This window comes from Cebidichthys violaceus, unplaced genomic scaffold (assembly GCF_023349555.1).
Source record: "Cebidichthys violaceus isolate CVI_PGR_0920_01 unplaced genomic scaffold, fCebVio1.0.p SCAF_32, whole genome shotgun sequence".
Classification (NCBI taxonomy): domain Eukaryota; kingdom Metazoa; phylum Chordata; class Actinopteri; order Perciformes; family Stichaeidae; genus Cebidichthys; species Cebidichthys violaceus.
In genome coordinates, this window is record NW_027176506.1 from 712910 (window position 1) to 775428 (window position 62519).

The window sequence follows — 62519 nt, forward strand, 5'->3', positions numbered from 1 at the left end:
CTGGCGGGATGTTCGTATTATGAATGAACAAACACAAAGGCACACTCGCTCAGCCGATCACAAGCATTGTGAACACATCTGTCACGCAACGTGTGCTTCCGACAGGATGGAAATCAGCCGTAGTAACACCCATCTTTAAGTCAGGAGACTCAACCGATGTCTCTGATCGACCAATCAGCATCCTCCCTGCTGATTCCAAAATTGCTGAGAAATGTGTTGCAGAGCAACCTATTAAAGAGCTCAACAGCTTTCCATATCATTCTTTTGCTTGTATGTGTATTGGTTTTGTCTATGCGTTACTGTCTATCTATGAATTTTAATTCCATTTTAATTTGAAATGTTGTCATTTTAGGCTGCCTTCAAACATCTGGCCGGGGACAGCAGATGAAAACTGGCCTCTCTGGCTCACTCTGGCTCACTTACAGTTTGACTGTTGATTGGTGTGCATTGTTCCTGCAAAATAAACAAATAAATACAAATCAAATAAATCACATTCCTGTCTGTCACACAGTGACAATTTTCTGATCCTTCCTTGTATCGCCATTGTGAATTTGACCGATTGGCAGCGAGGAAGATCAAGTGCTTTCATCAATAGTTGAATTCCTTTTTTCTTTATCATCTGTTGTTTTTGTGTGGCGCTTTACAAGGCCATATTCATTGCTAATGTACTGTACCTCGGCTAATTCACTGTGCATTTCAACCTCGTGTTTATGAATGGGCTATTCATTGTACTAAAGGTTACTTGACAGTGAACAAAAAAACATATGTGACACCACTGTACATGAACGTATTTCACCTTGACTTACCGTATAATACTGTAAAATATCACTCTAGAAACTCAAAGATCAAAGAGGACATTCCCATCCTTTTTCATTTAACAGAGATGGATGAATATGACGCTGCAGTCCTCAATATCCAAAACCCCCGCACAACTTTCACTCGTTCAGCTGAGGCAGACTGGATATAATGGGTCCTCTGAGGGTCACCTAGGTAGATCTTATAGGGAGCCCCTGAGATGAGGCTCAGCTGTAGTATATAGTGATGCTTTAAGCATCAGTTTGGGCCACACAAACTTTAATTGGCAGAATCTGCACTGTTTTCTCTTGCAAATACACACCAGATTCATTGATTGCCAATGTAACATTTATATTTCTGATGTAGTCGAAGTGTTTTCTGCATAGTCCCAGTTTATCAGCAACATGCAAAGCTCATGAGAGCTGTATTTGAAAGAACAAAATGAACATTGTTCCTTTGTTAAAATGGTGAACGTATTATTACAGGAGTGCTGGGAACAAGACGGAGGACAAAGAGCAAGCTTTGGGTGGGTTGGAAAAAGGTATGCAGAGGACATGGGGGTTATTAATATCAAGCTGAGCGCAACAGTAGTTAATCCAGAGGCTGAGCCACGAATACACTTAACACCACCGACAGACGTGTGCTTGCTGAAGCTCAATAAGATGGGAAGTAGATCTACTTGTTCAGTTCATAGAAGAGAGCACTACTCCCAGTATAGAAATCCAGAGGGCGAAACAGATCCAGAAAATCCAAACAACTGGGACTGCCTTTTCTTTTTTCAGAAAAATGTCTAGCTGGAAAAATGCGTAGCCCACATCTTATTGTGTGTGAGTTTAGTCAGTGTAGGCTGAAGTCTTGGCTCTGCATTGGGAAGAGGAACATCAACCAGGAACACTTTAATCTGCTCCGATTCAGTTTCACCTCTCATCAGCCTAGATCCTTCAGTTCCAACCCTCTAGATATTTTATTCAAAGTAGTCTATTACAAGAACATCAAGGTGTATGTGGGTTCCTGCATGTAGGTTTGAATGGAAATGGTCCCTTGTGGCTATATCTACAGGTACTAAGCATCAGAGCAGAGGTAAAGGTAATAGTTTAGAATTAAGAGTGGCAGAGCAGTGGAACACTGAAATAAAGGAAGGGGTTCTGTACCATTTGAATAACAAAGTAGAGTCAACACAGAAACATACATAGGTCAAGAAAATAGGTGATTTTTATCACCCACCTGGTTTCTACGTTGTAGGCCTAACAGGTGGGCCTACACACAAGACAGGACAAAATGCAAGAAGGCTGGAGTTCATACTCTTCATAGAAAACATTCATGAACCTGTCAAGTTGAGCAAACAGTGCAGATTGCTTTGGGTGGAGAAACTGTGTTGGTGGATAGGATCTAATCATTCACACTCCGAGGCAGAAGGTGACGCTAATGCCCCGGTTGTCAAGAGCCGTTAATTAAAAGCTAAAAGGAGAAGAAGAACCAAGGCATTTTCTTTTTTGATAATCATTTTTATATCAGTACAGACGTCCTGATCCACACTCCAGACCAGTTGGTGGCGGTAATGCGCCAATTCATTGTTTGCCAACCGCCAATAAAGCTCACAACAGAAGAAGAACCATGGAAACAGTGGTGGGCGGAGCCAAGGAAGACTTTTTCAATCTCACGCAGGCAGGCAGGAGATCGAAATGGCGGCGCCAGCAGAGAGGATGGAGGTAAGGTGTTACAATAGGAAATATGATATCACTCAACTTGTTGTTGTACACTTTATACGCGCGCATTTTTCTTTCTTCCCTGGGAAGATGCTGTGAATTGTCTTAACATGTGTGCTTTTGTCATGACATTCGCGCCACTGCGTGATGCATCCATCTTAACTTAAGCTAGCTGACGTGACTTGAGTGATGCAGCTGCCGTTCATTCATTACAGGTCGCTTATCGCACCGAGCTACGATTTGTTTTATACGCTTTAACCGCTCCGTGTGTATGTTGACACGGCCAGCTCTGCGCGTCTACGCGGCGGGTGTCCGCAGAAAGGTTGTTTTGCTTTGTGCGACATCCAGCCGGCCTCTGGGACCGCATGGGTACTAACGTGTTAGCTTACAGCTAGCTTAGCGTTAGAGATCTGCTAGGCATGGATGCTGCCTCATTCACCCGCCGGTTTTACTCCGGTCCACTGATTGTTTGCTGTAAACAGATTCCACACGTGCGCGACATATTTTCCTACTGCGTCTTAGTTTATTAGCGGCATCGACATTAAATGTGAGGACGTAACGTTATAATTCCTCGTTCGACTAATTGGTAGCAAAGCCCGTGTCGTTAAAAGACAAACGGCTTATGCCACCAAGTCACGCCAAGTGACCTGTTGGACGACTCGATCAGTCGTAACGGCCTGGTGGTGACGTCAGGCGACTAGCTGTGATTTATCCACTTTGAGTGAGTCGATAGGCGACACTGCGTAGTTTAGAGCGTCTGTGGCAATCTTAGAGAGGAAGGCCAAGATCGCATCAGAGTACTATCAACCATGTGCTCCCATCTATTGTGCTGCGGGGGAGGATGGCCTCACTCCCTCACTGTGAGATAGAGAGATATATCTCTACACTCACATAGCCACACTCCGGGCTAAGCAAACATTCACCCGCAGCCAGGAGTTTGTGCTACACAACATTTATTCTGTTCTTGTGGAATAGTGCGTTTTGCTCAGGATGTAATTCACCCAAGTATCGTTAAGCACCGATGACGCTACACCTACGCGCGCGTGTCCACGGTGCGACTGATTGTACGTGGTGTAGTTTATAATCTACACGCAACCATTTCTCTTCTCATTCCAAAATGTTTTGATCTGTTTCTTAGGAAACGCGTTGCTTTAGCTCACTGATACAACTTTTGTTCGTTTTTTGTTTTTTTTTCCCGGTCCCATTTCAAACGGTACCGTGTTTCCTCTGTTATGAATTCACCAAATTACAAACAATAAGCATTGTTACTGTAAACAAAGTGTCAACCACACGCCCTTCATTCAGAGCACACACTTAGTTGGTAAAGAGGTTCGGCTAAAATCCATATTACATTCCCTACATGGGACATTAAACACGTACACACAATACAAAGTTGTATTCTAGAATGGAGTCAGCGGAACAAAACGTCTATAAATCATAACTGTGTGTTGAGGACTCGTTTCGTGTGACACTGTGGCTTAGTATCTTAGTATTTCCGTTATGAACACACAGCTCAGCAGCAGAGCTGGCTTCAGGTTGTAACTGTGGGTGTCTTTTGTTGAGATTTCTCAGGGGGAGAGCTCAGCCAAGCCTGCAGCCGAGGATATGACATCAAAGGACTACTACTTTGACTCATACGCCCACTTTGGCATCCACGAGGTATTTTCTTTTAACTAAAACGACTTCCGTGTCCACGTGATCAAAGTGTTTCCCCTTGGTGTCATTGGATCTTAACCCCTCTGCTCTCATCTTTTGTTACTGCCGCTGTAGGAGATGCTGAAAGACGAGGTTCGCACTCTGACCTATCGTAATTCCATGTTCCACAACAAGCATCTGTTCAAGGACAAGGTGGTGCTGGATGTGGGCAGTGGGACAGGCATACTCTGTATGTTTGCTGCCAAAGCTGGAGCCAAGAAGGTTATAGGGGTAGGTGGTGGTCTATATGGGAACCAATCAATCTGTTTTCTAGATTAGCATCACTAGTTAGTTGGGTTTGACCGATGACGACTGCTTCCTTCTAGTGGCATAGGAAGGGGAAGCGGGAATTCAAATGTTGGTCTTTGTCTTAATAGATCGAGTGCAGCAGCATCTCGGACTACGCTGTGAAAATTGTCAAGGCCAACAAGATGGACGATGGTGAGTTCGTAGAATCATGCAGTGACACACTTAGAGTCAAAGTGTTTGCATATTTCCGGCTAGGGAGGGAGTGTAGTGATGTAACCCGTGACATCGTTTGTCTCCAGTTGTGACCATCATCAAGGGGAAGGTGGAGGAGGTGGAGCTGCCTGTGGAGGGAGTCGACATCATCATATCAGAGTGGATGGGCTACTGCCTCTTCTATGAGTCCATGCTCAATACAGTCATCTATGCCAGGGACAAATGGCTGGTATGTGTTTCTCTCTCTCTCAAACAAGTCTTAATATTGACATTGTGTCTGTTGAATGTGATCATTGTTACTGAACCCGTTGGGTTGTGCATGGTGGCTGGCTCTCATTACTACAGTAGTATCATGAGCTTGAGTGGCCACACAGATGGAGAAGCACTGGTGGTCTTTACACTATGTTCTAGAGTTTTGCTATAATGGACATACCTTTTACTAAAAGCTAGTATTTGATAGGAACTGGTCATGAGCCGCTGGTGTCCAGTCATTCGATTGAGATACAAACGAGTGCATCACGTAGTCTAGAGACGCCCTGGTAGAAACCTGCTGTCTGACAGGTCGCCTCTCCACCGGCCATCCAGTTTAATACAGCAGAGTTTTGTTTTTATTGAACATAGAATTGAATTGTCCAAGAAAGAAAATGTTTGTACGCCGTCGATTATAGTTTTTAGAAATCAAATCAGCAGGTTTTAACATGATCTCAAATCGGAATCTGCTAAGAAAATTGCTTTAGGCAGTCTCTATTAGTTTGTGTTGGTGGATGATGGTGATGATGATGTGGATGTGCAGACTGGATGGTCCGGCTCTGTGAGGCTCATGCTTTTTATTTTTCCCCCTGACAGAAGCCAGATGGACTCATTTTCCCCGACAGGGCAACCCTTTATGTCACTGCCATTGAAGACCGGCAGTACAAGGACTACAAAATCCACTGTGAGTAGTGTTCCCTCAGGTTGGGTCTGGTGAGGTTCCCATAGGAGGAGCTCATCGCTGGTCCTGGGGGTTTGAGGGCACGCAGTAATCCAGTGGTGTCTAGCTGTATGATGTGGTCCTAACAAAAGACCCTTTCACTATTGTCTAAACTTTGCAAATGTGTCCCAGTTCATTTCCTGTTACAGTCTATATGAATGACATCAGCTGACAGGAAGTAAGCATGGACCCAAGCTGTTGCCTGGCAATGTAATGTGGTTAAAGTCTGTAGTCACTTGCCTGTTGGGTCAACCTGTAGAACTCCCTCTGGACTGGACATGCTCTGTTACTGGACTGATGTGCCTGTGTCTGTCTGCATAGGGTGGGAGAACGTGTATGGGTTCGATATGTCCTGCATCAAGGAGGTGGCCATCAAGGAACCCCTGGTGGATGTGGTGGACCCAAAGCAGCTGGTCAGCAGCGCCTGTCTCATCAAGGTAAGAGGCTGTTATGGTCCTGGGACAGAGGTGCATCTGTCCTTTGCTACTGAGGTTTTGACTCTAACTCCGCCTTGTGTGTGTGTGTTCGTTCAGGAGGTGGACATCTACACAGTGAAGCTAGATGACCTGAGCTTCACCTCGCCATTCTGCCTGCAGGTGAAGAGGAACGACTACATCCAAGCTTTGGTCACCTACTTCAACATCGAGTTCACCCGCTGTCACAAGAGAACCGGCTTCTCCACCAGTCAGTCTGCTTTCCTCCACACTCTACACCCGTTGTCTTTACCAGCGGTCAGGAGCATGTGATCTGATAGTGAGCTCGTGATCTGATAGTGAGCTCGTGATCTGATAGTGAGCTCGTGATCTGATAGTGAGCTCGTGATCGGATAGTGAGCATGTGATCTGATAGTGAGCTCGTAATCGGATAGTGAACTCGTGATCTGCTCGTGAGCATGTGATCTGCTAGTGAGCTTGTGATCTGATAGTGAGCTTGTGATCTGATAGTGAGCTTGTGATCTGATAGTGAGCTTGTGATCGGATAGTGAGCTTGTGATCGGATAGTGAGCATGTGATCTGATAGTGAGCTCGAAATCGGATAGTGAGCTCGTAATCGGATAGTGAACTCGTGATCTGCTCGTGAGCTCGTGATCTGCTCGTGAACTCGTGATCTGCTCGTGAGCTCGTGATCGGATAGTGAGCTCGTGATCGGATAGTGAGCTCGTGATCGGATAGTGAGCACGTGATCGGATAGTGAGCTCGTGATCTGATAGTGAGCTCGTGATCTGATAGTGAGCTCGTGATCTGATAGTGAGCTCGTCTCCCTGCTCTGCTAGTGACTGGACAACAGCCCCATCAAGGAGACGTATTGTCTTTGTTTGATATATAATCAGAATATGAACTTTTGAATACAAATGTAGAACTCTAACATGATCACAGCTCCGTTATTAACGTTACTGTACCTTTCATTTGAAATATTACTTTTTAAAATATTTGGTATCATTTCCATAAATGTTTTATTTAAAACCCACAATGTGAAGTTGCACTTAAATGAAGTATTAGTTTAGTTTTGACAGATATTATTGTATGCAATTTAAGAAATAAACAGATGCCCTTCTTATTTTCTTTATTACATATTTATTATTGCTCTTTGATGATAAAACAGAAGTAGTTCTTAACTGATTAATTTATGGAGTTATTGGTAGAATAGATTACTAAAAATAGATGATAGCTGCTGCTCTTTATTTCCGTTAGAATCCGTTAAGTGTGTGGCAGCACCTACCTTTCTCTCACTCTCCACCTAGTGGAGTTTGCTTTGGACGGTGACTGCAGGAGTGTGAATTCATGGCCGCTTTATTCCCCATCAGGCCCAGAGTCTCCCTACACCCACTGGAAGCAGACCGTCTTCTACCTGGATGATTACCTGACTGTGAAGACCGGAGAGGAGATCTTTGGCACAATCAGCATGAAGCCAAACGTCAAGAACAATGTAAGCGGAGCTCCACCGTTCATATCAGATTTAGAAATTCCTTCCCACTTGCTGTGCTTTGACTCAAACGACGGGTTGCTGTGTGTGTCTGACTCGTTTCTGTTGTTCTGCAGAGAGACCTGGACTTCAACGTAGACATCGACTTCAAGGGTCAGCTGTGTGAGGTGTCGAAGACGGCCGAGTACCGGATGCGTTAGAGGTCTCCACCCCTCCCTGTGTTAGTTTGTCTTTAGTAGGGGACAGATTATACTGTTTGACTCGGAGTCTCTACAATAGTTTGACGCTCCCCATGCAGCAACATTTTAATATGTCTTCTTTTCTTGTCATTTTCTTGTTCATATGTTAACAGTATTTAAAAGGTCGTCACATGCTTGGGGGTCAAAGGGCATTGTCCTGGCGCCGTAGTCACTCGGAACACGTGACGTGTGCCTGGTGTTTGAGTCCAGCAGCTTGGGTTCTGCTCAGGGGTTTTTGTCCTTTGCATGTGCAGGTGTCTCTATGTTGTCATCCATCCATCCAGACACCAACACAGCCGCCCTGCCGACATGTCTGCATAGTGTGCCGTTGAGTCACTTTGGCCCTCTGCTTTGTCGTTTCCTGACCCGGCTTCTGATCGCCCTTATTTTTCAGTCTGTATGTGGGTTTTCAGATTTCTGTATTCTCAAGAAACTGCCTCTTCACCTGTGAACCAGTTAATAAAAACACATGTAACTGAGCACACTGTAGGACTTGTTCAAACCAAAAACCGTTCATAACACTATGATGTGGTTCTGGTGTGAAAAGGGGCTCAAGCTTTCTGGTTTGGTCTTCTGGAACCTGATCAGGACTCTGAAGCACAGCATACCCTGTAGAGTTCTGGCAAACCTGGCCCAAGCTCCGTACTGCTTCTACACGGTACAGACTACACATCCACCCATGTAGCTAACGTGTAGAGACTCTGTCCTCTCAACAGGGGACGTGTCTGCTGGCTGTCAAACTACCGGTTATACTTCAACCAATAAAGGTCAACATGCGGTCCGGTCTTCTTTGGGTTGATGTGTGTGTGAACTCATCTCGGTGTTGGTCTGCTGTGAGCGGCTCCGTTTCTTTAGGGAGAGAATGGCGTGCATCAGCGGATCACTTAACAACTGCATGTAGTCTGAGTAAACCGTGTGACGTTTCCTCTGATCTCCATATTCAGAACCTGCTCACAATCACTATGTAGTCCAGACCCGCGTGGTTTCAAGCTGTGGGCTGCTGTGGTCCTCTACAGGTGTGCTAGCTGGGTCTGATCAGGTCACAGCCTTCAAACCACACTTGAGCCTCTTGAAGGGTTAAGTACTGCTGCACCTAAGGGATCAGAACCTGAGTCCAGTCAGTTCCTCAGGTGTCTTGGAGCCCACGTTAGTCTCAGTACAATGTTAGTCTTGATGCGATGGGTCTGTGGCTGCTAGAGTCCATCTGAACAGTAGAACCATGTTGGCACAGCAGAGATTACTCTGACTCTCCACACTTGTGCTTTTCTCTTTTGTATTTTTGTTTTTGTTTTTGTTTTGTTGTCTGCTGCTTTTTAAAAAAAAAAATAAAACTAATCTGTAAATGTGACTTTTCTTGAAGTGAGCTGTGTGGTATGATGATGATGATGATGATGATGATGATGATGATGAATATTCATAGTCAACCACTGAGGTGGGAGTGGTCACAGCAAGGTGAGTCTTAACGGCACTGATTCACCACGACTCTGGTAATATGACAACATAACTGATCTCCCTTTCAAGTCTGTGTAGAAGGAAATATCACAGCTGCTGTGTAACATGACAGTAACAGAATATCAGTGAGCTCTCTGCTCACACATTTAAAACCATTTATGGCTCCAACTTACAACTGCAACATGGAGGGAAACCGCAAGGTGACTGAGCTCTGTCCACATAGAAGTAGAGTAGAAGAGTCAGATGGTCACTGTCATGTGTTCTGTCACTGGGCTTCCTGACCGCATGGACTAAAGAGACAGAGGACTCCCTGAGGTGGAGCTCTTGAGCAGCGTCTCATGTGGGTGGAGGTCCCCCTGAGGTGGAGCTCTTGAGCAGCGTCTCATGTGGGTGGAGGTCCCCCTGAGGTGGAGCTCTTGAGCAGCGTCTCATGTGGGTGGAGGTCCCCCTGAGGTGGAGCTCTTCAGCAGCGTCTCATGTGGGTGGCGGTCCCCCTGAGGTGGAGCTCTTCAGCAGCGTCTCTCGTGGGTGGAGGTCCCCCTGAGGTGGAGCTCTTCAGCAGTGTCTCTCGTGGGTGGAGGTCCCCCTGAGGTGGAGCTCTTCAGCAGCGTCTCATGTGGGTGGAGGTGTTCACAGCACACCTCTGGTCCTGGCTGCATGGATGTAGTTAATAACATAACCCTTGATTATGTATCAAGGAATGTACATTGATGATGCAGCTCAGTAGTGGAGTCTCTTTTTTTAACAAGTGACCGATGTTCATGTTAGTGCCTCAATGAAGGCCCGGTTTGAGCCGGTGGAGCCGTGCTGAAGGATACCAGGTGACGTGGAAACGTACATCAGAACAGTGAGTCCATGCGTAGCATCTCAGTGAAGGATTGATGTGCTGAGAAGTCACTCATGTTAGAAATGAGTTGTGAACCAGTAGGTGGCAGCAGAAGCAGACCTTCTGTTCGTGGGCTCACTGGGGACAGCACAGGACTCCAGGTGCCCAACATGGCATCACGAAGGACCGCCTCTCTCTGTACTGAGGGACACGTCAGCTGTGGCTGAGACACACCCTTTCAACTGAATCAACTAACCAACAAGAGTGTATAGTTCAGGTCAGAGACGTTTGTGAATGAGCATATCAGTTTTAAGAGGCGAGTCATAGCGATCATGTAAGTCCTCAGATCATTGAAGAGACTTCTAGTGTCTGTTAATGTTGAGTAGTTTACACTGCAGCAGAGTCCTCAAATGTGTCCAATAGAAATGATCACGTGATGGGGACAATGTGTCTCTGTAAATGTTGAAAGGCTTCTCTTCTCTTCCCATTGAATCGTATCAACTTCTCTGACAGTGGTTTTACTGTTATTAGAATATGACATATGATACTGTGTGTATTACAGCACAGAGGGTTCAGACATTGTCTGATACACATGAAGCCACCTGACAGGTGGACACAACATGTCACTGTGATTCATACGCATTCATAATGAGCTGCTGATTGTTATTTCACAAATGCACTGATGTTCTTTAGATGACTTCTGTCACAACACAGCTCTGTACTCGACAATAAACACCTCAATTATCACACACACACACATGTTATGGTGTATTTGTACCTGTGTATGTATTTACATATGCTATAACTTATTCATCTGTTTACTCTGCCTTACAGACATTATTTTAAAGAACTCATTTTAACTGAATATGTATCATGTCAATGTCATTTAAAAAAGATGTGAATTTCAAAAGTATGTAGATAATAGAAGCAGCTCATTACTTATTTAGTTTCAGATGATGTCATAGAAAATGGAGCTTGCTTTGTGGCCCTTGTAGCTCCTCCTTCACGCCCATCACATGACCATCACATGACCATCACATGACCATCACACGCCCATCACATGACCCTTCACTGTCCCCTTTGTTATTGCAAGCAGGAAGCAAGTTTCCTGAGTTATCAAGCCACTGTTTCCTGTACTGTCTCCTTAATCTCTCAGTGTCGCCTCCATGGCCACACACACACACACACACACACACACACACACACACACACACACACACACTATGACATGGAAGGCCGTTATGTTCTACGGTTTTAAATGACTGGAGGTGTGTGTGTGTGGAACTTGAACTTCTCACAAGAGACACACGATGTTTTAGTCAAGTCAGTTAAGTCCAGCTCCTGAGTCTTAGGACTCAGTCTAAGTGTTGCACAGGGCCGGAGACAGTTTGAGCCACTCGGTCACATTCTCATCTTTGAACAGAGACAGTGGTGACTGTCCCTCCCCCCAAACACAACCACCGTATGCTGAGTGAAGACTGGGAGAGGCGCTGATAAGCTATTAAATGGAGCTTCGAGCTTAAATGATCAAAAAACAAATCACGTGTCATTCATCCCCCTTGAAACTGACTTTGATATTGTGTGTGTGTGTGTGTGTTGTGTGTTTCCTTGACTCCAGTATCATTTGGTGTAAACCTGTGAGATCCAGAGTTGCACAGAAGGAAGAATGTGCTTCATTAGTGACTTCCTTGTGTTGAGGAAATGACTGCAGCCTCCCCCGGGGAGGACCACCCTGCTCCAAGCCCACACTGTCCACTGTGATGTTCTCCATGCAGAGGCCTCTCAAGAAGCACGTTCAGCGGGCTCACACTCCCTCTGAGCTCTCTGGCTGCACTAAACACAGCAGCTCTGTAGTAATCAACGTGTATGTGGTCATGATGTATGCTTCTGCAAAGTCTTTTTAGAATCTTTACAATCTAAATAATCACGCAGCATGTCACCTGTCTGTGCTGGTAATGAAGGAGAAGAGAGGAAAGAGTTGCAGAGCTTTTCAAAGTAAAAGACCTGGCGTGGGGACACAGAGTACTTCTGATTAGCAGTATAGGACAATCTCATTTACTGACCCGGTCACACCATACTGTTCAGCTGTAAAATGGATGTGTTCCTAATGCTTAGACCTACTCATCTGCCTGTTACAGATGTTTGTCTACCACACTGGGATCCTGGTTGGACTGTAAACATGTACTCCTTGTGAATGCAGTATTTTGTTTGTCCCCACTGGGATCCTGTAGAATAGTGACTCAATGTTCTCCTCACAGCTGATTGGTCAGGAGGTGGTGCTTTCATGTTGATTGATGTCAGGCCTGAGTAAGATTCCCTCCTCCACGTTATAGTTGTTGTGTTTTCAGGTTACTCAGACAAACTTCCTGTACCACATGAAGTACAAAGCGTCACCAAAGAGCACCGAAGAACTAGCGGGGCCAGAACACTCCCCGTCCTGTCTCTGTAAGACACCGCTACTGAATATGTCAGACAAATTCTACTCCACACCAATAAATGAAATCAATAATCAGGAGACGTATTCTTGCTAGAAGGAGCAGGATGCAGCACATGCAGTTATTATCTGTCTCTGTCCTTTATACACAGTGATAAAGAAGCTTCATGACAAAGCATGGTGAGGCTTGAGACCAGGTTGAACCAGCCCTCCTTCATCTTCCTTTGAAACAAACTTCAACGTCTGTTTCTCTGTTACCAAGCATTGTGAAAAAGAACAAGTATTATGCATATATCATTCTGTATTTGTCCATCATGGGTGACTGTGGCCAAGTGGAGAGCAGAGCTGCCTTTCATTCAGAGGGTCGGTGGTTCAATCCCCAGCTCCTGCTCTACTAGTCTCATGTCAATGTGTCCTTGAGCAAGACACTTAAACCCAAAATTGCTCCCATAGCTGCGTCTACGGTGTGTAGATAGATACTTGTGAGTTGCTTTGGATAAAAGTGTCTGATAAATGACTGTAATGTAATCAGAATACAACTACACAGCTTGATCTGGTGATTTGAGGTGAACCAGTCTGACTGGGCCTTGAGAAGACCTTTGTCTGTCTTTTGGGCTCATGAATGAATGGTGTCAGTGTGTGAGGATATCTAGGGTCTGATGAACTGTCATTAATTGTGATGTGATCTCAGCCATAGAGGTGGTCAAGACTGTGACTACGTTGTGAACACCCAGCCTGGAGAAGCTTTGCATTGAGTATTGAGTATGTTGCCAACCCAGTCATGAGCTCCACCCAGATGCCAGGAATGTGGTGGATTGGAGATCCATTTCTGTCATGTGGATTGATCCTGTTGTCACTTTGATGTTGTTCATTCTGGACACATGACATCTAACGTACTCCATCCGTCCTTTCTTCCTCTCCCAGAGGTTTTTCCTCATCCAAGGACACAAGATGTGACATGTTGCACAGGTTGTACAGCCCTCTGAGGCAGCATGTGATCTGTGATATTGTTTTACACAAATACATTGAATTGATGTGTCAGTCAGTCGCTTTAACGCAGGGACTATGTAGTGTCTCTCTGTGCCAAGGAACACTCATTTTGTGTTGGTTGCTTCTTCTTGTGGCGGCAACATGCAAAATACCCTAACATGACCCAACCCTCCATGTGGTTTAACACGCTCTGCACTGTGCTTTCAGTGTTTATACCAGCCAGAAATGCTCAAACGCTAAGTGCATTTTGATCAACCTCTCTGTAACGTTCAACCTTCATCCATTTGACGTTGTCCGTTCTCTTCTGTTAGAACCCTCTCTGCTCCACATGATTCAGGGATGCAGCTTCACTGTTCTCAAATTCTCTCTGTTCCCACAACTCCAACGCTTCTGTCCTTCAATCAGTCACAGTAGCAACTACTAATGCCTCTCTTTTTGCAAAAGGGTGACGCTTCGAGGATTACTTTAGCTGTTTGTGTTTCATCGCTCCTTTTCATCACATACGCCCCTGAGACTGTTCACCATTAACATGTTGCTTGCTCCCATCTGAGAACACTTTGGTTCTGTCACGTGGATGGCTCCAGCAAACAGATCTTCAGATCTGAGATGCACGACAAAGCGCCTGGTGTGGCCATCGCAGAGATCCAAACACTAAATAAATCCAAATAATGAATCTAATAAGGACACATCACATTAGTAATAGAAAGCAGAGTCGACCTGAAGATACCGCTCAGTAGCTCCATGGCTTAAGGTGCAGTCAAGAGCGTGAACTGTATACCCTGCTGCTGCTCGGCTGGAAGCGGAGGTGCCACCTAATGTCAGAGTTTAGCTGCAGTAAACCGCAGCACAACAGTTTCACAATGTTGCACAATGTTTTCAAGTGTTTTTAAAGGGGCACCTACAGGAAAACAACAGAGAGGTAGGTTTTGGTGGGGTGTGTCTGGGACGTTTGACATTGATTCTACGTGTCTCTAAAGATGATGCTCTTAGCTCTTTGGAGGGGATCGTTGGATGCGCCTTTACTACAGATGTGCCAGTCAACACAGTCACCAACATCTGTTGGATGGGTGAAGCAGAAAGCAACGTGATGCGGATGAGCCAGTGCTTTGACGAGTGGGTGAACAGCAGAGGTCAAATGTCACATATGTACCTGTATGTATATGACTACTGTAATAAAGTTTATTGAAGTTCAACTTTCATTTGGTGTTGATTTTGGCGGCCCCTGTGGACGTAGGTGGTAGTGTTTCCGAGCACCAGATTCTCATTTTACTGCAGCAGGGGTCCGACAGTCTGCTCCACTCAGTCCTGGTTCTGGTTCTCTCCAGCGTCCATTCCCTCCAGCGGGCCCAGCGATACGGCCTGGGTCTCCAGCAGCGTGGTGTCGGTGTTGGATCCAATCGGCACCGGTGGAGCAGAGAGGAGAAGCTGTGACCCCGGTTGAAGGAGGAGACACTGCTGCAGGTGCAAGGCCGAGATCCTCCTTGAGGCACTGGCACCGCAGTGGCTAGTCTGTGGCAGGCGCCAGTCAGGCGTCAGTCAGGCGCCAGTCAGGCGTCAGTCAGGCGCCAGTCAGGCGCCAGTGAGGCGTCAGTCAGGCGTCAGTCAGGCGCCAGTGAGGCGTCAGTCAGGCGCCAGTCAGGCGCCAGTGAGGCGTCAGTCAGGCGCCAGTGAGGCGCCAGTCAGGCGTCAGTCAGGCGTCAGTCAGGCGTCAGTCAGGCGCCAGTGAGGCGCCAGTCAGGCGCCAGTCAGGCGCCAGTCAGGCGTCAGTCAGGCGTCAGTCAGGCGCCAGTGAGGCGTCAGTCAGGCGCCAGTCAGGCGTCAGTCAGGCGTCAGTCAGGCGCCAGTGAGGGCGTCAGTCAGGCGCCAGTCAGGCGTCAGTCAGGCGTCAGTCAGGCGTCAGTCAGGCGCCAGTGAGGCGTCAGTCAGGCGCCAGTCAGGCGCCAGTCAGGCGCCAGTGAGGCGTCAGTCAGGCGCCAGTCAGGCGCCAGTCAGGCGCCAGTCAGGCGTCAGTCAGGCGCCAGTCAGGCGTCAGTCAGGCGCCAGTCAGGCGCCAGTGAGGCGTCAGTCAGGCGTCAGTCAGGCGCCAGTGAGGCGTCAGTCAGGCGCCAGTCAGGCGCCAGTGAGGCGTCAGTCAGGCGCCAGTGAGGCGCCAGTCAGGCGTCAGTCAGGCGTCAGTCAGGCGTCAGTCAGGCGCCAGTGAGGCGTCAGTCAGGCGCCAGTCAGGCGTCAGTCAGGCGTCAGTCAGGCGCCAGTGAGGGCGTCAGTCAGGCGTCAGTCAGGTGTCAGTCAGGCGCCAGTCAGGCGCCAGTCAGGCGTCAGTCAGGCGCCAGTGAGGGCGCCAGTCAGGCGTCAGTCAGGTGCCAGTCAGGCGCCAGTCAGGCGTCAGTCAGGCGCCAGTCAGTCAGGCGCCAGTGAGGCGCCAGTCAGGCGTCAGTCAGGCGTCAGTGAGGGCGTCAGTCAGGCGTCAGTCAGGTGTCAGTCAGGCGCCAGTCAGGCGCCAGTCAGGCGTCAGTCAGGCGCCAGTGAGGGCGCCAGTCAGGCGTCAGTCAGGTGCCAGTCAGGCGCCAGTCAGGCGTCAGTCAGGCGCCAGTCAGTCAGGCGCCAGTCAGGCGTCAGTCAGGCGTCAGTCAGGCGCCAGTGAGGGCGTCAGTCAGGCGTCAGTCAGGTGTCAGTCAGGCGCCAGTCAGGCGCCAGTCAGGCGTCAGTCAGGCGCCAGTGAGGGCGCCAGTCAGGCGTCAGTCAGGTGCCAGTCAGGCGCCAGTCAGGCGTCAGTCAGGCGCCAGTCAGTCAGGCGCCAGTGAGGCGCCAGTCAGGCGTCAGTCAGGCGTCAGTCAGGCGCCAGTCAGGCGCCAGTCAGGCGTCAGTCAGGCGTCAGTCAGGCGTCAGTCAGGCGCCAGTGAGGCGTCAGTCAGGCGCCAGTCAGGCGCCAGTGAGGCGTCAGTCAGGCGCCAGTGAGGCGTCAGTCAGGCGCCAGTCAGGCGCCAGTCAGGCGCCAGTCAGGCGTCAGTCAGGCGCCAGTGAGGCGTCAGTCAGGCGCCAGTCAGGCGCCAGTCAGGCGCCAGTGAGGCGCCAGTCAGGCGCCAGTCAGGCGTCAGTCAGGCGCCAGTCAGGCGCCAGTCAGGCGCCAGTCAGGCGCCAGTCAGGCGCCAGTGAGGCGTCAGTCAGGCGCCAGTCAGGCGTCAGTCAGGCGCCAGTCAGGCGTCAGTCAGGCGCCAGTGAGGCGTCAGTCAGGCGCCAGTCAGGCGCCAGTCAGGCGCCAGTGAGGCGCCAGTCAGGCGCCAGTCAGGCGTCAGTCAGGCGCCAGTCAGGCGCCAGTCAGGCGCCAGTCAGGCGTCAGTCAGGCGCCAGTCAGGCGCCAGTGAGGCGCCAGTCAGGCGCCAGTCAGGCGCCAGTCAGGCGCCAGTCAGGCGTCAGTCAGGCGCCAGTGAGGCGTCAGTCAGGCGCCAGTCAGGCGCCAGTCAGGCGTCAGTCAGGCGCCAGTCAGGCGCCAGTCAGGCGTCAGTCAGGTGTCAGTCAGGCGCCAGTCAGGCGCCAGTCAGGCGCCAGTCAGGCGTCAGTCAGGCGCCAGTGAGGCGTCAGTCAGGCGTCAGTCAGGCGCCAGTCAGGCGCCAGTCAGGCGCCAGTCAGGCGTCAGTCAGGCGCCAGTGAGGCGCCAGTCAGGCGCCAGTCAGGCGTCAGTCAGGCGTCAGTCAGGCGTCAGTCAGGCGCCAGTGAGGCGCCAGTCAGGCGCCAGTCAGGCGTCAGTCAGGCGCCAGTGAGGCGTCAGTCAGGCGCCAGTCAGGCGTCAGTCAGGCGTCAGTCAGGCGTCAGTCAGGCGCCAGTGAGGCGTCAGTCAGGCGCCAGTCAGGCGCCAGTCAGGCGCCAGTGAGGCGTCAGTCAGGCGCCAGTCAGGCGCCAGTCAGGCGTCAGTCAGGCGCCAGTCAGGCGCCAGTCAGGCATCAGTCAGGCGTCAGGACTGTGGCAAGCGAGCGACACTCGTTCTCCACACAGCCGTCAATAAGCTGCCGAGCTGAGAACACCCATTGTTGTTACGATGGGTCAGCTTCCATAAATCAGTTTTATCATCATACTAGATTTTAATTAACTGGAGAAAAAACTTGTTTTGTAACACGTAGATCATAAATCCTGAATATAAACAGCCTCCATTGAAATCAGATGGGAAATGTAACCCAGTCATGCTCCGAATAAGTCAAAATATGTAGCTGGCTTATAACGGTATACCTGTGAGCAACCAGGTTCAACTTTTACTTTATTGAAATAGTTCCGCCATCAACGTCGTGATTTCGGCCGTTTTGAAATAAAAATACAGTCTTTACTGATTATTAGGCCTTAATAGTCAAAGATTATCAGCTGCAATAATCAATAACTAATACGTTTTTCATTCTCTTTTTCTTCACTTTTTCGTGACACCCAAGCATCTACAGAGTGCCAAATGACCTTGACATGTGGTTATGCCTAAATGTTTGAATATATATGTTTTAAATAAGTAATATTTTCACTCTTCCTCTGCTTATATGTAGGTGTCATTATGTGCCACAAGCTGCCAGTGTCACCAGTAGTCACAGGAGTGTGCCCCCCTGGTCCGTGTGCGTTGTGATAGTCTGTTTTATGGATTATTTGTTTTTTTTCTTTTGAAGAGCGACGCAAAGTAAGACAGGTAGTCCGGAAGTAAAAAAATGTCAAAATAAAAGTCAAGGCAATAGAATGACCGTATGCATGTCAACTGTTAGTCTATGGTGCAAGCACATACCAGGGTAACATTAGAAGAAAAATCAATAATAAATGTAAATAGATAAACGTGGGCTGATGGGAGTATGTTAGCTACATGCGATTTAATATTCATGTATCCATGTACACAGCAATAATCAACTTTTCGATGAATCTGTTTATTGTTTGATGCAATACAGTTCGTAATATAGTTTAATCCGAATCCTATCGTGACAACAATGGGTGTTGTCAGGAAATGTGGCTTCACCCGCTCAGCTCGGCAGCTTCTTGACGGGTGCCGAACGAGAGCCGCTCGCTGGCCACAGTTGTGGCGCCTGACTGCCGCCTGACTGCCGCCTGCCGCTGAAGTGCCACCGAGGCGCCAGCGCCACAAGGAGGATCTCGCTGTCTCTCTGCTGCAGGGCACGCGCTCTCCTCCTCCCGCTGAAATACCGACTGCAGGTGTCAGGCGGCAGCTAAGCCGGACCTGGGTCTGTCACTGCCGGAGACCCCTCCGTATAGAAATAGCCAATCCTCTCCCTGGATGTAGCTCAGAGACACGTTAAACGGAGACTGATCCATAACTCGCACTAACTTTAACGAGAGGGTGTGAGTAGCTGTACAACAACGCTACCTGTCTGTTGGTGAAACCCTCATTTTAAGAAGTGAGAGAGGCGGCTGTGGGCGGAGCTGCAGAACACACAGCTGATCCGGAGATCTGAGACCAGACCACACGCCTCGGCGCAGCGCACGATGAAGGAGCCGCAGAGAGAGAGGGACAGAGAAGGTGGACAAGTTGGGAGTAACAAGGAGAACGACCAGGTAGGCTGTGTGTTCGGGTGGATGTGTGAATGCAGCGGCTCTGGGTAGATGCTGTCCGCTGGGTGCAGACGAAATGAGAGACGGTGAAAGTTGTAGTTTGTTACAAACAGACAAGACCCGCAGGCCCAGATGTGTCGGTATCAGACCGACTGAAGGGTCCGATGGAATCCAAGGAACAACAACAACAACTGTCAAATATTTAGTCACAATGCATTTCTTTATTTCATCTGAGCTTTAGTTAACCAGAGAAGTCAATGGAGAACCACGTCTCATCTGCAAACAGGAGGCAATTCATTACAAAGGAAGATCTCAAACTGTGCATACAATCTCATACAAACATGACATATATATATATATATATATATATATATATATATATCATATATATCATATATATCATATACATATATACATATCATAATATGTACAGTATATCAAACAAACGGCGTTCAGGTAGAATGTGTAGTGCTGTTGATAAAGGTTTGTAGACTTCTGTTTCATTTGCTTGTAATCAAGTGTTTGAGCGTGACAGTAAGTTTAGGGACAACATGTTGGCTGTTCAAGTCCCGTCATGAACGTTCCCTGCAGCATTTCTTATTATGGAAACAGACCTGAAGAGCAACCGTAACACACATGCACACATCTGTTTTCAGGTGAACACGCATGTGTGGTTGTTCTTAAAGCTACACGACATGTAAGGCTGCAGTCAAACTGCACCAGCTCCAGTAGTGGGCAGCATGTTTCCTATACGCAGCTTTAGCAACATGTACGACCGGTATATTCCACCACTTTATGAATCTATGGACGAGCTAGACATGGGGGGATCCCAGAAAACACCACGACATTCAAAATGGTAAAAACATACATATTGTTCTTTATGTTTATGTATTATATTGTTTATTGATGCATTGTATGTGTATGGCAAAGTGCTTCAAAGGAATTGCATAGGTGAGTATTGAGACCAGCGATGAAGCTACTGTATGGAAACACATGTGATATATGAGGTTGGTCTGGATGACCTGTGAATATCATTATGTATCCTCGTGTGTATTTAATATTGGATATTCTACTTTTCTTGTCTTTATGTTGCATCTTGTCTTCGTTTCTTTCATCCAGTTGTCGTTGCTATTTATCGATCGCTCGTCACTGTGACTCTAGCCGAGCTGGGCTCAGGCTGATCCGTTGCTTCTGTGGCTCGCAGTGGGTTCACACTGGAAGCGCTGCCCGTTTCCTTTCGATGCACATGAAACCGATTGGGCCGACTGTGAACTCGCCGTGAAGGCCAATTCACCCTTCCCACATGTCTGCGAGGGTCCACTTTGTTCTGTGTGACGTAAATGTCTTCACCCAGCCCAAAACGTGTGACTGCACGGGTCGTACGGTATAGCAAGAGCGCCGGCTGCACATGCTCCAGTTTCGTTTCACACTCAAGTCCAGTTAGTTGCTTCTGCACCTCTAGCTGGTTTGCAGGAAGAAGAAGATGACAGTTAACCACATTTAACAGCTGACCTGGCAAATAATGGTATCCAGCTCCAGTTTGTAATAAGGTTGTTAAAGGTAATAAATACTGACTGTAAGCAACACGATACATATCTGTTTATCTCAGTGTTGACATATGACAATATGAATTCTCTAAGGTATTTTGAAAGCGTCTCAAACAGATAATCTACAGATTTGACAAACATTCCACAGCATAAACATGAGCAGCTTTTCAGCAAGTTACGGGATAAGATCAGTGATTTCTCCTTCAGTCATGTTTACAGGATAAAGTCTATTCCACACAGGTTACTGCATCAGTCTGATGTCATGTGTAGTCAGAACACATGGCGACGCTGTCACAGTTATCATTACATCAGGGGGATTCAATCAGGTCCAGTTAGAGACTTTCCTCATGCAAAGGTCCGGAACATCACAATAAAGTCTAACTTGTTCCATGATTCAGTGCCATAATTATTAACGTTTGTACGTCAACAACTGACTGTCAAATCAAATTAAGAAATAATATCTCAATATTTCTTGTCAGATTTCAAATTGAACTGGATGAATTCTAAATAATACACTCTAATAAATACATCTTCTCTCACTTCAAGTAAAATAAGGACTGCATTTAATCCTAATAAAATACAGAACTGAAAGCTTTTGAAAAATGTGCATCTTAAATTGAAGTACTTGATTTTAGAAAGATGAACTGAACTGTCCTGCAGCTTCAGATTCAGTTCATTCAGGGTGAAGTGATGTCCATGAAACGATCTGTTTCTTTGTGTGTAGGACTGTCTCTGTGGTTGTTGGAACCAGCTCTATTCTCTCTGTTAACATCATTGTTGGTCATGAATTCATGTCAGGATTCTGATCATATTGAGCTCTTAGATTGTTTATTATCTGTGACTTCATTTCAGATGTGAGTGGGTACGTTTGATCAAAACATTTATGCTTTGACTCGTAGTGTCACACTGAGACACACTGGTTTTAAACTGAACACATGAGACACACTGGTTTAAAACTGAACACATGAGACACACTGGTTTAAACTGAACACATGAGACACACTGGTTTAAACTGAACACATGAGACATACTGGTTTAAACTGAACACATGAGACACACTGGTTTAAAACTGAACACATGAGACATACTGGTTTAAAACTGAACACATGAGACACACTGGTTTAAAACTGAACACATGAGACACACTGGTTTAAAACTGAACACATGAGACACACTGGTTTAAAACTGAACACATGAGACATACTGGTTTAAAACTGAACACATGAGACATACTGGTTTAAACTGAACACATGAGACACACTGGTTTAAAACTGAACACATGAGACACACTGGTTTAAAACTGAACACATGAGACACACTGGTTTAAAACTGAACACATGAGACACATTGGTTTAAACTGAACACATGAGACATACTGGTTTAAACTGAACACATGAGACATACTGGTTTAAACTGAACACATGAGACACACTGGTTTAAACTGAACACATGAGACACACTGGTTTAAACTGAACACATGAGACACACTGGTTTTAAACTGAACACATGAGACATACTGGTTTAAACTGAACACATGAGACACACTGGTTTAAAACTGAACACATGAGACACACTGGTTTAAAACTGAACACATGAGACACACTGGTTTAAAACTGAACACATGAGACACATTGGTTTAAACTGAACACATGAGACATACTGGTTTAAACTGAACACATGAGACATACTGGTTTAAACTGAACACATGAGACACACTGGTTTAAACTGAACACATGAGACACACTGGTTTAAACTGAACACATGAGACACACTGGTTTAAAACTGAACACATGAGACATACTGGTTTAAACTGAACACATGAGACATACTGGTTTAAACTGAACACATGAGACATACTGGTTTAAACTGAACACATGAGACACACTGGTTTAAACTGAACACATGAGACACACTGGTTTTAAACTGAACACATGAGACATACTGGTTTAAACTGAACACATGAGACACACTGGTTTAAAACTGAACACATGAGACACACTGGTTTAAAACTGAACACATGAGACACACTGGTTTAAAACTGAACACATGAGACACATTGGTTTAAACTGAACACATGAGACATACTGGTTTAAACTGAACACATGAGACACACTGGTTTAAACTGAACACATGAGACATACTGGTTTAAACTGAACACATGAGACACACTGGTTTAAAACTGAACACATGAGACATACTGGTTTAAAACTGAACACATGAGACATACTGGTTTAAACTGAACACATGAGACACACTGGTTTAAACTGAACACATGAGACATACTGGTTTAAACTGAACACATGAGACATACTGGTTTAAACTGAACACATGAGACATACTGGTTTAAACTGAACACATGAGACACACTGGTTTTAAACTGAACACATGAGACATACTGGTTTTAAACTGAACACATGAGACATACTGGTTTTAAACTGAACACATGAGACACACTGGTTTTAAACTGAACACATGAGACACACTGGTTTTAAACTGAACACATGAGACATACTGGTTTTAAACTGAACACATGAGACACACTGGTTTAAACTGAACACATGAGACGCACTGGTTTAAAACTGAACACATGAGACACACTGGTTTAAACTGAACACATGAGACACACTGGTTTAAACTGAACACATGAGACACACTGGTTTAAACTGAACACATGAGACACACTGGTTTAAACTGAACACATGAGACACACTGGTTTAAACTGAACACATGAGACACACTGGTTTTAAACCAAAAGTGGAAGAACAGATCGTGTGTGTGTGTGTGTGTGTGTGTGTGTGTGTGTGTGTGTGCGTGTGTGTGTGTGTTGAGGTCGCCCATGGACTGAAGAGAATGTGACTTTTTAAGATCTGTTTCCAGAGGATTGTGTGTTTTTGGGTCTTCTGGTTGTTCAGTGTTTCCTGCTTTTATTTTGTAAGTTCACTCTCCCCTTGTGTCCTGTCTGGGTTTGTGTTCTTTTGTGTGTTTTCTCCCCTTTGTTGATTGTCTGTCTCATCATCCATGCACTGACCAGACCTTCTGCTCACCTGTTTCCACTTCCCCATTAGCATCTTACTCCATACACCATCCCAGTTCCTTTGTTCTTGCCAGTTTGTCGTCATTTATGTTTGGAGTTCTGTACCAGTGTAGCCGTGTCATTTCCTGCTCGTCCTGTTGGACTCAAGCTTGCGTTGTCTCTGCTGCCTCCTTGTCTTTGTCTGCATCCGTCCCCTGTTGCCTGTTCTTCAGAACACGGCGGTACGAGCTATGTGTATGCTGTATGACCTGTGCACATGTATCTTTAAACAAGAGCCTGAGTCAGAGCGGGGAAAGTTGTATTCAGTATTGTCCATTAATTCATCATTTAGCAGACGAGGCAGTAATCACACTCTGTATTAGGCTTTAGAATTTGAATGTTAGACATCTATGCAGATCTTGAAACGACTTCATTTCAGCTGCTTCTAGTACACTATACAGAGCCTATTTATAAAACTCACTTCCAAACTACACTCTGCAACCTCACCACAGCCCTGCTCACTAAGAAATGTTCCCATGTAATCTCCAATATAATAGGAATTATGTTAGATTAGTAACAGGTGACATCGACTGTGTGCACAGGGTCACAGTGTTGACACTATTTATATTAAATAGAACTCTCTCTGGTGCGATGAACCACCATACGTAGTCACGTTGAGACTGATGCCGTTACCACAGAAACCCACGTCTGGACACACAAAGCCGAGCGGATCGCTTGCAAATAGCAGCAGTCTGTCCTAAATAAGCGATGTGAGGAACACATCCGATTGGCCTGCTGTCTGAACGTAGTGCATGCTCCCTTGCTCTTCTCAGAGAGGGATGTCTCCAGAAGTAACCTCATACAGTACCTGCCCTTCAGCAGACAGGTTGAACCAGTTCTGACCGTTGACAGATTATGTTTCAATTAGAATTAGAAGCAACAACTCCTTCTAGATTTGAAGTTGGAAACCATGTTTACCAACTAAGTCCAGAGAGCGTGAACGTTGGAATGTCCAGCCATGCCTCAGCTTGAATCACTTACTTCACTCATTCCGTACATTTCTTTCATTCTCTGCTCGGCTTTCATCTTCCGTCTGCTCCTCCAACTCTTCTGTTCGTTCAAACAGCCGAGCCCTCGTCTGCTGTTGTCTTAATCCTCTCTGTGTGATCACATGATCGTTGAGTTCACTCATTCCTCGACAGTCGAACATGAAACCAGCTCAGTGCCCTGGACTGTTGAAATAACGTCCAGACCACATGTTCTGAGTCAGGCTTATGTTCAGCTAATGTGAGGCTTCAGCTGTTTGAGTTTGACAAATCAAGTTTGGGTCTTTGTGCTGGCTTTGCGTGAAGGTTGATGGGCAGTATTTTGTCACAAAGCTACTGTCCATGTGACTGCCTTCACCGTCATAATAAAGTTTTCATTCAAAATGAGTCTTTTTGTACAAAATTCCATTTTGTCTGTGTTTTTGTGCTGTAACACACAACATACTGAAACTTTGAAAGATGTCCACTTGACATGCGGTCTGAGACTGTTGAAGCCTTACATTGTCTTCACATGAACTTTTGCAATGTGTTTCTGCACAGACCGAGGAGTGTGGGTTGAGTTCACTTCCACTGGAAGCATGTTTCAATGATTATGACGACCCTCTCTTTAAACTGGCCTGAATAACTCACTTTTACATATATATGATGTGATGTACATGTTGGTGTTTGTTGGGCCACAAAATGAGAAACATAACAACCTAGACCGGGCTGCAGGAAGGGGGGCTGAAGGAGTCTTTCAGGCAGAGGGTGAATATAGGTACAGTGTAGACAGTGTTACCACCTGGCTCAAGGCTGGCAACAAAAAGGGAGGCCACACACACACACACACACACACACACACACACACACACACACACATATCTAACCCCAAAACAGTTTATTTGAGTTACATAAACTTCAGCATAAATGAAAAGAGGTGCAACAGGCCCTGCTGAGAGAGAGAGAGAGAGAGAGAGAGAGAGAGAGAGAGACACTCCCAGAAGTGCTGTCTTTTATGCCTTCCTGGAGGCTCCAATCAGATGGGCTGGTATCAGCAGGTGACTATCCCAGCTCCTCCCACCAGGAAACCATCATGCAGCAGGACCATAGCCAACAAAGTGGGAGGATTGTCACACCCCCTCCCTTGAGATTTGGGTTCTCACTGCAGGCAAACTCAAACATGACCATCCAGAATCCTTTATGAGTCAGGACAAACTCATCTGCCAATCTGGCAGCATCTGTAACCTTGCATACTTTCCTTTCCTGAATGTAGGCAACAACACGGTCAGGCAAAGCATTTTTGAACTGTTCAAGCAAGATTAATTCCTCCAGGTCCTCCATTGTATTTACCTGTGAAGCAGCACACCAGCGATTCAAATTAGTGGTTAAATCACGAGCAAACTCAATGTGAGACTGCTTTTCTTTTCTTTTCTGAGTGATCTGAACCGCTGGCGATAAGCTTCCAGTAGCAATTCATATATCCTAAGTACAGCAGCTTTAACCAACTGGTAGCTACCACTATCAGTAACACTGAAGGCTGAAAAAGCCTCCTGGGCCTTGCCAGTGAGCACACACTGAAGCAAAAGAGTACGCTCAGCATCCGACCAATTTCATGCCTCTGCTAGACGTTCAAACAAAACAAAGAAAATGTCAGGGTCCCTTTCATTAAACTTTGGAACTAACCGCAAGTTAACAGCAACATCAAATGAGGGAAAAGCAGGAAGTGAATCTCCTACCTTGGTTGGATCAGCCTTAAGCTTTCCTTCGCTCATAAGCTCCAGCTCATATCGCTCCAACTCTAACTGTTGTCTTGCCTGAACATGGGCTAGTTCAGCCTCCCGAAGATGTGCATCTTGTCTTAACTTTTCTAACTCCACAGTATTTTTATGTTCCTCTTGCATTTGCAGCAAGGCAAGTTGTTTTTGTTGCTCAAATGTCAAACCGATTCCAAGTCCAGTCAAAACAGGGGCCATTTTGGAAACTTTGACTGACTCACTCACCTCGGGGGAAGCTACCTCTGAAAATGTATCAATTCCTACAGGTGCCTTTGTAATCCCCACTGTGACAGGAAACACTTTTTTCTCCAACAAGTGATCCTTTAACGTGGCCAACAATTCATCTTTATTCAACTTTTTAGGAAGTTCAACACTGTAATGGTCTGCTAATTTCAAGAGCTGATCTTTTTTGTAAGAATTTAGAAAATCACCATTTGGAGCCTGAACAAAGTCTTCAATGGAAGCCATTTTACCAGGTCACCTGCAACCTCTGAGGCACTTTTCCAACAAACCACAATCACAACTAATACAAAGTTTTCCACCACAAAACTAAAGGATGACAGGCTGCTTTAAATGAGGAACCCCAATTCCTCTGACTAACTGCCTAACCAGGTCTAGCTGAGTAACTCATCCCTAGACTTCATGCAGGTTAGTGGCAGGATGAATTAAGCACAGAACCCAGTGACCCGGTTAACCTTCAGCAAGCTGAAAATCACCTAGACAGTCATGGAAGTGCCCCCGAGCCATTGCTCTAACCACTTACTGCACAAGAACAAGAAACAAAAACAAAAAAAGGGTCAATGAGAGACAGCTAGTGCCCCTCATTGCTTATGCCTACCAGGAAAAGGTTCCAAATGACTCACAAGCCTGTACTACTAACAGCAGGTCAGAAAACACAATGTAACCAAAGAATCGGTGTGGACTAAACTCCCTTTAACAAAGTTACATTTAACAATTTCCTAGTACTAACCTTTCTAAATCCCGGACCAGCCCCCATTTGTTACCACCTGGCTCAAGGCTGGCAACAAAAAGGGAGGCCACACACACACACACACACACACATACACACACACACACACACACACACACACACACACACACACACACACACACACACATATCTAACCCAAAAACAGTTTATTTGAGTTACATAAACGTAAAGCATTAACGAAAAGAGGTGCAACAGGCCCTGCTGAGAGAGAGAGAGAGAGAGAGAGAGAGAGAGAGAGAGAGAGAGAGAGAGAGAGAGAGAGAGAGAGAGAGAGACAGAGAGAGAGACAGAGAGAGAGAGAGAGAGAGAGAGAGAGAGAGAGAGAGAGAGACAGAGAGAGAGACAGAGAGACAGACAGAGAGACAGAGAGAGAGAGAGAGACAGAGAGAGAGAGACAGAGAGACAGAGAGAGAGAGAGAGAGAGACAGAGAGAGAGAGAGAGAGAGAGAGAGAGAGAGAGACAGAGAGAGAGAGAGACAGAGAGAGAGACAGAGAGAGAGAGAGAGCGACACAGAGAGACAGAGAGAGAGAGAGACAGAGAGAGAGACAGAAGTGCTGTCTTTTATGCCTTCCTGGAGGCTCCAATCAGATGGGCTGGTATCAGCAGGCGACTATCCCAGCTCCTCCCACCAGGAAACCATCATGCAGCAGGACCATAGCCAACAGAGTGGGAGGGTCGTCACACCAGTGTGACAGACAGACAATGTAAGACAAACTATGAGATTTAAACATGTAGTAGAAACCCAAAATACAAGTATGAACCTGAAGCTGAGCATTATATGTCCCCTTTAAGTTACTCAATAAGCTATCAAACTTGTCCAGAACGTTTATTACATATATTGCTTATTGCTTACACGTTTGTAAGAGAATCCTTTCATTCCTCCAACGTTGGTCTTTCACTAAACTCTCTGAAGAAGCTGAATATCAGCAGGACACTTTAGTTGTGAGCTGCAGGAAGCGGTAACTTCCCTCATTTGATCTGAGGCTGTCCTGAAACACATACTATGTTATCTCAAACTACTCATCCCTCTAATGTAGTGATGTCCAGTGATAATGGAGATGTTGGACTGTAGGTCTGAGTAGTAGACTCGCTGTCCATGCTAGAATACAACACTAATGGTGTACAATGGAAAGGTTCTGACGGCGTGTCCCTGTGAAGCAGACATGGTGCAGGATGAACCCTTCCTGCTGCTTCTTCTCTTTATTGTTATTATTCAGAAACATTCTGTTTCACAAAACACTGAATGAAGTGCTGTGTCTTGATCCGGTGTACTGCTGCATTTACTTTCATTTATGTCTTTGGTATATTGCTGATCCACATGTTTTACTCGTCATATATAGAAGACACATGGTTTCAGTGATCAGGTAGATTTAGTTTTACCCTGATTTACCTAAACTGATGTCTTTATGTATACAAGCAAGAGACACACACACACACACACACACACACACACACACACACACACACACACACCACGATGCAACATCCTGGAGAGTGAAGAGCCAATCAGGTTGTATTCTGCATAATGACGACTTTCACTTTTGATCATTTGATTACATTTAGCTGATAATACTTCTGTACATTTACTTGAGCAACATGTATCATTTAGGACTTTTACAGGAATATTTTTAGGCTGTAGTATTTCTACTTTTACTTCAGTAAAGTACTTCTTCCACCATTGCTGCAGTGCATGTCAATGCATCGACCTGACATACCTAGTGACCCGTGTGATCACGCTGGTCTTATCTCTGCAACACACTGCAGAGAGCATCCAGCAACCAGCAACCTGTTGTTTCCTCATGAGGACGTGTTGCAATCCTATCAGTAAAGTGATTGAAGAGGGAAAGTCCCAGGGAGTTTGCAAACTGGAAAAACAAGTTTGCAAATTCAAAGGCAGCATGGCAAAGAACACCCTTTGTTCTCCCAAAAGTGGTGACCTTCACATGATGTTGAAAATGCTGCTGTCAAATAGTTTGTACTTAAAAATCTTAAATCTTTTTGTGCTTGCTCAACGATATTTCTTTGTGTTATGTTCCTGCTCACAGAGCTGGATCCCCAAGATCCTCAGGAAGCGAGTGTGCACCACTTTTGTTGAAGACTCTTTCAGGTAATTACTCCTTCCTCTGTTTTCTTTAAAATGCAAACATATCGGGTTTTAATGAAGGGTGAAGGCAATGCAGAAAGTGCCTTAAACTGAAGGCAAAGCTCTGAGTTTACCGGTCCGTCTACGATCGGACCCTCACCTGCGGGCATGCGGACGAAGTGAGCTTTCTTCATAAGGCTGGGCTCAGCCCTGCAGCTCAGCTCAGTGCCACTGCTGGCTGCAAAACAAACAAGGAGGCGACGCCCAAACTCCAGGCTTCAAAATGGTTGAGACAAACCAACGGGTCCACTTCTTACACACAGTCAATGTGTGTCATCAGGAAATCATCCTTCTTCTGATTGTGTGATTCTGTAATTGAAGATGGTGGTAGTGAAGGTGATGTCACAGAACTCAAGCTCTACATTGGCTTCCATTTGGTTCCAGAATTGATTTAAGGTTTCACTCATTACTTTTAAATCCCCCCAACTGGAACAACCTTCCTGTTGAAATTCAATTTAGAGCGAGATTAGGGTTGTACATCTGTGAAGCAGTAACAGTATCTTACTGTACAAACGGTATCATTACCACAAATGCCTTTTGAAATGACCCTGGGCATTCAGGCGCTGTTAACCACATACGTGTGTGTGTGTGTGTGTGTGTGTGTGTGTGTGTGTGTGTTGTGTGTCAGTAATGGAGCGCTGTGTCAGTGTGGTGGTGCGCGGGAGGTGCATGACTCTGTGGCAACAGCGGACTTCTTTGGAGCAGCCGTTGTCACTCAGTGGGACAGCAAGCAGCACTCTTCAGAGTGTCCCACCGACGCCTATGGGGAACTGGAGTTTGCCGGCGCTGGACGAAAACACAGTCATGTGAGTGACACACTCCTACACACACTCATCTACACACACACACACACACACACACACACACACACACACACACACACACACACACACACACACTCATCTACACACTCCTACACACACTCATCTACACACACACACACACACACACACACACACACACTCATCTACAGACACACACACACACACACACACACACACACACACTCATCTACACACTCCTACACACACTCATCTACACACACACACACACACACACACACACACACACACACACACACACTCATCTACACACTCCTACACACACTCATCTACACACACACACACACACACACACACACACACACACACACACACACACACACACACACACTCATCTACAGACACACACACACACACACACACACACACACACACACACACTCATCTACACACTCCTACACACACTCATCTACACACACACACACACACACACACACACACACACACACACACACACACTCATCTACACACTCCTACCCACACTCATCTACACACACACACACACACACACACACACACACACACACACACACACACACACACACACTCATCTACACACAGACACACACACACACACACACACACACACACACACTCATCTACACACACACACGCACACAATTTAAACCAAATCATGAACTTTAGTTCACTAGTGTCCTTGGATGGAGTGGTGCCTGTGGTGGCCCTCTGGACATACAGATGTAATTCTCATGTACATTAAAGTATGATAAACCATATGAATGATGTTAACATGTCTTGTTGGAATACGTCTTTGTCTGAATCATTGGAAATGCTTTGATAAATGCATTTCTGTGTCTGTCTAGTTTCTGCGGCTGTCATGTGACACATCCCCTCAGATTGTCTACACCCTGATGACGGCTCACTGGGGCCTGCCTCTACCCAACTTAGTGGTGTCGGTGGTGGGGGGTGAAGGCCATGAGAAGATCAAAACATGGGTGAGAGACGTCCTGAGGAACGGGCTGGTCAGGGCGGCACAGAGCACAGGTAAGAACCCGGGTCAATAGAAACCTATGAGAACCCGAACTGGAACCATTTTGTAGGAAAACTTCAGAAATTGTAGAACATTGTTTGGTTGATGTCTTGTTGTTGTGATCTTGTTGTATAATGGACACTACGCTTAAACAACGTTACTGCACACTCAGAAGATTCATACCAGAGTAGTGGTGGTGTCACTCATAACATCATCGGTGGCTCAGCTCTGTTCTAGTTCAAAGAAGATCATGTGGCTCGGAACATTTAACAAACACAGACGAGCGTCTGTCGCTTGATTATGGCTGAATATATATCGATTAGTTCATTATTTAATTTATTGGGATTTCAATTATCAAACGCAAACAATCCGAATAGCCTTTGAGTTAAGAGGTGGGCCCTCCTGACATTAAGAGCAAGGCTGTTCCAGGAGTGCAGAGCAGAGGGAACTGAGCGTGTTACAGTCAGCGAATGGGGAACATTATCCAGAAATAGATGAAGTGGAGAAATATCCTCTCAATGTGGAATATATATATATATATATATATATATATACACTGTATGCCGTGTAACTGGAAAGCAGATTTCATGTGTACCACCTCACTGCTCTTCCTCAGGGGCGTGGATCCTGACGGGGGGGTTGAGGGAAGGCGTGGCCCGCTGTGTGGGGGAGGCGGTGAGGGACCACGGGGCCGCGGCTCCAGCTATCTCCAAGAAGAAAGTGATTGCTGTGGGGATGGCGCCCTGGGGCCTGGTGCACAACAGGCAGCAGCTTGTCAATGCCCAGGTACTCATCAGGCAGTATGCAAACCAGGAGCTGGTCCTGAGGTGGTCCACTGTACAGCCTGCACCTCTTGTCACAAGGTTCACTCCAAAAGACAGTCTTTGTGCCTCAAGTTGTCTCAAAGGTCTACACCCTATTTTACATGAGACAGTATTATTTGTTTCCTGTTATTTTGTAACCCACAGTAAAAGAGCAACACTCACCACTAAATCACTAATATATATATATATATATATATATATATATATATATATATATATATATATATATATATGTATATATATATATATAGTATATATTTCATGATTCGATCTTATTTCCACATCTTGTGGGAATCATAAAGTAAGAGTAAGTACTCAAGACTCCATCCTTGTTTGGGCAGATCAAAATGATTCCTAATGTATTTCCTACCAAACCGACTTGATGGAGACTCTTGTAGTGATGCTGTTTCAGTGAGAGCACATAGAGAACATGAAGTGGAGAGAAGAGGGGATGGATCATCATCTCTTGAAACAAATCTGCCTTCAAACGGAGTAACTCCAGAAAAATAACTGAGGAAACATTCCATAAGTTCTGAGTGTCATGAATCACTTCAAGCAGTAGGGTTGAGCGGATGTGTGGCTGATGGAGCTCAGATCAGCGGAGAAGATTCCGTCTCTCTGTGGACATGAACTCACTCACATGAGCCTCTGTGTTGTCTGGTTGCAGGGCAGTTTCCCGGCTCGATACTACGTCCAGAACACATCGCGCGACTCCTGCTGCTTGGACAACAACTGCCAGGCTTTCCTGCTGGTGGATGACGGTAGCGTTGGCCGCCGAGGGGGAGAGACAGCCTTTTGTGGAAGTCTGGAGAACTACATTTCCCATCAGCGCACTGGCATTTGGGGTGAGACAGAGACAGAGTATGTTAAACGCAGCCCCTTCATGTTTTGAGTTTCAGATCATTTATATTCCACTCACGTAGTTTTGAAGCATTTTGCTTGCCTGTCTTTCAAACATGATATCTTGAGTTGCCATGAAATTGAAAGTGAGGTGCAAGTCTGAAAGGGACTTGTGAGGAAATGATGAGGGCTGACGGTGTGAAGTACTTGCCTGCCCTCTACTGCTGAAGGTAGTAGTTTTGGAGAGGTTGTTGGGTGCCCGTGGCTAAGTGGAGAGCAGGGCCACCTTTCAATCAGAGGGTCAGAGGTTTGATCCCCGGCTCCTCCAACGTGTCCTTGAGCAAGACACTGAACCCCAAAATGTCTCCCGTAGCCATGCCTACGGTGTGTAGATAGATACTGAATTGTAAGTCTCTTTGGATATACGCGTCTGCTAAATGACTGTTTGATGTTATGGGAGAGAGAGATGATATTTCAGATTTCATTTCTTTGCTTAATGTTTCTGTCTTTTTCTTCTAACTTCTCATCTTGGGTCAATAACAGGTAGTGGCAGTATAGAAATCCCAGTGCTGTGCATGCTCATCTCAGGAGACGCCAATATGCTGGAGGTGAGGAAACTGTCACACGTCACCCACCCCTACACCGTCAGCTCCGTTAGCACGGTTGCTGTTGTTTGTGCCGTTAGCGACTAGCCGTCGGCTGAGCCATCGCAATGTTCACATCTACGATGGAGGCAATCCCTCCATCATAGATCTGCTCTGAACTTTTTTGCTGAGTTTCAAATTTCAAAAGATTCAGAAATTTGAAATGCTGGCATCGTAAAAAAAACAAACATCAAAATACAGATCATCAGTAGTTTAAAGTCTGCTTGACCTCAGCAGCACTCTGTCTCTCTGTATGTTGTTGTGAACAGTTCTGCCACTGATTATAAAGCAATGTCTAATATTTCATGGCATATGATTTTTGTCCGTTTATAAACACACACATATCCATCTCACTGACATGCTGATGAGGTTCTGCATGTTTGAACATGTCCTGTCAGTGATTCTGTGAACCTTTCTCCCTGGCTCAGCGCTTAGATGTCTCTCTGAAGAAAGCTACGCCCTGGCTGGTTCTTGCTGGTTCTGGTCCCGCTGCAGACTTTATCAGTGATCTGCTGGAGACTCTGTCCTCTGTTTCCCTCAGTACCTCCTCTCCTCCAGCAGAGGGGGAGGCTGCTGAGGGTCCCGGCGCGGAGCTCCGCGACAAGGTCCGTGACAAGGTTCAGAGATACTTCCCAGCTGCAGCTGAGCTGGAGAAACTGGTGGATAGGGTGAGTCAGTCCGCTCTAATAAGTCTAACAATGCTCATGGTAGAATTGAATAAGATGATGCCGACCACTTTTCAGATCATCCAGTACTGTTCTATTTGATCTGCCCAGAGTCCGTGTGCTTCTGCACATATGTGAGATGTATGAAATGAAACATCATTTTCTGTCACTACCTCTGTGTTTCTAGGCTCTGAGTATTTATCAGAACAGAGAGTTCATTACGGTTTTCTGTGGGGAAAAGGAGGGTTCTGATGACTTTGATATAGTTATCCTCAAAGCTCTTGTTAGAGGTAAGTCAATATTTACACACATGTATATTTGCACTGTAAAAGAGCAGAATGTCATGAAATGCTCCGAGCCCTGCTGATGTCATGGGGCTGCAATAGACCTCTCATGCCTCTAATGTACACAGCTGTCTGACAGCTGATGACGATCACAAGTACCTTCAATGGGGAGCCAATTTAGAAATATTAGGATTGCTGTCATGCAACCTTTTAGATGAGCTGGACAATAAGCTTTGCTAAGACAGCTGAAGAGGGATGTGCAACAGTTGAGAAGGACGGAATAGAGGCGGGATTTGAGACCTTTCATCAGGCCTAGACTGGCTGGGGCATCTTATTTTTGGCAGCAATGTAAACATCTTAAGGCTGTTAGCCTTTTTTTTTGTGTAACTTTGAGTTTGTTTAATAAAAGATAGCTGTTTTAGATTTGAATACCAGGTTTGTGAGATCCTGAGGCACATTTGAGGCTCCGTACATATCCATATAACCATGTAGACAATGTTTGGTAACATTCCTGGTGTGTCTTTGCATATTCTCCAGGTATTTAACATCAGCCTTATCTAGACCTTTACCTTCCCCAGTGTGTGACACCGTTTCTACACCCCCACACAGCCCTCACACTAAAACCCCAAAAATCACAACGCTGTCCAATTCAATCGATGCAGTCTCCATTGTTGTACAGCACATGTAAATGTTGCTCTGCGTGTGTTTTTGTGTGTGTTCGTGTTAAGCTAGTAAACGTGTGTCCAGTGAAGCCATGAAGTACACTGAGGAGCTAAAACTAGCCGTGGCCTGGAACCGAGTGGACATCGCCAAAACGGAGCTCTTCAACGGAGACATACATTGGAAGGTCAGAGTCAAACCTAATGACAAATACACGACGGATACATTACATTACAGTCATTTCACATTACATACATTATGCACCCGGCATGGAATATAGATATAAGGAACACAAAGAATGTTCAAAGCCTCACTAGTATTTGGAGCCATTAGATTCTTCCTTCCTGCCTCCTGGAGTTAAGTGAAGTGACTTCGATGTGTGACATTGAGGTGCGTTAGTAGAAGTGTTGATCAGAGCAACACACAGCGTAGTTGATCTGGGTTTGGCAGTACCTTCATTTCTCTTTCACTCAATGCATTGGACAGCACACAACCCAGGGGCTATGCTACAGAAAGTGGTTGGAAATGTATCTCTGCATGCTGTAATCACATAACGTTGATTGTGGTGATTCGTATTTTAAGTACGACGACCTCGAGGACTCCATGACGGACGCGCTGATCAACAACAAGCCCCAGTTTGTGCGTCTCTTCTGCGAGAATGGACTGAATATTCTGGACTACCTGACATACCGGCGCTTGGAGAGCTTGTACGGCTCACTGTCAGACACCTCGCTGGCCTACATGCTGCTCCAGAGGAGTCTGAGCGAGAGGCAGGGCCTGGCTGGATCCCTGCCCAACCTGCAGGGAGCTGGGACGGTACCTCTGAAGCGTCTACAGAGTGCACTAACTGGACCCGCTTCAGCAATGGAGCTCAACCTGTATGAGGTGAGGAAGAGTAGCTGAGGATGGGGGAAGGAGCCTATAAGACCGATAGATAGCAGGTTTGATTATACTGTTAGTGGCGTACAGTAGGTGAGTGGATGGTAGTGTTAGCGTCATGTTAATGATTACTGTGTAGTGATGGTGTTGAGGCTGCTAATGTCTTTCTTTTACTTTATTTAAATACCATTCAGTGCCGTTTTAGTCACAATGATGCTGTATCACAGGCTTCATTTTACAACAGGGTCACGCCACGTCTTGTAGTCTCATTTTGCTAAATAAGAAAAGCAAACAAAAAGGTGGGGTTGGCCGTGGCTAAGTGGAGAGCAGTCAGATCCTCTGACCTTTCAATCAGAGGGTCGGTAGTTCGAACCCCGGCTCCTGCTCTGCTAGTCTCATGTCAATGTGTCCTTGAGCAAGACACTTAACCCCAGCATGTCTCCCGTAGCTGCGTCTACGGTGTGTAGATAGATACTGAATTGTAAGTCGCTTTGGATAAAAGCGTCTGCTAAATGACTGTAATGTAATGTAAAAAAGCAAAACTGTGTTATATGCTGGAGGAATGTCACATCCTGAGGACAGAAGCTGTTCCTGGTGTTCCTGGTGTTCCTGGTGTCCGTTGGTACGTCAGCTGATGCTTCCAGACGGCAGCAGGGTGAACAGGCTGTGGCTGGGTGGGTTTTGTCTTTTAGTGTTCTTTGGGCTCCTTTGCAGTCACCAATATCCCTGAAGCTCAGGAGATGGGTACCAACGAGGTTCTTGGTTGTTTTAATTAACCCCCATAGAGCCCTCATGCCAGTTTGCAGTGTTTCTGTTGCTCCTCTGTAAAAGTTGACATGAACTTGACCTCAACGTTTATCTAAACCAAAAGGAATTGTTGTACGCAGTATGCCAGACTAAGTCAGCTGACATATTGATAATCGTGATCATGTGCTTTCACAGGCTTGCCACTGCTGTGCCTCTCACCTGCCACTGTCAGTAATCACTCTCGTCAGCGTAGCTATATGTTTGTTTGCTAGATAACGGTCTTTCCTTCACCATCGTGGATGTAGCCTTCATTTCAGTTGCTCTATCACTTTGTTTGGGTTGTTCTGGACATCCTTTTCTGCCCATGTGTGGTTGTTTCAGCTCTAGTCAGAGGTGCACTAATCAGATGTTTGGACCATTTCACCAAAGATGTCTGAGTCGTTTCCTGGAGATTTCTTTCCACTCATTCCCACAACTCAGTCAGGTTAAGGCAACAAAACTGCTTGGTCAGGTTTAGGAATAGACAGTGACATAATCAGCACGGTTCCGTGTTTGCTTGTGTTGACATGATTTCGTGGGATATCTTTTTGTCTATTGCTACGCATGCTGGAGGAGACGAGCCTGAAATGTAACAGCCAAATGTGTGTTTGATGAACGTTTCAAATCCTTTTAAATACTTTTGTGTGGATCTCTATTTATTACATGAATGTATTACATTTATTTAAAACAAGAAATATTTGTGTTCATCAGAAATATATTTGTGAATCTTATGTTTTATGTGGATTTTGTTTGTATTGATATATAATGATTAGGAAATATATGATCTATTTAAATCACTAAATACATTAGTGAATCCTTCTGTGTGCGTTGATATTGAGATGATCTGACTCATTTCTGGGGATGATGGTAGTGTCGTCTGCAAACTTCCCAACAGAGTTCAGTTTGGGGTGGCAGCGTGAACAGGAGGGGGCTGCCTAGTGGATCCTGTGCTCATAAACAGAACACAGTTTATTAAAGACTACAGAGAGAACACACCTCTACTGTTATTAGTGACTATTATGAAGTACAGTGATCATGTGAACAGACACAAACTACCAAAAGTCTCTCCAGCTGTTAAAGCCGACTGACAGCTGTGATCAGCTGATCAGCTGTGATCAGCTGATCAGCTGTGATCAGCTGTGATCAGCTGTGATCAGATGTGATCAGCTGTGATCAGCTGTGATCAGATGTGATCAGATGTGATCAGCTGTGATCAGATGTGATCAGATGTGATCAGATGTGATCAGAGGTCATCACAAACAGACGTCACTTCACGTGACACAACTGAGGAAAGGACGTCTCATATCTCTTGAAAATATTTCCTTGTTTCCAAGTGAGGGAAACGGGGATGTAATTAAGAGACTTGGGATGTAGCCTGGGTGAATGATGACATGTAATGTGAAGGCGCTTCGAGTGGTCAGAAGACTAGAAAAGTACAGTCCATTTACCGCAGGGCAGACTTTACAGCTGACTCTTTGTGGAGAAGATAAAAGTGAGCTCAACAGGTGTTTAGCTCAGAGAGATGGTGGTCATACGTCACCACAAAGTCTCCCCCGTGTTTCTCACCACACCATTCAGTGAGACTTGTGACTAATGTTTCTACACTAAGTTATTCAGACATTTGACTAAAGTATTTAAGTCACTAGAGTGATTTGAGAAGTCACTGAATGTAGCAGTGTCCAGCTGATCATTATGTGTACCTGTTTCCCTTTTCTTCATTTCCACCAACCTTCTGATTGTGATCTGATGTAAACAGACTCTCTCTCACGTTGGATTGAACTACCTTTGAAACACAGTGAACTGCAATTGTTTTCGTGTTTTGCTTTATGTCAAATGTAATAACTCGAAAGCACCCTTGCTCTGTATACAGTATAGTGAATTGTCTGGTGATGCTGCAGGTATCCCGCCTGCTGTGGGACCTGTTGGGGGATGTCTGTCAGCCCTTCTACTACGGACCTTTGGGCCTGAACCCCAGCACCAGCACCAGGAAGGCTCTCAGGGTCAGTGGGTTGGAAACTCTCTCCTTTTGTTGCTTTTGCAGTTTGAAATAAAGTAGTGAGAATGAAAAGAAGTGAGCGTTTCATCTCTGTGTGAGGCTAGAGGCTCCCGACTACATTACACCTCTACATTTCAGAATGATGGTACTCCAGGTTTTAACAGTTCAGGGAGGGGATAGCTCTGGTTTTGTTGGAGTACTCTTTTTAGTTAACCTTTTTAAAAGTGCACATCTTCTTGTAGAGGATTCAAACAAAAACGTGTTTTTCACTACATATAAAGTCACTGAGAACATCAGAAAAAGCTGCTGGCACAATTCAAAATAGATGATGTGATATAGAGAAATTATTTCTTTGGATCTGACTCCCTCACTGGTGTCTTGTCTTGTCGTGTCTTGTCTAGCAAGTCAATAAGATGCTGCTGGGGGAGTGTATGTACCGGGACCAGCGCTGCCTCTCCCCCTGGTCAGCCCTCTTCATCTGGGCCGTCCTGCAGAACCGCTGTGAAATGGCTGTTTACTTCTGGGAGATGGTGAGACTCACGTGTGTGTGTGTGTGTGTGTGTGTGTGTGTGTGTGTGTGTGTGTGTGTGTGTTTTAAGGAATTGGCTGTCTTCAAATGACACTGTCAACATGAGTACACATGACATTCTAAGGTGCTGTGAGAAACATTAGTACACTACAGTAAACATCGCTGAGGTCATCAGATTTGTTTTCATTTGAACAGGCGATTATTGGCACCGTGTTTTTCTGTTTCCTTGTCAGGCAGGGGAGTCGGTGCTGAGCGCTCTGGGTGGCAGTAAGATGCTGAGGGAGCTTTCTAAGATTGAGAGTGAGACTGAGACCAAGCTAGCCATGAAGGAACTGGCCCAGACGTTTGAGAACCTGGCACACGGTGAGTCAGACCACTCTGTTCTCTGCATGGAGAGCCAATGTAGCGTAAATGCCTTAATCTCATAACTCAATGATTGCACAGAAATAATCAGAGTTTACAATAAATAAAAGAATTTAACTTGCAGTGAATTCCCCTCGGAGTATCACCCTGTGAAAAGAGAAAGTGATAAGCCTCGATTCTGGAGGCTGCTTCTAAGAGGTTCTTCACTGCATCAATGATGAGTGTTTTTTTCAGGAGCGGTAACCTTTCCTATTCCTTTTTAAAGCGAGAGTTATGGACGTACTTACAGCTTTGTCTGTGCTTATATGTGCTCTTGTTTTTTTAATACCATCCACCTGCCAGGGACTGTGGATGGAAATGATCCTGCATGGGTCAATATGGCACATTTACATGGTGGCTCGTATTCATTTATGTGCTTTGTTCCCTCTTGAATAAAGTAAACATAAGTTCTGGTATCATCCACAAGATCATTCCTGCAGAATGTTTTGAAAGGTTTCTCGCAAGACTCCAAGTGACCTGCTGCCTGGTCTGATTAGCTTGGACAATCCACTTGAGCACCTGTGAGCGTCTGAATAGCTCCCGCGGTTCCACTGGGACTCTGACAAGGGTGACTGCAAGTCTGAAACAAAGAAATCTATGTGTCAGGCACTGTAGACGCAGAATTTTGATAGAGCCAGGAAGTGGGATTTTCGAATAAGTAACTCAGATCCGTAACAACTAAGCACCCGAGTTCCTCCTCATTATCCCATTCTTCCATAACTTTACTTTCAGTTATGGAGTTGTGTTGGGCCAGACTTATAAGGAACCATTGAATCACACCTGTCAAATAAAACACCACCCGACAAATGATTTGAAAACCGTGGCTCCAAATAAGCAAAAAAAGTACATGCTGGCGCATGAGAGGTGCCCACAACAACCTGCATGGAACGCATTGGCACACAGTCACAGGAGTATAAATCAGGCATTAGAAAGCAGGTTGTCTGTCACCTGCTATGGGGTCGAGGGCACCTGGCTTCCAACCTTAGAGCTTAGTCAGGGGACACTATGAAGGAAGCAATGGTAGGGTCCATAGCTGTCATGTAGTGAAATTTTGATAAGACTTGAGACTTAAATTGGACTCTAGTTCAAAGACTTGAGACTTAAATTGGACTCTAGTTCAAAGACTTGAGACTTAAATTGGACTCTCGTTCAAACACTTGAGACTTAAATTGGACTCTAGTTAAAAGGCTTGATACTTAAATTGGACTCTAGTTAAAAGGCTTGATACTTAAATGGACTCTAGTTCAAAGGCGTGAGACTTAAATTGGACTCTAGTTCAAAGGCTCGAGACTTAAATTGGACTTTAGTTCAAAGACTCAAGACTTAAATTGGACTCTAGTTCAAAGGCTTGAGACTTAAATTGGACTCTAGTTCAAAGGCTTGAGACTTAAATTGGACTCTAGTTCAAAGGCTTGAGACCTAAATTGGACTCTAGTTCAAAGGCTTGAGACTTAAATTGGACTCTACTTCAAAGACTTGAGACTTAAATTGGACTCTAGTTCAAAGACTTGAGACTTAAATTGGACTCTAGTTCAAAGACTTGAAACTTAAATTGGACTCTCGTTCAAACACTTGAGACTTAAATTGGACTCTAGTTCAAAGACTTGAGACTTAAATTGGACTCTACTTCAAAGATTTGAGACTTAAATTGGACTCTACTTCAAAGGCTCGAGACTTAAATTGGACTCTAGTTCAAAGACTCGAGACTTAAATTGGACTCTAGTTCAAAGACTTGAGACTTAAATTGGACTCTAGTTCAAAGTCTTGAGACTTAAATTGGACTCTAGTTCAAAGGCTTGAGACTTAAATTGGACTCTAGTTCAAAGACTTGAGACTTAAATTGGACTCTACTTCAAAGGCTCGAGACTTAAATTGGACTTTAGTTCAAAGACTCGAGACTTAAATTGGACTCTAGTTCAAAGACTTGAGACTTAAATTGGACTCTAGTTCAAAGGCTTGAGACTTAAATTGGACTCTAGTTCAAAGTCTTGAGACTTAAATTGGACTCTAGTTCAAAGACTTGAGACTTAAATTGGACTCTACTTCAAAGGCTCGAGACTTAAATTGGACTTTAGTTCAAAGACTCAAGACTTAAATTGGACTCTAGTTCAAAGACTTGAGACTTAAATTGGACTCTAGTTCAAAGGCTTGAGACTTAAATTGGACTCTAGTTCAAAGTCTTGAGACTTAAATTGGACTCTAGTTCAAAGTCTTGAGACTTAAATTGGACTCTACTTCAAAGGCTTGAGACTTAAATTGGACTCTAGTTCAAAGTCTTGAGACTTAAATTGGACTCTAGTTCAAAGACTTGAGACTTAAATTGGACTCTACTTCAAAGGCTTGAGACTTAAATTGGACTTTAGTTCAAAGACTCAAGACTTAAATTGGACTCTAGTTCAAAGGCTTGAGACTTAAATTGGACTCTAGTTCAAAGTCTTGAGACTTAAATTGGACTCTAGTTCAAAGGCTTGAGACTTAAATTGGACTCTAGTTCAAAGGCTTGAGACTTAAATTGGACTCTAGTTCAAAGTCTTGAGACTTAAATTGGACTCTAGTTCAAAGACTTGAGACTTAAATTGGACTCTACTTCAAAGGCTTGAGACTTAAATTGGACTTTAGTTCAAAGACTCAAGACTTAAATTGGACTCTAGTTCAAAGGCTTGAGACTTAAATTGGACTCTAGAGAAAAGACCAGGGCGTCTCTATGGCTTAAGGTTGTGGTTTGAGTTTGGTAGGATCTTCGTTGTATCTCCGTCTTCATCATTTCCTGTCATGCCTCTATTGTCTGTAATAAAACGGGGGTGACCGTGGCTAAGTGGAGAGCAGGGCCGCCTTTTAATCAGAGGGTCGCCGGTTCGATCCTCCCGCTCCTTGAGCAAGACACTTAACCCCAAAATGTCTCCCGTAGCTGTGTCTACGGTGTGTAGATAGATACTGGATTGTTAGTCGCTTTGGATAAAAGCGTCTGATAAATGACTGTAATGTAATACACAAAATGCCCCCCCACCCCCTACAATAAAGAGAAAGATAAGATAACTCCCTGAAAAGCAATCTTTATCTCCAGCCCTTATGAAGAAGAGAAATGAATGGTCTCATTCTGCGTATTCTGTTTTGTTTGTGTGTTCAGATGTATTTGGCGAGTGTTACCAGAGCAACGAGAGTTGCTCCTTCACTCTCCTTATAAGGAAGTCTTCGGTGTGGGGCGGAGCTACGTGCCTTCAGATGGCCACCGCGGCTGACGCCCGCCTGTTCTTCAGCCACGATGGTGTTCAGGTAGAGATGCTGTTCTCCTGCCAACAGTAGGAATGAACAGACTTGTAAAGGCTCAATCCAGGCATTGAATAGTCCAATGACAGTTGAGAGCTATATGCACATTGTAGAAATAGACGTCGTCAGTGAGTGTAATGTTGGTTGGTAGCTGTTGTGGTGACAGGGCTGCTCTTTTCTGTAGTCCCTGCTGTCTCAGATCTGGTGGGGTGACATGGAGAGGAGCACTGAGGTCTGGAAACTGGTTTTCACCTTCTTCTTGCCCCCTCTCATCTACACAGACCTTATCAGCTTCAGGTCAGTGTTTTGTTAATATTGTGCTATGCTGAGCAATTATTGTGTAAATGTATTTGTGAGTTTGTGTTGTAATGGGATTCCATCCAACACATCCTCACTGTCAAATACAGCAGCTTGATCAATAAGTCCTAAGCTTCAAACTATGGCTCTCAAGGAACCCCTTGAACTATGGTAAAATAATTCACACCAGACACGAACAGCAGCCTCCTGTGTTGTTTGACCCATCCAGCCTCCCCTCACATCCACCCTACTTGCACTTTCTCTGTATTTAAACTACGTCAGGTCTGCGGATTACTTCACACAGAGTCATTATAAAGCCTCTCACGCAGACACTGAAGGGTGCCTCGTGCGCTGGTGTCAGACGCTGAGGGGTACTGACCAAGCTACGGTACTTGACGTTTTGGGAACAGGAACGGGTTGCTCCATCCTGGTTTCAGGGCTCATATATTTGGTTTGTGTTGTGCTTTTTTTAAAGCAAAAATGGGATTAAAATGCAATCTCCATGTTTTTTTTTAATGTCTCCTCACTGTCTATCAATAGAAGTATTTTCTAAACCGTACTTGTCATAAGATCCCAGGTAACTTTATATAAATAGCCCAAACACAGACACAAATTTGCCTCATATGGGTTTTGCCGTCTATCCTTAGAGTAAACTGCGGTGATCAGTATCTTCCTGCAGGGAAATAACCCCGTAGGTACACAGAAGGGACACACAAACCTACATTTAAGTACCAGTAGGAACCAGTAAGTATTTTATATCAACTGACTCAACGATATTATATCGTATGGGAAACTACACTATAAGTCACAGGCTGTATATTATGAAGTGTTCCTGTCCTCAGATTGAATATCGTGGGAATGATCATCTGCATTGACAGGAACATACAGCTGAGTATCATCAGCGTAGTAGCAGAAAATAATTCCATGACTGTGTATAATTTGGCCAAGAGGTGAAATGTAAAGAGAGAAGCGCATGGGGTCAAGAACAGAGCCCTGTGGTATTACGTATTTCACGTCAGGAAAAAAGTATATAATATTGCAATAGAAAACACACTGTAGTCGTATAGCTAAGTAAGATTGTTACCTTGTGAGAGCCAAGCCAGAGACACCAAGTCGATTTTCCAGTCCACTGATATTCCTTTATCAATATAAAGGAAAAGATCATTTACGACTTTAGTATACACAGTTTGCACAGAGTGGCAGGTCCTGGGAGCAGACTGAAGGGCTAAAGAAGATGACTATTGAAATGGCTGAGAGCTGTTTAGACACCACTCTTTCCAGTGCTTTTGAAAAGAATGGAATGTCTCAGACGAGTCAAAGAACCTGGATCAAGGTGTAAGCTCTTAAATAGAGGTTTAACCACCGCAGTCTTAAAGCTACTAGGTTCTTAATTGACATATTAACAATAATTAGAATGGCAGCTCTCAGAAATGGCCATAAATTGTTAATATGTTTAGCTGATTGAGGAGGCAGCTAGTTGGTTTAGAAGCTAGCATCAGCTTAGACAATGATTAGGGAAGATAGTCTCAAAATGTGTAAGAACAGAGACTAACTGGGATCCCACATGTGATTATTGCAACGCACATCATACAGAAGTAGCTGGAGAGGAACTCATTTCATATCTAATCTAGAAAATCTAGAAAGCTGCAGTTGCAAGCAGCTAACATACGGGTGTTTTTGAGTGAGTTTAGCTACAGTGTCAAAAAGAGAACTACGATTGTGTTTATTGTTTCTTATTAAGAAAGATAAATAGGATGCAGCGCACGTGTTATTTAATAGACACTCGTGGGTAGAAAATGTTCAGTTCAGTTACGGGTCTTTGGGCATATTATAGAAGGAAAGGATTCGATTTGATCATTTAAATCGCATGCATTAATCAAACAAGGGGGACTACTAAATTAAATTCTGAATTAATTCATAATTTCAATGGTTTGCTAAGAACAGAAAACATGTCAGGTTGCGGTGTGCATTCATGTTTCAGAGCACAAGAGGAGGAGGACAATTCTGTGGAGGTCCACCACGGCAGAGACGCTGACAGTCTGAATGGAAATGATGCCACCGTCTTCTCCCTCGCTGACATTATTCAAAAGTAAATACAAATATATAACATAACATGAATCAGATAGTGTTGTATGACGGTTTTCCTTCTCAGTTGTAACAAAAGTCCCTTCTCCTTTGTTTGGGGTCACAGTGAGGAAGAAGCCGAGGAGTTCAGGACTCTGAAAGAGAACCTGAACGGTGGGTTTGGATCACTGTCCCCCCTTTGGTGCTCACACTCAGTGGCTACTGTACCCCTCTGTTGCATGTCCACATTTGTACATTTGATAACTGTGTGTACTTATAAAATTATATTTATACAGACAATCTTGTTTTAAAATGATTATGTTGCATAATATATAAAAACCGGTACAGATACAAACAAAGTGCTGTGTGCACGGATCAAAAGCTCAGCTTGTGCCACGGGAGGGTCTGGTTTTGATCCAGAGTCCTCCTGAGCTCAGTGAGTATGTGTTTTATTACCATGTCTATAACAGTCTGATCTATTACCACCACACATCTGGTTTTCCACACATGTAATGCTGACAACCAGTTACATAACAGATTCATAATTCACATGTAAAACTAGGCCGAGGCCTTGAAGGACCAGACCTCTCGAGCTCTGTAACAGTCCATGATAGATAAACTGTTGACAGATATGAGCCAGTGGACATCTCTGATGCTCTCTGAGAGGTTTTTGTTTTTTAATATTTGTATTACTTCCTCACCTTCAATATCGATTACATTTTTGTATTTAATAATCCACCATGTTTGATCTTTTTCAAGACATTTTTACTCGATAAACCATTTCAATCTATCCGTAGGTGTTGTTGTTGAGTAATACATCTCTGTATAATACCTATAAGTATTACCTATACCTATATAAGTCTCCCTTCCATCTTCCTCCACATGGAGCACATGTGGAGAGCAACAAAGGCAACATGTAGTCTAACAGCCAGGTTAAGTTTACACACTGTATTAAACAGTATTTTAATTTCCTGAATAACTTTAATGTTAATATTACATTATATTACATGCATATTACATTACACTATTATATTATATTCCCTCCATCTCCTCCCTCACATACACAGACATGAGGAAATGTGGTCCGTGTTTAAATACTGAAGTTACCCTTTAAATATTGAAAAACAGATGTTTGTGTTAGCCACTGAGTGTATTTGTTAATATGTTTTCAATGACTTGTTGACATCTTTCAATCATTCCTGTTTTCATTATTTTACTTCTCTTTACTTCAGACCCTTTGCCATCCGACTCCAAGAGACCATTTATTGTGTCACGGTGGAGACAGTTCTGGTTTAGCCCTGTTACCTCGTTCCTTGGCAACGTGCTGATGTACTTCCTGTTCCTCTACCTGTTTGCCTATGTTCTTTTGGTGGACTTCAAGCCCCCGCCCCCTGACGGCCCGTCCACTCTGGAATTTGTGCTTTACTTTTGGGTTTTCACCTTCGTGTGTGAAGAGATTCGGCAGGTTGGTTTCTAAGACAATAGCACAGATATTGCCACATAGTTCTACTGTTACAATAGTTATAATCGGCTCTGCGGTGTTTCGGTGTCTGATAAGTCTTCAAACTTATGCATCTGTTACTCAAACTGGATTGTATTTCATGTTCTCTTCAAAACCTGAGGAAACACACCCCATCAGTTTGAACGCTAACTTGTGACCACTTGACCTAAAACACATATTTCTCTCACTGACACATACTGCACACTGCACAGATCCACATACTAATGTGACTCCTCTCTATCTGGTTGACAGACCTTCTTTGTGGGCAGCACCTTTGTGCTCCAGAGGATGAGGAATTACATCCAGGATGTGTGGAACAAGTGTGACCTCACAGCCATCATTCTCTTCACTTTGGCTGTGTGCTGCAGGTGACTCCTCTGACACCCTGACCAATGTAACTGTGGAGCCAGGGGGAGATCTGAGTCCAAGGAAACGGAATATTAACTAAAAAACACAGGAAGTCTCACAACATCTACTTTGTCCTAAGAACGTAGCTAGCACTGTAGGAGATGGAACAATCTGAAGTAGACTGGGAGGGAAGCCAGGGTTGATGTACTGCAGAAGTTGATTAGATGATGAGATGTTCTCAACATCACTGGAGTTTCATACCAGAGTGAAGACAGATCACAGATTAAACTTTATATTTGATTAGTTTTCTGATTCACCGTCTGGTTTAAATAAATGTTCGTTGTAGACTGAACAACAAAAGGCAAGGCAAGTTTATTAGTATAGCACATTTCAACAACAAGGTAATTCAAAGTGCTTCACATAAAAGCATTAAAAGAATCAAAACATAATGCATCAGAAACAGACGTCGCTTCACATGACGCTTCACATGACGCTTCACATGACGCTTCACATGATGCTTCACATGACGCTTCACATGACGCTTCACATGACGCTTCTTCACATGACGTTTTTTCAGATGACGCTTTTTCACATGACGCTTCACATGGCGCTTCACATGACGCTTCACATGACGCTTCTTCACATGACGTTTTTTCACATGGCGCTTCACATGACGCTTCATATGACGCTTCACATGACGCTTCTTCAGATGACGCTTTTTCAGACGACGCTTCACATGGCGCTTCACATGACGCTTCACATGACGCTTCTTCACATGACGCTTCTTCACATGACGCTTCTTCACATGACGGTTTTTCAGTTGACGCTTCACATGACGCTTCACATGACGCATCACATGACGCTTCACATGACGCTTCACATGTGAGGAAAGGACTTGTTTCCTCTCTCCTCGCTGGGGTTCCACGTGAGGGAAACTGGGATACAATTAAGAGACTTGGGAGGTACCCAGAGAAACACAATGAAAGGCTGGAGGACAAGCAGAGACCATGTCAATATGTTTATTTCTTCATTATCTGGTTGTATAATAATAATAATAAAGGTGATTATATTGCGTGACTTATTACCTAGTTTTGTTTTCCAGAATGTTTCCCTGGTCATATGATGTTGGCCGAGCTATCATGTCCATAGATTTTATGGTCTTCACACTACGTCTGATCCATATCTTTGCCGTCCACAAACAGCTTGGGCCCAAGACCATCATCGTTGGCAAAATGGTGAATGCACACAAAACTCGCACAACAACCTGTGGGCTACACACATGAATGAAAATGCCATGTGAAATATAACATCAGACATACAAAGAGTTGTTTCACTAGAAGTTAGGGTTTCTTGAAAACACTTTTACAAAGATCTACTGTATGTAGTGCTATTAAATGTTATTCCTGTGATGCTCACCCTCCATTTGTTGTTAATAATGGTGGTTGATGGTAGTGCATATAATGTACTAGAAACAGTCAATATGATTGAAATGACAAAGTCCTATTCATGACCTCACAACATGGCTAATCCTATAACATCATCCATCTCTGGTCTCTCTTTGCATCCCGCAGATGAAGGACGTTTTCTTCTTCCTCTTCTTTCTGGCTGTGTGGCTCTTGGCTTATGGAGTGGCCAATCAGGCCCTCCTTTACTCGTATGATCCGCGCCCTGATTGGATATTCCGCCGAGTGTTCTACAGACCATACCTGCACATCTATGGACAAATACCTATACATGAAATGGATGGTGACCGACTCAGTCTCAATATACCCGTCCATATCTGTCTAGCACAATGGCCTTTGGTTCCCTCAATGTCAATGGAGTTTGCTTGTTCTCCCTGTATCAGCAAGTGTTCTCTCCGGGTTCTCCGGCCACCTCCCACTGTCCAAAGACATGTAGCCTAGGTTAATCGATGACTCTAAATTGTCCGTAGGTGTCTGTCTCTGAGTGTCAGCTCTGCCATAGTCTGGCTACCTGTCCATGGTGTAGCCTGCCCCCCGCCCAGTTTTAGCTGGAATCGGCTCCGGCCCCCCTGCGACCACGAGCAAGATAAACGGCTAAAGATAATGATAGATGGATGAAAGTTCAAGTTAATTTATGTTACAGTTAAAATGGATGTTACACTTTAAGGTGCTTGTAAATGGGTTGCATAGATCCGCATGTTGTTAAGGACCTCTTCGTTGTTTTTCCATCTAGTTGATAAATTGGTGAAAGTACCCTGTACGAACAACGTCACACTCATTGAAGCAGGAGAGGAGCCCTGCTTGAGCACCTACTCCAACTGGCTGGTTGTCATCCTCCTTGCCATCTACCTACTGTTTACCAACATAGTACTGGTCAACCTACTCATTGCTATGTTCAGGTACCGTTGCAGTTCTAATGATTTTCTTCAGTTCCAGTGCTGTTCTTCTGATTAAACAGATTCCAAACATGATATGTTATATGTTGTACAGCATAGAGTAGGAAATAATTTCTCTCTGTATATTGCAGCTACACCTTCTCAAAGGTACAGGAGCACAGTGACACCTATTGGAAGTTTCAGCGTTACAACCTGATTAAGGAGTACCACTCAAGACCCTGTCTGGCACCGCCCTTCATCATTATCTCACACCTCAACCTTCTCATCAAGAGATTCTACCACCAGATCCCCTCAGTCAAAAGCAAACACTTTGGTGAGAAGTAAAGCATGAAGACAGGGGATATGAGGGAAAGGAGGACAAGCATTTAGCAGGGAGCAGTAAAGAAAAAGTAAGACAAAAAGGCAAAAGGCTGGGACACATGTACCGTTTGGCATGAATTACCTCTTGCGCTACTGCTCGGTAGGTCATGGAGTTGGCTCATTCAGTCTAGATGTGTTTGGTTAATTTGAAGAGGCCCTACAGCTGTGTCTTGGGGTGCCAGGCCAGTTGGTCAGAGAGCTGTCTCTCGCATTCTTGGTAGCATGTCAAGTTGTTTGTCAGATGATACGAGGCTCCACCACGATTCACTTTGTCAGCAATTATGTTTTTAATTCTCTGTTCAAGGAGAGCAACTTATATATACCAGCTGTATTCCGAGCTAGTCTACTAGCTCAGAACAGGAGGGGTGCTAAGCCTGTTTTTGTCTGGGAAAATCCGGGAATTAGTCCTGTCATGTATTGGGCTTTATAAGACGATCAGGTAACTAGAACTCAGAACAGAACCATGCTCCTTTACATTGACAGGATCCAGTTGCGATGGTTTAGGCATCTGTCCAAAATGGCTCACAGGCATAGCACGTGATCCTGTTTTTAGGATGTGCATGCAAGTGTGCTTTTTGCTTTTGCCCTCGTTCCAGCTACTTTACTGATCTTCTCTGTCCTCAGTTCTGGAGTTGCGGGGCAAGAAGGCTAGCTGCCTCAACACGTGGGAGGCTATCCAGAAAGAAAACCACCTCTCAGCTCAGAATAAGCGGCAGAGGGAAAGCGACACAGTACGAATTAAAAGTACATCTGTCAAGTAAGTTGCATCTGCTATTGTTGTGAATTAGGGAAATGTTAAACAATATGAATGTGTAAGAGCTATTTTGATTCTCAAGGTTAGAACTGACCATTCATCATATACAATTATATTTGACTGACAAAAGAAATGTGAAATATAGAACCCAGCCAATACATCAGCATACAATTATTAAATATATTGGTACTGGCTTTTATGTAAACTAATATCTAAAAATATCATCCATCCATCCATCCATCCAATAACTTCCGCTTATCCGGGGCCTGATCCCGGGGGCAGCAGGCTTAGGAGGGTATTCCAGACGTCCCTCTCCCCAGCAACACTTTCAAGCTTCTTCTGGAACCTTGAGGCGTTCCCAGGCCAGACGAGATATGTCATCTCTCCAGCATGTTCTGGGTCTACCCTGGGGCCTTTTACTCACCTATGGTCATGAGCTTTGGGTAGTGACTGAAAGGATTTGAAAGCTGATTTAAGCGGCTGAACTGAGCTTCCGTTGTAGGGTGGCTGGGCTTAGCCCTGGAGATAGGGTGAGGAGCTCAGACATCCGGAGGGAGCTGGGAGTAGAGCCACTGATCCTTTGCTTTGAAAGGGGCCAGCTGAGGTTGTTTGAGCATCTAATCAGGATGCCTCCTGGACGCCTCCCTTTAGAGGTTTTGCGGGCATGTCCAACTCGGTCGGAATGTAGATGTGTAGACTGGAGGGGCAAAACTCCTATGACCCCTCCAACATACCTGCAAGGTTAAGGAGCTGGTCCACTGTTCCACGGCCAGGACGGAATCCGTATTGCTCATCCTGGCTCTGAGGTTCGACAATCGGTCTGAGCCTCCTTTCCAGTACCCTGTATTAAACTTTCCCTGGGAGGCTGACTAGTGTGATACCCCAATAATTGGAGCACACTCTCTGGTCCCCCTTTTTAACAATGGGAACCACCACCTTGGTCTGCCACTCCAGATGCACTGTCCTTGACCTCCATGCGACACTGAAGAGGCTTGTCAGCCAAGACAGCCCAACAATGTCCACGGCCTTCAGCAACTCAGGGCAGATCTCATCCACCCCTGGTGCCTTGCTGCTGAGGAGTACTTCAACAACCTCTGCCAGGAATATGGATGAGTCTTCCCCCGAGTCTTCAAACTTCAAACTCTGCCTCCTCCTCAAAGACATGTTCCTCAAAGTGCTCTTTCCACCGCGCAACAATTTCCCCAGTCCATGTCAACAGTTCTCCTCCCCTGTTGAACACAGCCTGTGTCAGAGCACAAGTGCGCTGACACAGAATTATTTGCATAAAGTTACGTGGCATGTCTTGAACTCGTTCTTCAGCCCTTCCGCACAAGCAAACATCATCTTGATGTTTAGTAAGCTATACAATCGCCCCTTACAGAAGGTCACAGTGACTGTTAAACGAGGAACATCTGACATAACAAGTGTGAAGAGAGTTCACACAGGAGCCACAGACTTCACAGAACCTTGTATGTTAAACAATAAGAAAAGATCATTCGAAAAGTTATTTTTTTCTCCAACACCAACCAAAAGTCCTTCTCCGTGGTCTCCCAGAACTCCTCCCACACCTGGGTTTTTAGCTTGGTAAACCGCCACAGCTGCAGGCCTTCTGGCCAACAGGTACCGGTCTGCCGTTTCCGGTGACCCAGGGCCCGAAAGGCCTCCTTCTTCAGCTTGATGGACTCTTTCACAGATGGTATCCACCAGCAGGTTCTCAGGTTGCTGCCACGACTGGAATTGATGACCCTCCGACTACAGCTCCTAGAAGCCGCATCCACAATGGAGGCTTTGAACATGGCCCACTCTGATTCCATGCCCCCAGCCACTCCTGGGATGCACAAGAAATGTTGCCGGAAGTGGGAGTTGAAGACCTCGTGGACAGGGTCCTCAGACAGATGTCACCAGTTCACTCTCGCCACACGCTTGGGTTAACCAGGACTGCAGCCTCCCCACGATCTGATCCAACTCCCCACCAGGTGGTGTTCATTTGACAGCTCTGCTCCTCTCTTCACCTGAGTGTCCAAGTCATATGGCCGCAGATCTGATGATATGACCACAAAGTCGATCGTAGAACTTCGGCCTTGAGTGTTCTGGTACCAATTACACTTGTGCTTGAACATGGTGTTTGTTATGGCCAATCCATGACTAGCACAGAAGTCCAACAACTAGGCGCCACTTGGGTTAGACAGGCCGTTCCTCTCAATAAACCCCCCTCAAGGTTTCTCCATCGTTACCCACATGAGAGTTGAAGTCCCTGAGCAGAACTATAGAGTCCCCAGTCGCTGCCCTTTCCAGAATGCCACCCAGAGACTCCAAGCTGGCTGGAGTCTCTGGGTGGCATGTTCGTAGTACCCAAAGTCAGGGACATCCCGAAAGCAACTCGCAGTCGCGTATACTCTCGTTCCCCAGGGAAAACTCCTTTCCAGCCGATTCATAAAGGGTCAATGAAAGATAATGTTTGTCAGAAATGTCATGTGTTTTATAAACGGCGTCTTCATTACTGTGTTAGTCCACTGACAAGTGTATCCTTACATTATAAAATGCCCTGCTCACTACATACAATATCTTGGCCACAATATTTTTTTGTGAATTTCTAATGTTTTTATTATGTATTCTTATTAAATGTTACTGACACTGACAAACAATGTAAGAACACCTTTCATTAAGTTTTACTTTTACACATTTCTCTTTTACTTATAGAAGTTTCTGAAGTCCTTTTGTGATCATTCCATCGTGTTGAACTGATCTGAACTCAGACTGTCAGTCTAGCTGAGGTTTGCAGTGGGACTATTTGTGTGTATTTGTTTTCGCAGGGTGGACAGTGTGCTAAAGCAAATGGCAGAGATCCGAGACCAAGACAGAAGGTTGCGGCTGCTGGAGACAGAGGTCAGCAATATTTTAGTGCACATGAAAGGTCTAGTGAGCCTAATCTGTACCAGTCATAATCAGTTTTTGCAGCCTAGAATCATAATCCAGGCTTTTTTGAAGGCCAGAACATTTTGAGTTGTTTTACCAATAAATTCTTTATACAAAGTCTTTGTATTTAGTTTAGAGATATCTCTTACAAGGAAACATCTATAGCAGGAGGCATCTTTAGCCCAGAGACACAACTGAATATTTGACCGGTTTTCCAACTGTACCTCCAAGTCTGTGCCGTTTATCTTGGCCAGAATATTATTTAAAAAATTCTCTAAATGATATTTTCCTGGTTGAGCCCGCCCACCTACTGTATTTTGACAAAATACTGTATTTTGACAAAATACTGTAGGTGTGCTTTGTTTTATTGTGTACAATCTCTGCATGTATGAGTAAATTGATATGAGTATATATATCTGTGTGTGCATAGTGTGTCTGGTTTCCCTGCAGCTGTCGGCTCTGCCTGCTCAGCACTCATCCAACTCTGTCTGTGTATCTCTCTCCCAGCTGGAGTACTGCTGCAGCGCCCTCTCCTGGATGACAGAGGCTCTGTCTCAGAGTAATCTGATAAAGGCTGACTGCCTCCCCTCTGCTCCTCAGAGGTAAAACCACAGGACATCTAACCATGACCCTTTTAAAGAACGGGAACAGGCAACATGAGCAGTCAGACGATCCCACAGTTTGGACAACTTCAAGTTTTTAATATGATGATGTGTTGAGATGAGTGGGCAATAATATAAGCTCTTCCACCCCCTGGCTACTTGCAATAGACCCGGTTTTGTCTTTTTTGGTGGGGACGGGCTCTTTAGTGGGAGACAGCAGGTCAACAGTATATGCCACATAGAAGTAGAGTACGTCATCTGAACCTGAAGATTTTCTTTTCATAAATCTGTAATAAACATTGTTTTCATTAGGCGCTCAATAAAATGTTGACAGTTTAGAGTGTAAGAGGGCTTAGAACATTATGATGGAAGTATTTGATGGCCATTCGCATACTATATTATGTCAGTATCATTTCTCATAAATTATTGCAGCAATTTTTTGGATAGGTGCAAAATTTCAATATTTACCACTTGAGAACACCCTTGAGAACCTTAAGGAACACACTAGAAAAATCTATGCTGTGATACAAAACATTTTAAATTTGTAGATTTCTGAAGGAATTGCATTTTTCCCACAAGTTTGTGATTATCCTAGAGGTCACAACATCTTATATTCTACAGTGACGTCAAATTTAAAAGAAATGTATGCCTGCAATGAATGGGCTACTTCGCAGACTAACATCATCACATATGGATATTAATATTAATCTGCAGCTCCAACCTGTGATGCACCAACGTGCTGAAGACTTGTTCCAGCAACTATAAAGAGAAAGAGACTTTAAAAGAAAACGCTTTAAAATGAAAAGAAGATTTTGAGACTGGTAGAGATACCATAGGATACAAAGGAGGGGATACGATCATTCAGAGTCCCGCTGAGATAGAGAAAGAGATGGAGATGAAGACGAAGAAAACGGATCAAGATGAAGAAGACGACCAAATTCTAAAATACCAGACAAAGCAGAACAAACTGCCACCAAAGCAAGAGACGGCTGCGTCATAGTGACAGACCTGCATCCTTTATAGCTTTAAGCGTATTCATGTGTCTGCACTCTGCAGTCAGTGTATTCGTAGCCCTCAGAGGTGTTGAGCTTCATGTAACATTTCATTTCACTTGTCAAATGTTGCAGTGTTATGTGAATTTTAATTTTGTACACGAAACAATTAATAACCGTAGCTGTGGCGTCATAATGAGGTTATTAGGAGGTGGTTCAACTGCAGTAGGACAGCACTGAAGGCCCAGGTTTAAAATGCACGGCCCGCCACTGCTGTTACATCAGTTCAGTTTGTCAAGCATTGGTAAACACTTGTGAGGTAAAAACACCATTTATTCTAAAAACGCCGGGTCTAATGTACCAGCTGTCAGCTTTTATACAGCCAATATACTGGCAGTGTTCTCGTAAGAGCAGGATTTAGGACATTTTATTTCAATTTTACTGTAGTGCACATCATTTCCGTCACATTAATGAATAATGATGGACGTTACAATTCCTGTTTGTTATGGAGCTGGATATTGAAGCCATATTTTAACGGGCAATGCATAGAGTCAAAATCAATGTAATTAACACAATGACAAGAACGCGGGTACAAGCGGCCAAAATGGGTTTCCTCAGGAGGGTGGCTGGCATCTCCCTTAGAGATAGGGTGAGAAGTTCGGTCATCCGTGAGGGACTCAGAGTAGAGCCGCTGCTTCTTTGCGTGGAACGGAGCCAGTCGAGGTGGTTCAGCATCTGGTGAGGATGCCACCTGGGCGCCTCCCTAGGGAGGTGTTCCAGGCACGACCGGCTGGGAGGAGACCCCGAGGGAGGCCCAGGACCAGGTGGAGGGACTATATCTCCAAACTGGCCTGGGAGCGCCTCGGGATCCTCCAGTCAGAGCTGGCTGATGTGACACCGGGAAAGGGAAGTTTGGGGTCCCCTGCTGGAGCTGTTGCCCCTGCGACCCGATCCCGGATAAGCGGTCGAAGATGAGATGAGATGAGATGACAAGAACAAACCCACAGAACCAGTCACATATATTTATATGAACCCAAATACCACGATTCAACAGGCCTTCAAATGCACATTCCACCAACACTGAGGAGCAGCATTCAGATATGATTCACATCAGAGGAACAAAATGAACCATATCATGAGAACAACACCATAGACAAATGAACCATGTGAAAACTAAAGCAGTTCATTACCAAAGCTGCTGTTCACTCAAAGACAAAGTCCATCCTCCTTTCTCTGATTGAGAGAGTTCAATGACGCGGTTGTACAGTAACGTCACATCGGTGCCGTTCAGCTCCAGTGAGAGGTTCTTCTCGGTTCAGTGATGACAGTGGAGTCTCCCCAGTCGTACTTCTTGAATACGTTTTAATGCGTTTGAGGGCTGAAGATGTCCGCTCCACAGAGGCACTAGATACTGGGATTGTCACCGCCCAACATGTCACGCTGGCCCACTGACCAATCAAGCCGCACCTTAATGATGAGGTACTGTAGGTCAGCTAGAAGCTCTGACAGGTCAGAGAATACGCCCAACATGTCAAACTAAAGATCTGATTGGTTGAAGACGATGACAATCAACACTATCGTCCCCATTTACTTAAACTGTAAAGGGATTCACTTGTAACTCTGAAGGCCTCTGGGCAGATTATTTCACTTAGAGACAACATAGAGGCTGAATCTGATTGGATAAGAGCTCTACTTAAAACAAGCTGCTGGAAGCAGAGCAACAGAGGAAGACAGGAGCTGTGCAATGAGAAAATAAGATAATGGGAAAAATAATTAGAATACTTGTAGTGTATTTATGAAAAATGATTAAATTATAAAATAGCTATAACTTTGTGATTCTGTCTCGGCCAGCAGAGAAGGCCTTGCTGGCCCTGACGGCCACCACTGTGTAACAGTCATAACCTCTAGTCAGCAGTCAACTGGTGGATTTAAGGCCACATTGGCCGCGGTTAGCTGGCCAGCTAGCAAGGTATCTGTCAGCTAGCCACCACCTAGCCTGTCTCTGTCCCACAGCTGGCTTCAGTGTGTTGAAAAATGAAACAACAACACTTCTTACAATGTATTAAAGAATCTTATTTTCCCTTTGAGGAAGATTGTCATGGTAGCTGAGAGAAGCAGTGCAACAGGGATGTTCCTGCAGTCTTTTCCTCACCTGGTTGAACTCCTTTCTGCGTTTAGCTACACCAACGTCTGTGCCCTTGCTGTGCCCTTGCTGGTGACTCTGCTACCTGTGCGTCTGTGACTTTAGTTCCTATGTGTTTTCATGTTGTTAATGCTTTTTAATGCCATCTGATTCATGATCATCAGCGTAATGAAACTTTGACGACGAGACCATGGCTACAGTTAACAATTGCACTTTAGTTTGCCTTCTGTGGCTTTGTGTAACCATTGTCTGGAGAGACGCTCGAACACTTCAAGTCGGGAGCAATACCAAGCCCAGGACCAGAAAGAGAGGCCGCAGAGGGGGGGAGCGGGTCAGGAACAGTCGGCGGGGCTACAAACCTCTGCTACCCTCTGCTATTATGGGTAATGTCCACTCTTTGGCTAAGAAGGGGGATGAATTGACTGCCTTCTTGAGGTACAATCGCCAATTCCAACACTGTGTTTTACGCCTTATTGTTGACAAGGCAGCAGGCCCTGATGGTGTCCATCCACGCACCCTGAAGGTCTGTGCTGAGCAGCTGTGCTCAGTCCTTCATTCAATCTTTTCCTTGTCTCTGTCTTCATCAAAAATTCCAGTAATGTCGAAAACTTCTCGTCCGATTCCCAAGAAGAACAGCGTGAGGAGTCGCAGCCTTACTAACCTCCGACCTATAGCCCTGACCCACACATGATGACGTGCTTTGAAAGGGTTGAACTGGGTCACCTGAGTGGACAGGTCTCAGTCTTGCAGTTTGCATACAGGAAAGGTGTGGGAGTAGATGATGCACTACTTTATGCTTCACACTATTTAGAGCCATCTTGAAACGACTGCCAGCTCTGTTAGCATTATGTTTTTCAACTTTTAGAGTGCTTTTGATACAATCCAACCACACCTTTTAGCTAAAAACTTATGACTTTTAAACTGCACAATGCAACTATCCTGTCCTGTGACATCACATTGTATCAGAAATAAGAAGGAGGAGGTCCCCCTGGGTCAGCAGAATTGTCCAGTCATATAAATATCTTGGGGTTGACCTGGACACTAAATTAGACTGGAAGGACACTGACGCTATATTTAAGAAGGCTCAGTCAAGACTTTTCTTCTTGGGGAAGCTTCGATCCTTTGACATCAGCAGAATGCTTCTTCATGTTAATTCTATCAGGGGCTCTTGGCTAGTGTCCTCTTCTATGCTGTGCTCTGCTGGGAGGGCTTCATCACTGCGGATGATAAAAACAGGATCAATAAGGTGATCAGAAAGGCTGGCTCAGTGATTGGCCTAACCCCAGGTCACTGTAGAAAAGAGAACAAGGGCCAAGCTAAAAACAATTGTTCATTTTGAAGGCCATCCATCACTGTTTGTAAAGGACTCAGAAGCTCGTTCAGGGAGCGACTGAGGACTCCTCAGTGTTCTACTGAACGACTCAGAAGGTCCTTTGTTCCAGCACCTTTAGATTTAGCATCTTTCTGATGTTATTCATGCGTCATATGGCATTTCATGGTGATATTTATTCATTGTAATGTGTTGAAACTCTGTCTCCTGTTGTCTGTATGAGTTGTTTTTTGGTGGCAAATGAGTTTCCCCACTGCGGATTAATAAAGCTCTCTAACTCTAATTGTGTAGCATTGCTTCCTTTTCCTTTGACATGATGGTCGTGGAGTGTAGTGACTTCTCACTGTACTTCAGATATTGAACAATTAGGGGTTGCGGGTTGGAGTTTTCAAGGTAGTCAAGCTAGTTCATCAAGCACCTATTGTCCTTGCGACGATTATTCACATCAGAGTCCATCAGCTCTGGTTTGACCTCTGCTAAGCTTACATGGAGCCCTGTACTGCAGGCCGTTTTCCATGCTCAAATCTTGTTTTTTCAAGTTTCTTCTTTGTCGAATTGTCTTGCTTGCATGTTGCCACAGTTAGTTCCAGATTAGGATAGAATTAGTAACGAAAATAGTTTCTCTTGATAAGGCGTTGCTTTAGCTGTCTGCAGTCTGGCTTCTGCCTAGGCAAAGAGACTAACAAGAACTGAGTTTACTGTCTTGACTCTGGTATACAGACAAATCTGAGCCCTGTTCCCGGCCAGCCTCTTCGGTATCCTTTGGCATACTGTTTAGCATGCATGGGAGGTGTCGAGGTTCAGCGAGTCTGTACGGTGGCTAGTATCAGCAACAGTGGCGCTGAGTCGGGTTGAGATGAGTACACAGGTTTGTAGTATGAGTACAGGTTTGTAGTCTCAGCAGCGCACACAGATATGATAAGCCTCAGGGGAAACATGATTCAATCAGTCACCACCCACACTGCTTAAAGCTAGGCTTTGGCACATTGCACTGAGTTTGTAACTCCAGAAAAGGTTGTATATGCTTCAAATTATATGGCTGGCTGTTACAGACTAGTAACATATAAGAGTTAAGTAGAGAAGAAAAGCAGAGCGCTCATGTCATTTCAAACTTAATAATCAAAGCATGTGGATATTTCCTTGAGGCTACCAGTGCAGACCTGCAAGTGTGATTACACAAAAGTATCAGTCGAAAGAAAATATATATTTTCAGTCAGCACTACATCTGAGCTTTAAATGAATCTTCCAACACCCTTATGCAAAGACACACACACACACACACACACACACACACACACACACACACACACACACACACACACACCAGTGCCTTTAGGTAACTGTATCGTGGAAAGTGATTTCCTTCTTTAGACAGCCCTTACATGGAAAGAGCTTGGGTTGGATGTGGCACTGTATCAGATCCACAGAGGCAAATGAGTCCTGCTGGGGTCTGTCAGATCTGGTTGATGAATGGGCCAATGCAGTGCACTTGCTGTCATCTCTTCACCTCACAACACCCTGTCTGACACCATAAACCATAAATTCTTTTTACCCAGACATGTTAAGAGTTAAATGAGGTCCTGTGTTAGGGTCTTTACTCAGATGTCAACATCTGCCCCAAGCTGAAACAGACAGGCTATTATTCCAAACGGAGTCTCTTTAAGACCGCATGGGGAGGAGGGATAAAACAGTAGAGCTCGTTAACTAAATGGGTCAAGTGGGTCAATGCAGGCAGTCAGTGGTCCAAAGTAAGAGAGAAGAAATGTCTTTGGCATGTCTGAGCTCATCTCCACTTTCAGCCACATTGCAGTCTTCATCTTGATCTGATCTCCTCTCTCATTTTGTCCTCTGCTCTTTCCAACTCAGCTGTTTCTCACTGCCACTAGTCTATCACCATGAGAAACTTCACTACGAACTTGTTCTCAAACCTGCCGTTGTACCAAAGATGACGCTATTCAAATGCTAAAGCTTTAAATAGTGACTAATAATGGTGATGATGTGAGTTCTAATGGGTTAATACAAGGCTATGTCTCCGCTATGTCAAATGTGCCAGACTGGGATTTGTTGGCTGGGCAATCCTCAGGTCCCCCGTTTAATTTCATTGAGGGACTAGATGAGATTCTAGAGCAAGTCACTAACAGCTCACAAGTCTTTGTCTTCTCAGAGTCCTTGTGTCCTGGCCCACTGGAACTGAGAGTCTGAGCTGTTCCAGTACTTATGATGTAATTCACTTGTCTATTCATTAAACCAGGACTGCTTTTTACAATTACATTAGGAAGACCTGTACCAAAACTGGACCCCCACTGACCCCAACAATGTAATGTTAACTTAAAGCCATGAATAGTGGAGCCAAAACAATAAGTAATTCATTGAAGTTGCGGTGGCAGCATATTTGATTTTGAAGTAAAAAAAAAAATCAAATATTTGTGAGTAACATTTGTGTTTTCTTTAGCATCTGTACAAAATGGAGTTACTGGAGTCAGAATACCTGCAATGGCATCACAGAATAATGCTACATGTATTTATTGACTCTAGTCAAGTTTGGTTTAGGAGGTGATTTCAGAGGTTCCTGTCATTGACCTCTTTCTTCATGTATGTGTAGGTGAGAATTGACAGGGGGGTGGGGTCACTGTGCCGGTCCCACACAGACAGAGCCAGAGAGGCTCACATTACACTGACTCTGACAGTGTGTGGTTTTAAATAGAGTGGTTGTCAACTCCTCCCCGCACAAATCCATTTATTTTAGGGGAAGCGCGTAGGGGGGAGGGACTGGCAAAAAGATGGGCTAGAGATCAGTGTCTAGGTTTGGCCTGTGCCCTTGGGTGTGCATTCACTCTGGCTGCATCAGCATGGTGGCGGTACTGGAGTTATTGGACAGAATTTGTAAAAACATGTTTTAATAATGGTCCAGTGGCTCTAAATAATGATTATGAAGCCCAAAGTCTGAGACCTCACTGGTGGCACTTACTTGCTGCAACGTTCATTACAGCTCACAATGTGATTGTGTTGGAGAGAATGCAGAGCAAAGTGATGATTGAGCTGTGCCTGAAGCGATCTATTTGTCCTGAGGGCAGTGAAAGGTCCTCATTGAAAGGATTTAGGAAGAACAATCATGTACGCTGCATGTGAATCATGAGATGATCAGAGTCTCTAGGAACTAAACTCCCTTTGGATGACTGCGCAGGCCACCACTAATGTTCAATACTGAGATTAAACGTCAATGCAGGAAGTAGAGTAACTTATATACTGGATAGTATTAGTATCATTTTTCAATTGTCGAACAGTATCAATATAAAGACTTTAGAGAGGACGAGGCCCAGTGGTGCAAACATTTGTGTAACTGATTTGGAAACTGACAATCTGACATTGACGCCCACTTCACACCGTGACTGGCTAGGTGTATAAAGGTGGACAAAATGAGACTACTTCTGTCTACATCATGAATGTCTTAAAGGAGGGACTTTTATTAAGAGAAATGTTATCCCTGTATGATCAATTCATATTGTTGGCCTCTCTATTAGACAGCAGGCCTTTCACCCCGTCCATTTGGAGCTAAAAATACTGTTGCATTTAGACATGGTTGGACTTTATACACTTTGTATAAAGCTTTAAGGTTAGGGTGGTGGATGGGTGTGTAGCAGCAGTCTACGGCAACTTTCAGTTAACATGCCACCACAGATGAACCATCAATTTTGTAACCTTAACTGTAACCCTGGTGTTTTATTTAACCA

At 44.8% G+C, this 62519-nt stretch overlaps 2 protein-coding genes across 3 annotated transcripts; both read left to right on the plus strand.

Annotated features, from left to right (window-relative positions):
* The first annotated feature begins 2427 nt into the window (after nt 1-2427).
* Nucleotides 2428-9138, plus strand: prmt1 (protein arginine methyltransferase 1). Of its 2 annotated transcripts, none has more exons than XM_068724816.1 (10): nt 2428-2504; nt 4074-4160; nt 4272-4427; nt 4574-4637; nt 4745-4887; nt 5505-5592; nt 5950-6065; nt 6162-6312; nt 7433-7554; nt 7668-9138. In XM_068724816.1, exons 1-10 carry the CDS (start codon nt 2478-2480, stop codon nt 7749-7751), a joined length of 1038 nt encoding a protein of 345 aa, XP_068580917.1. In that variant the 5' UTR covers nt 2428-2477; the 3' UTR covers nt 7752-9138. The 2 variants fall into 2 exon arrangements, with proteins under 2 accessions (XP_068580917.1, XP_068580916.1); XM_068724815.1 differs by having other exon boundaries at nt 2431-2504; nt 4065-4160.
* A 9804-nt stretch (nt 9139-18942) lies between these two features.
* Nucleotides 18943-54659, plus strand: trpm4a (transient receptor potential cation channel, subfamily M, member 4a). The gene is made up of 27 exons (XM_068724827.1): nt 18943-19021; nt 29416-29477; nt 30142-30319; nt 31180-31360; nt 31963-32132; nt 32838-33015; nt 33554-33618; nt 34083-34322; nt 34507-34609; nt 35332-35450; nt 35846-36148; nt 38827-38928; nt 39326-39454; nt 39687-39816; nt 42983-43128; nt 43307-43419; nt 45401-45508; nt 45611-45657; nt 46716-46948; nt 47237-47352; nt 48435-48567; nt 48904-49078; nt 49529-49694; nt 49823-50004; nt 50676-50808; nt 53619-53691; nt 54229-54659. Exons 1-27 carry the CDS (start codon nt 18953-18955, stop codon nt 54325-54327), a joined length of 3753 nt encoding a protein of 1250 aa, XP_068580928.1. The 5' UTR covers nt 18943-18952; the 3' UTR covers nt 54328-54659.
* The last annotated feature ends 7860 nt before the right edge of the window (nt 54660-62519 follow it).

What these genes read in the sequence shown, in the direction of transcription:
- prmt1 (XM_068724815.1), top strand. Translation starts at nt 2,478, where the DNA reads ATGGCGGCGCCAGCAGAGAGGATGGAG. An exon ending in CCCACTTTGGCATCCACGAG is followed by an intron (nt 4,161 to 4,271) that starts GTATTTTCTTTT and finishes CTGCCGCTGTAG; the next exon opens with GAGATGCTGAAAGACGAGGT. An exon ending in GAGCCAAGAAGGTTATAGGG is followed by an intron (nt 4,428 to 4,573) that starts GTAGGTGGTGGT and finishes TTGTCTTAATAG; the next exon opens with ATCGAGTGCAGCAGCATCTC.
- trpm4a (XM_068724827.1), top strand. Translation starts at nt 18,953, where the DNA reads ATGAAGGAGCCGCAGAGAGAGAGGGACAGAGAAGGTGGACAAGTTGGG. An exon ending in TTTGTTGAAGACTCTTTCAG is followed by an intron (nt 29,478 to 30,141) that starts GTAATTACTCCT and finishes GTTGTGTGTCAG; the next exon opens with TAATGGAGCGCTGTGTCAGT. An exon ending in ATTAAAAGTACATCTGTCAA is followed by an intron (nt 50,809 to 53,618) that starts GTAAGTTGCATC and finishes TTGTTTTCGCAG; the next exon opens with GGTGGACAGTGTGCTAAAGC.